General features: G+C 41.5%; 4 protein-coding genes across 7 annotated transcripts; 2 read left to right on the top strand and 2 right to left on the bottom strand.

Annotated features, from left to right (window-relative positions):
• Positions 1 to 1,834: 1,834 nt before the first annotated feature.
• Positions 1,835 to 3,825, top strand: LOC115784358 (uncharacterized). Its single transcript, XM_030735570.1, has 2 exons — positions 1,835 to 2,817; positions 3,378 to 3,825. Exons 1-2 carry the CDS (start codon positions 1,999 to 2,001, stop codon positions 3,711 to 3,713), a joined length of 1,155 nt encoding a protein of 384 aa, XP_030591430.1. The 5' UTR covers positions 1,835 to 1,998; the 3' UTR covers positions 3,714 to 3,825.
• Positions 3,826 to 4,409: 584 nt separating this feature from the next.
• LOC115784336 (uncharacterized) lies at positions 4,410 to 8,052 on the bottom strand. Of its 2 annotated transcripts, none has more exons than XM_030735530.1 (3): positions 7,926 to 8,052; positions 7,425 to 7,500; positions 4,410 to 7,318 (listed from the first exon to the last, which is right to left on the bottom strand). In XM_030735530.1, exon 3 carries the CDS (start codon positions 7,270 to 7,272, stop codon positions 5,479 to 5,481), a length of 1,794 nt encoding a protein of 597 aa, XP_030591390.1. In that variant the 5' UTR covers positions 7,273 to 7,318; positions 7,425 to 7,500; positions 7,926 to 8,052; the 3' UTR covers positions 4,410 to 5,478. The 2 variants fall into 2 exon arrangements, with proteins under 2 accessions (XP_030591390.1, XP_030591389.1); XM_030735529.1 differs by having other exon boundaries at positions 4,410 to 7,296.
• Positions 8,053 to 13,570: 5,518 nt separating this feature from the next.
• LOC115784342 (tetratricopeptide repeat protein 39A) lies at positions 13,571 to 25,325 on the top strand. Of its 3 annotated transcripts, none has more exons than XM_030735543.1 (18): positions 13,571 to 13,799; positions 14,402 to 14,506; positions 14,972 to 15,103; positions 15,367 to 15,425; positions 16,621 to 16,688; positions 16,896 to 16,960; positions 17,165 to 17,264; positions 17,364 to 17,429; positions 17,521 to 17,629; positions 17,719 to 17,786; positions 19,708 to 19,767; positions 19,973 to 20,134; positions 20,238 to 20,329; positions 21,311 to 21,431; positions 21,514 to 21,625; positions 21,703 to 21,817; positions 22,382 to 22,498; positions 24,263 to 25,325. In XM_030735543.1, exons 1-18 carry the CDS (start codon positions 13,765 to 13,767, stop codon positions 24,369 to 24,371), a joined length of 1,695 nt encoding a protein of 564 aa, XP_030591403.1. In that variant the 5' UTR covers positions 13,571 to 13,764; the 3' UTR covers positions 24,372 to 25,325. The 3 variants fall into 3 exon arrangements, with proteins under 3 accessions (XP_030591403.1, XP_030591402.1, XP_030591404.1); XM_030735542.1 differs by having other exon boundaries at positions 14,399 to 14,506; XM_030735544.1 differs by lacking the exons at positions 13,571 to 13,799; positions 14,402 to 14,506; positions 14,972 to 15,103; ... (1 more) ...; positions 16,621 to 16,688; positions 16,896 to 16,960 and having other exon boundaries at positions 17,248 to 17,264; positions 17,398 to 17,429; positions 24,263 to 25,323.
• Positions 25,326 to 25,377: 52 nt separating this feature from the next.
• On the bottom strand, positions 25,378 to 30,753 carry gadd45gip1 (growth arrest and DNA-damage-inducible, gamma interacting protein 1). Its single transcript, XM_030735599.1, has 2 exons — positions 30,339 to 30,753; positions 25,378 to 25,904 (listed from the first exon to the last, which is right to left on the bottom strand). Exons 1-2 carry the CDS (start codon positions 30,737 to 30,739, stop codon positions 25,613 to 25,615), a joined length of 693 nt encoding a protein of 230 aa, XP_030591459.1. The 5' UTR covers positions 30,740 to 30,753; the 3' UTR covers positions 25,378 to 25,612.
• Positions 30,754 to 61,842: the final 31,089 nt, after the last annotated feature.

Genomic DNA, 61,842 nt, shown 5'->3' with positions numbered 1-61,842 from the left:
CTGTGATCACACCCTGCTACTGGGCTCCGTTCACGAAGAGCGCCACAAATATTCTAGTGAGGTAGATCACAGCAAGCCTCTCACTGATTCATCCCAAGACACACGAGGAGCCGCGACCGACCAGAGGAGAACTAAAATTGAGAGGCGCGTCTTAACCATCCACCGCGAGCCAGAGTTTAAACGCCTCTACACCAGAGGCGATCTCTCGTTGTGTTAGTTTTCCGTGTAAAGATCCAGGCTGTGAGCACAACACGGAAGAGAAGAAGGTGAAATGACTCTGGCTGTTGCGGTGAAAGCAGACAGTGGAGAAAGAGCCTGAAGCGGCGCTACACAGTGCGGACCTGACTTTATGTGCTTCGGCCTCCAGAGAGGAATCAACGTTAAAACAAGGAGAGATTTTTATTTTAACCTTTTGTCAGCGCGAATGGCTGCTGTGGATCATACACATTTCTGTCCTCTTCCAATCACAGCGTGTAACTACACAAGTCATGCATAGAATTAACGACACACCATGGGTTTGTCAGATCACATTTATTTGAATCTTAAAGCTTTATACCACATACTTTTTAAAATTAAATTTTAAATGATTTTCCAGGCGTCTGAGTGACCACAGAGGTATTTGGCGCCAGCGCCAACAAGTTGTTCGCGCCAATGTGTTGATCGCTCTTCCGTGATTTTCATGAGGCTCTTTCTCGTCGTGTTAACAAGCAAATATCAAACTCCACACAGACCCACTGCACCACACACTGGTGCTTGTTTCCCTCTCAAGTTGTGTCATAAAGGGCGGATGACGATGTAATCACTCCCAACTATTCTGCTCCGTTCACGAAGAGCGCCACAAATATTCTAGTGAGGTAGATCACAGCAAGCCTCTCGGTGGAGACGTGCAGGCTCGCGACCAGCCCGTGAGTCTCGTTATAATAGAAATGGAACCGCAGCCGAGAGCCCAAACACACAACCCACAGCGGTGTCCGCTGCTGTGCGCCACTGACACTTCTACTGTCTCCATCCATAGTTTGCTGTAGTTTGAGTGCCACGAATGATTTAGTGAAACTGCGAGGAAAGCGGGATCTTTAATATTTCAATTTTCGGTTTTTCAGCCCCGAGTTTGCCGGTCCGTCCAAACAATGATCTCTCCAGTCGCTCCGCTTAATAATGCTGTTTACACTGTGGTTTCTTTTAATCGTTTATGTCAATTAAATGTGAAAATATTAAGTTTAACGACTCTGACACATCTGCACCACCGTCCTGTCTGAATCCTTTTCCTTGAACGTGATACTCTTCATATATTTAGTGATCTTATTTCAGGAGCGTCGTCGACAGCAATGTTTTACTGTGGGGCAGATCCACGAAGCAGGAATGTAAAAGTACATTCATAGAAAAATTGAATTCTTTTTTTTTTTTTCTAACTTTAAAAATGTGGTTATTCCGATGATGGCTGTCACGCCAGTCTGCTTTTCAAATGAAAAATCAGTCCACTTTCTGCTTTTTATAGTGACACCATACTGCTAAAACTCCCGACCGACCAACCGGGTCCCCGCCCATTCCCGCCCTCTACAGCTCTCCTCCTGTATTTTACAGATGGGTGACGCAATGGAGGTGGAGCACCCATTCTCCACTCAGATACTTTGCTTTCATTTTGGCTGCTCTCTATGGAAGCTCGTTTCCGCCACTAAAAAAAAAAAAATCGCCATCCATAACTCAAAATTTTGAGTTATTAACTCAAAATTTTGAGTTAATAACTCGAAATTTCAAGAAAATAACTCAAAATTTTGAGTTATTAACTCGAAATTTTGAGTTAATAACTCGAAATTTCAAGAAAATAACTCAAAATTTCGAGTTAATAACTCGAAATTTTGAGTTAATAACTCGAAATTTCGAGTTAGCAAAGCCAATCAAGATGCGTGGTGATGGTACGTCATTTCCTTGTTACGGAAATAAAACCCGGAAGACACCAGTTATCAATGCTACAGCTAAGCTACCAGTACAGATCCGATCATGAATGAGCAAATTGCTAAGTACTTTCAGCGAGGATTTACAAACGATGAAATCCTTGCGTTATTAGCTGAATCACATGGCATCATTATCAGCAAACGCACCCTCGAAAGGATCTTACACAAGAACAGACTTTGGCGCAGAAAGAACAAAACTGAGGTGGAAGAGGTGGCGGCTTTTATACAAGCGCAACTGGAAAACTCAGGTCAGTCACATGGATATCGCTGGATGCACCAGAAGTGTTGGATGAATGGAATTGTGACTGACAGAGAAACAGTTCGTCTTCTGCTCCGTTTACTCGACGGTGAAGGTGTGGATTTAAGGTCCCGTAGACGACTGCGGAGGCGAGTGTATCATAGCAGAGGCCCCAACTATGTGTGGCACATCGACGGATACGATAAGCTTAAGCCATTTGGAATTGCAATAAGTGGATGTATTGACGGCTTCTCAAGGAGCGTTATATGGCTTGAAGCTTACAAGACAAATAATGACCCCAGAGTGATTGCTGGTTACTACATGGATGCCGTGATTCAACATGGTGGATGCCCTGATCGAGTGAGATTAGATTTAGGAACAGAAAACGTCCATGTGGCCCAGATGCAAAGGTTTTTACATTTTTCAGACAGTGATTCAGAAACTGATCATGTCACTTTTGGAGCAAGTACAGGAAATCAGCGTGTTGAAAGATGGTGGCTAATCTTACGAAGTCAGTGTGTCCAGTACTGGATCGACCTGTTTGACAAACTAAGAGAGGATGGACACTTCTCAGACTCGTTCTTGGACAAATCATTGGTCCAGTTCTGCTTTCTTCACATTATACAGGTGAGTTTACCTACTGATATCTGTTGTAACTGACTGTTTTAGCAGCATACATGGCCTTTGGCATATTGCTGAAATACTGTATACATTAAAGTACACATGAAAATTATAGTTTTAAATCTGATCTCTTTTTTTCAGATAAATATATTAAAATGAATATCAAGGTACACATATTACAAATTCATTATGTGGGTTTATATGTGTCTCTGAAATTGATCATTTATAGTGGGCCAAAACTAATAAATAAATAAGAATTCAAATCCCCATATTATACATATACAGTTTTAGCTAAAAATAAATTAAAATGCATACATCATGATCTAAGCCACAACTGTGCCTATGTATATACATTAACATGTTGTGCATTGTACTGTGTATAACTGCATGTGACAAATAAACACTATCTTAATCTTAATCTTAAAAATAGTGAAATTAGAACAAAGTTTGCATTACAAAGGTACAATAATGGTGTCACGTAATCTAACATAATTTATGCAGAAGTTAGTTGTTTTTTGTACATGTTTAAATTAAAAATGTTACTTGTGTGTATTTTTGTCATCAAGGAGGAATTAAACGAAGTTGCTTTGGCTTGGAACGACCACAGAATACGCCCAGTCCACAACTCCCGCAGTCCTCATGGTCGACCGTCTTTTATGTATGCCCTCCCAGACATCTATGGAGCGAGAGACTGTCTCCAGCATGTCAATATGGAGAAAGTTGAAGCCTGCCTTGAAGAATGTGTGTTCAAAGACTTTCCATGTGATGAGGATGTCTTTCATCTCTGTGTAGAACTGATGGCTGAACATGCTCTGGGCTTCACAAATGATGTGTTTGATACAGTGGATCTGTATGTACAACTAAGGCAGCTCATGCTTGCTCAGTTGGAGACATTGCCTTAAAGGTTATACCTATTTATGCATTTGACAGAGCTGTTGAAAGCACATGTCCTTTAACCTTTGTGCTTCCTTAGGAACAGTTAGTCCTCTGGCTTAGAAGAATAAAAATTAAAAAAAAAAAGTAATTCACACTGTATAGTATATAGAGTATAGTGTATAGTGTGAATTACTTTTTTTTTTTTTTTTTTTATTCTTCTTATTTATATGTGTGTGTATATATGGTTGCAGGTACAAAATACATTTCACTGTGCATTGTACTGTGTATAACTGTGCATGTGACAAATAAACACTATCTTAATCTTAATCTAGTCTTTTTTTTTGTTGTTATTTCTACAGTAATTGTTGTCTGCACAAAGAGAACATCCCAGTTTTTTCATGTACAAAGGCTTAAATCTTACACATGCTGCCTGTCAAACCTGGTATTTGGAGATCATTAAGGTAAAGTGATATGTCTCATGGTGGATTTATGATTTTAGCTTTCTGAAGATATTTTTTTTAATCCTTGTTCACTTGTATCTCATTTTTGATGTCTCTTAATTTTATTTTTTTCTGATAATGTTAAATTACTAATTTGGTTGTCTAGATTTTTTTATATAGAAAATCTAGCTTATAGATGAGCTTAACTAAGCAAGGTGATGATTGTCTGTCCAAAAATATATATAAAAATGAACTGAGCTCTGTCATTGTAGTCTCCTTGAATACTTTATTATAATACACAAATCTCAAAAACAGGGACACTTAGCAATTAACATTTAATCCAGAGCAGTAAGTTAAAACAAAAGTGACTACACAAATCAAAAATGTGCAAAACTTGTAAAATATCAAAGAATTTAAGATAAGAACAGGTAAAATGGCAAGATTTTACAAAGATGTCCTAAACTTTCTGAAATAAGAACATAGTGGCCTAAAATTCTATGAACCAAAAACATTAAGGTTTAAAGCTGAAAAAATATTGGGGAAAAAAGTTAATAAGAAAAATCAGTCATGCAGTGCAATGAAAGAAGGGAGAAACAAGACTTTTATCCCTCCTGATACATCAAGAAACAACCCCCAGCTGAGCACTTGTTGATTTCACTTAAGTCCAAAATAAAAATATATCAATTATGCTTTATGGCCACTCATTTTAGCAACATAGTCACCATAACCCAGATGGCTGAATAGAGGTGCACAAAAAATAACTATTGAATTACTGGCATATAATATAAAACTGAACTTGTAAACATTAAAACTTGTGCATTATAATAGAACATGTTAGATATATTAACTATATTACTGCAGGGGTCTCAAACTGTAACTTCTGAGGAGCCACTATAATCTCACTTTATAACATTAGATAACTAAACTGTCAGATTTAAATTAAGTTTTTCCTTCTTTTTTTGGATTGAGTATGGCTAATGAAATTATAGAAAAAATTTATAAATGTGTAAAGATACTTTGATTTTTAACTTGGTATGCGCAGATGCTGAATGAGGCAATAGGAATTTTTATAAAAAGGCCTCCAGGCTGCCACTTTGACACCTCTGCAGAAGTGCATTAATCAAGTGTTTTCAAAACATATTGCCGTGTAATAAGAACACACACAAATAAATTCAAGTCTCTAATTTTGTACCTCAAGTTGAATTCAATTAGTGTTTCACCAATAACTTTCTCAGGAATCAGTTTTGAAACATGTGATTCACATTGTAACAGTTCTGTTTTAGTGCACAACTCAAATACAATCTCTTGTACAAATCTGTGGGTCCAGATCCAGTGTTTGTGAATTAAAGTATTAGATAATGTCCATGACCCACACATTGGATTCCAACACTCTGTTCATCTCAGAACTAAAATCAGGATAGCTGTCATAATTTATTGACAGCTCCAGTACACATCCACATGTGTGTGCCACAGGTCGCCTCTGGAAACCTTCAAGTTCGTTAAATGCAACAATGATGTTCTTTCCAAGATATAAGTCTGAACCTGTGCAAAACCTAAGGAACAAGCACAAATGTTGCTTCTCAACATTCTTCACATATGTAGTTAGGTATTTCTGAATAACCTTCTGATGGGTCGTCATTGTTTCAGGAAAAGTGAAACACCCGAGAACCTTTCTCACATTTGGTTGGAGGGCTTCATATACTGAAGACAGATCACAAAGGCTTTCACCTGCAGTGCTGAGTGTTTTCGCCCACTGTTCGATGACATAGGCAGGCTCTTGGACAAGTGTTTTGTGTGCAAGCTCCATTAGGACTTCGGTAGCATTGCAGGCTGTTGGCATCCTTCTGCAGCTCTGGTTATCAAGTATGTCTACAAGTTCTTCTTGGTCCACACTGCTAAAATCTGACTGCCACGCCTCTAACACTGTACGCTCAGATTCAGGCATGAACTTGAGAAAATTCTCCACAATATCACTCTTCACATATCCAAAGGCAGCTTGTTCCAGAATGGCAGGGGCAATTTTCACAGGGAGATATTTCTCTGTGGCCCATCCAAATGCAATGATTCTGCCCACACTCTCCCACTCCTGCTGCCCAAAATCATGCCTTAAGAAGGGCACTTTGTAAGCAGTTCCAGTGGTGCACTGGTCATAGAATTCCTTCCAGAATTCTGAAAGACAGTCTCTTACAACTCCTCCATGATCATAAGCTTTTTCAGGTGTTCCATCAGGCAGTACAAGCTGGATTTTAATGTCAACATCTTCGAGATCATTAGCACTAAAATGTGAAATGAGCTCTGGCATTACCTGCCCTCTGTGAACGACTAGTACTCTTTTCATTCTCTCACTGGTTGGGCCAGGTTGTGGAGTTAAAACCAGGGTGTCGTCCAAATTTATTGACTCACTGTCAGAGACGGGTCCAACAAAAACAATGTCACTGCTGTAAGAAGAGTTATCACTTACAGCCTGCATGGAAGAGAGTGAAAGGTTATTGTCTGTAGTGTCTACAGTTTGTGTCACATCAGGGCTGACTTGTTCAAAAGGAGCAAATGAAGAAACTGTAGCAACAGTAAAAGAAGAGGAGTTTTGGTCTTGAGAAGATGATTGCAAACCTGGGCTGCTTTGGGTTTTTTTTGTGGTCAGGTAAAACCTAAGGATATTTAGTTTTGTAACATTGTACATTTCTCCAACTGTTAATCCACCATCAACTGTCATCTCTTGATAATCCTTTAGATCACATTCAAAATCTGTTAAGGGCCCCCGAACATTTCCTCCATTTGGAAAGAACAGATCTTTTGCAACCTGTAATATGTCACTTTTCTTAGCGTCCTTGCAAATTACCATTTTTCTTGTCCCTCCTCCTCGTCTAGCTCTAACCTGCTTGAAAACATCAGCATCTTCATCATAATGCATCCATCCTATTTCTATTTTTCTCTTTGTCTTCAGAGCATTTCTTTTATGGGTTGGTTCTGAATGTTCTTGCGCTGTGCTGCTGCCATCTTCAGATGTTTTTCTTTTGGACAATTTGGTTTTCAGACGTTCAAAAAGCGTCGACTTTCGGCTGTTGCCCTGCCGTCTGCAAAATCCAAATACTGCAAGGCGATCACCATATGATGGTAGATAAGTCTTCAGCTCCTCATCTGACATCAGATTTATAACACTGGCATCGATCTACAGAGGGAAAAATAATTCACTTTCACACACACACACACACACACACATATATATATTTGAAAATACAATTATATATTGAATGAAAAAAGTAGTATTTAAAAGAAAAAAAAATTAGAATTATGTACCTTCTCATTCTCCAGGGTTTGTATTATTTCCTCAGAGACTTCTCTTCGTCTCAAGAAGTCAGTCAGGTCTTCCATGCTGTAAACAAGTATGTACAAATGATCACTTATGAATCCACCATATGATCATCAAGTCTCGGTGTCTAGTGTACTTAATGTAGTTGAGAAGCTTGTAATATAACTTCCTGGGTAATATACCTTCCCTGCAATTAAACACTAATCAGTGGTTCTCAAATTGTGGGGCGAAATGTCATGACAGGTGGGATGCGAATGACCTGGGAGAAAAGTCATGCGGAACATACGTTGAACATCTGATTTATTTTCACAGCGGAACGAGGAAACGTTAGCAGCTACGTTAGCACGGCGACTAGCCAAGCCAAGCTGTGCACATAGTGCCGTCATGCCGCCACTTCAACATCGACCCCCAGACCGATCTTAGCGTGTGGTGTTAAAATATTTCATATAAGTGAGGCATAACGGAAAAAATCTGCACTGATTACATACCTTTTAGATAGTTACCACTCGTTAGACTACATCTCTACCTGAAAACCCTGGCGACAATGCAGCACAGTCTCTACCCGAGTGCGGCTGTGCCCTGTGCTTCCGGTAACAAGGAAATGACGTTCCTGCATCCGTTCCTGCATCCTGATTGGCTGTGCTAACTCGAAATTTCAAGTTAATATCGCCATCTGTAACTCGAAATTTCGAGTTAATAACTTGAAATTTCGAGTTATTTTCTCGAAATTTTGAGTTAATAACTCGAAATTTTGAGTTATTAACTCGAAATTTCGAGTTATTTTCTCGAAATTTCGAGTTATTTTCTCGAAATTTCGAGTTAATAACTCAAAATTTTGCGTTACGGATGGCGATTTTTTTTTTTTAGTGGCGGAAACGAGCTTCCATAGCTCTCTGAGCCGCGCAACAATACGAAAAGTTGGGCCTCAAGGGAACTCATCCACGCTGAAAAGCGCTTCAATAACACGAAAAGCAAACGCTGGGGACAAGTTTTGAAACGCTTGTCGACTGACATCCAGTGTCGTACGGTGTGAGCGCAGCACTGAGGAGAAGCAGGCGCAGTGACACGGACTGTTGTGGGGAAAGTAGACACACACGGACGCTCCTCACCAGTCAGTAGCCAGAGTCATGTTTGATCGGTGTGTATTAAAGTCGTGTGTGAGTTTAGAAATTGTTTCTATTCGGGGAGTCAATTGCGTTTTTTTTGCAAAGCAACTGAAGAAAACCTCGTTCTTCATAAGGAAAATCCGATAATATGCCATTTCTTTTTTGTGTGTGTGTATTTAATTTGATCTTTGATCTCTTGTACTTGAACAATGTAACCAATAAACTCTGTTGGGGCTTTCTGCTCCCTCGCTCTCCTTAATTTTTTTTAACCACGCACTGCACACTCTGCCGAGATATGCCAAGTTTTCAACAAATAGCTTGAATTTGCTGTTATATTTCTTACAAGAATAAGAAGACTGCTGTGTTTATATTCAGATTCAGATAGTACACTTACCTGCATGTCACTCATTATTTCCCATTATTTTTTTTCCAACTGCCAGAGTAGGACAACATACAGACATGTAAATATTAGTAGTATACATCACCCAGGTACTGTATTAGTTATACCTAGTTAGGACTGGGTTGTACCATGAAAACTCACTGTTATGTTCAGGAAACCAGTTGAAATGATTTGAGCTTTGTGGCACAGCACCTTATCCTGCTGGAAGCAGCCATGAGAAGATCAGAAAACTGTGATCAGAATGGGATGGAGACAGCAATACTCCAGTAGGCTGTGGCAGTTAAACCCTGCTCAGTTTGTACCAATGGGCTCAGAGTGTGCCTCACACATTTCACCCTGAACTGCTGATATTAACCAGAAAATTCATATTATTTACAGCAACTTCTGTGCTGTTTGAACTATGCTCCACCCGTACTAAGAGACCCAAAAGGTTCCAAGAAAATATTCCCCACACCATTACACCACCACTAGCAGCTTGAACCATTGGCACAAAGCAGGATGGAGTCATGTTGTTTATGCAAATGTCTGGCCATACCACCTGAACGTCGAAGCAGAGACTGAGACTGATTTTCCTGCTTGTTATGAACTTAAATTAGTTGTCTTGACAATACATGTCAAAATGTATTGAGTTTCTGCCATGTGAATGAGTTGATTTTTGCATCACTGAGCAGCTGAACAGGTGTACTCAAAGTGGCCCGTGAGTGCAGTGATTTGAGGTAAATCCCACCACAGCACCACTGTCTTCAGTTACCATCAAACAGTGAGTGAAATCATCTGGGGCCTTAGCATGCTGCTCATTTATGCCAGAGTGAATCTCAAGTACATCTCTATGATTTAAAGTAACTCTGTCCAGTTAAAGCTGTGTGAGAGATAATGCAGTAGAGACACTGTGCTAACCTCTACACACAGCATTATAACTTTTGACCACAACCTGGAAAATCCTAAACATGAAAATTCTTAATTAAGGACTAAGAAGAACAAACTCAAAACTCTGGGTCAAAAAAGTCCCCAGGACTATGACAGCAATCATCCTACACCCTCCCGACCGGCTGTCCTCCTCCCGAACGACCAACCATCCTCCACCCAACCGAGCATCCTGCGACCAACAGACCATTCTCCTCTCGACCGACCGACCCTCCTCCCAACCCATCCTTCTCCCGACGACCCTCCTCCCGACCAACCGACCATCCTCCCGACCGACCAACCGACCATCCTCCCGACCGACCAACCGACCCTCCTCCCGACCGGCCTTTCGACCGACGGACCGACCCTTCTCCCGACAGACCGACCGACCCTCCTCCCGATTTCTTAACTAACTATAGTAATTAACTAACTAACACACTACTGGAATTTGAACAGTTTAATTTATTTTGTGACTAAAGAAAAAAATTTCCTGTGTCTCTATAGCCACATTCAGCTAGTTTGTGTCTGATTCAGCAGGTTGACTCATGTGTTGATGTTTAGAAGCAGTTATTGAACACATGAGCCGTTGTCCTTTTTAGTCTTTGGTCAATGTTTTAGCTCCACCTGCTGTACAAACTGTGAAATTACAGATAATGCATCAAACCCCCCAACCATGTTGCCTGATGTTTTTACCTTGAAACATCAAGGAGATGTTTCAACCAACTTTTCAAACACATTCACTGAAACTGGTCATGAAGTACAATGTAAAACAGACTGTTAGTGTCCTAGACATAGCAGTCAGCTTCTCTATTACTAAAAACATGGAAATTAAACAGCAACTTGGTGGAGCAGTGGTTAGCACTGCTGCCTCACAGTTAGAATACCATCTGGAAGGCCTGGGTTTGATTCTGCCTGGGCCTCTCTCTGTTGGTAGGAAAGAGGCTTGTGTGGAGTTTGCATGTTCTCCCTGTGTTTGCATGGGTCTCCTTCAGGTTCTCTGGTTTCCTCCCACAGTCCAAAGATATACACTTATTGGGGTTAGCTTAATTGGCTACTCTAAATTGCCCATAGGTGTGGATGGTTGTGTGTCTTTTCTGTGTTCTGTGTTGGCCCTCCGACAGGCTGGTGACCTGTACAGGCTGTACCCTTCCTCTCGCCCTATGACAGCTGGGATAGGCTCCAGCCCCCCCGCGACCCTGAACAGGATAAGCGGAAGCGAATGGATGGATGGATGGAGGTTAGAATAAATGCCTTTACTGGAAATGGATGAATGCATTTGCATTAACGGAGCTTCTTTAATTTTGTTTCTTCAGTTTGACTTTTAATGTCCAGTTATAAATACACATTCAAGGAATTTGATACAACATTGAACAATTTTCAACAACAAAGACTCTCTATGTAGGTCCGTGGAGCATATCCATAATGTTTTTGTTGGGGTTCCTCTGAAAATAACCAGGAACAAGGACTTGACTGAAAGTGAGTGAAAATGCAGGCAATATCTAAAATAACAAAAGACAAGTCCTTCAGAAAGCCTGGAGAGGTCACGGCCACTTATGGGACTAGAAAGAGAGAGCATATTTCTCCCATACTGACTTCTCTTCGTTGGCTCCCTGTTAGATATAGAATAGAATTCAAAATTCTTCTCACATACAAGGTCTTGAATAATCAGGCCCCATCTTATCTCAAAGACTTTTTTGACTAACTAACTAACCCTCCTCCTCTCAGTCGACCATCCACCTGACCGAAAAGTCATCATCCCAACATATCACACCAATAGAGCACTTCACTCTCAGACTGCTGGCTTACTTGTGGTTCCTCGGATACTTAAGAGTAGAATGGGAGGCAGAGCCTTCAGCTTTCAGGCCCCTCTTCTGTGAAACCAGCTCCCAGCTTGGATTCAGGAGACAGACACCCTCTCTATTTTTAAGATTAGGCTTAAAACTTTCCTTTTTGATAAAGCTTATAGTCAGAGCTGGATCAGGTGACCCTTAAATCAAACAATCAAGATGTGAATCAAGCTTTGATTCAAATGTTGTTACCAAATATTTTTGCATGAACATGTTAGGAATAACAGCCATTTTTATACACAGTTCCCCATTTACAGAGGCTCAAAATTAATTTGACAGTTGCCTGAGTTTCATGGCCTGTTCTCTGCTTATTTCATGATAAATGATGAAGTTGATTCAGAGTTTTGAATTTGTATTTTACAGTGTTTCACTGTAATTTTAAACATGATCCCCAAACAGATGTCAATAAAAGTGACTGGTAGCAAAAACTTTAAGAATGGCCAAATCAACAATTCAGTACATTTATAACAAGAAGAACACTGACCAGCTCAGCACACTAAAGGAGACCAGGAGACAGCTAAGGTGCGTGATTATACAATTATTTGCATGTATAAAAAATAAGTAAAAAAAAAAAAAAAACCCCGATCAGACGGCACTCAAAAGGACTCAAACTCTCTCTACAAGAAATAAAAACAACACTAAAACTAAACGTTTTCAAACAATAAAAACAAAACTGAAACAAGTAAACTGTGAACACTAAATGAAACTAAACGTCAAAACAAAATCACAATTATAAACTGACTGCTCCTTCTACACGGAACAAAATTCAAAAATTTAAGGACCTGGTCTCAATACGTGAGTTTAAAGCACTTTTAAATAACCTGCCAATGACCGCAATGAGCTGTAGATGTTTTGTTTAATTTTCTAATGACGTGCTTTTTTTTACTTATTTATCCTTATGACTTGTATGGCTGTTTTCTGTTTCTGTGTATACTTCTCATACCCAGGACACACTTGAAAAAGAGATTTTAATCTCAATGTTTTTTTCCTGGTTAAAGGTAAAATAAAAATAAAAATAAAAATCTAAAAGTATAATAACTCTGCTCATTGTCCATTGTCTTCTAACCCACTGCCCACCATCTCATCCTGCCTTTACCACTGTTTGTCAAACAAGCCCACCGCTATCGTACAAACAGGTCATAGAGGTGGGTAGTAGAGGTAAGTGTTTGGCTCCACCCCGGACAGGTCGCCAGTCTGTCGCAGGGCTAACACGTAGACAACCATCAACGATCACATTACAATCACCAGTTAACCTAACTCCACTAACTGCATGTCTCTGGACTGTGAGAGAGTGCCCGGAGAGAACCCAGACACGGGGAAAGCATGCAAACTCCACACAGAAAGTTCCCATATAAATAAATAAATTAAAAATTAGAATCCTAGATGATGAAGCGCCTCTGCCGATTGTCTCCGTGTGGAATAAATAAGACAACACTACCCCCTGCTGACGGTGCCGTAGAATTACACGTGAGCTGACATGTAGGTTACAGTAAACTCACATCTTCCTGATGTTTTGTATCAGAGGTTTAAGTAGTAAACAAATAATTTGCCTTTATTTTCTGATTAACAACGAATTAAATACCCGCTTTTTGTCACCTCACCTATCATAGCTGAATGGTCATATTCCATATGGCATCAAATGCTGTGATAGCGCAAAAAAAAAAATCTCAACAGTTTCACTTTTGAGGGTAAAAGTCTGTCACTCAGTAATAAAAGCTACTGAACTTCTTAGTCAATGTGAAGACGGATGTTTAGCAGCTGCAGCACTGACCGCGATCTGCGGATATTGTGTCTGCGTGGCAGTGGTGCCACGGACGAGGAGGCGGTGCTGCGCTTCTATTGCGCAATGCGCAGTATCAGACTGTTGGATCAGCGCAGAGGAGTGTATGTTGTTACTTCTGATCACTTTAACTGACAGCAAACACTCCGCAGCGTTCCTGTCAGCTTGTACGCCACGGGTCCCGTGTCAGAGTCTGGTGTCGCGGTCTGAGACCTGAATGCATCTTGATTTTCCGCGAGTGCCGCTGAGCTCCTAACAGGTGTTGGGAGGCGCGCCGCCCGGAGAGTGAGGATGTCCAATGGGAAAGAGGCGAAAGCTGCGGAAAAGTGAGTACTGGAGGCAACTGCAAGTTAAGGGACACGTCAAAAGTTGGACTTGTTTCCACCAAAGTGTTTTTATAGAAATGCTTATCTCAAGGCAGACGATGATAAAACACCTGAGCAGAAATATAAATGTGATTATTCGCACTGTCTCCACCAGGAAACGCGAATAAGTCGATTTTTGGATGTTTTATCGCACTTTGTTTTAAAACAGTGCCAGATAAGAGTACCGGGCTGCTGCACCAGGAAGGAGACTCGTGTAGTTTTGCATTCTTTCACCTAGTTAAGCAGAGGGTGTTACTACAAGCAGCAAGTGAGCCAAAAGAAAAAAGGGGGGAAAAAAAGATCGTTTAGATGTGGGCTACCTTATTTTTTATTCTAATATTTTGTCTTATTTATTCAATAATGACTTGTTTTAGTAGAGAACCTTTTAAGCGAAGGCTCACAAAAGCAAACATGCATGCATGGAAACGCGGATGTAGTAACCCGCAGGTATTTTGATCGCTGAACGCCAATAGATCTTGTGTCATTTACTGCATTACCCTGAGTCACCATTGTGTGCATTTGTTGTGTCTGTTTTTGCCTACACGCATGTGTATGTGCAGCAGCTCCTCTGAGATGACCCTGAAAGAGTGCTTGGATGAGTGTATGGAGGCGTTGGATCTCTTCCTTAACAACCACTTCAATGAGAGCCTGGAGAAGCTGCGACCAAGGTGACAGAACAACTGCTGCTCTCTGCTCTCCAGAGGTTTTAAATGGCTCTCACTACATATGCTTGTAGTGTGCTGCGGCCTTCGTTTCACAGCATTCATAGTGGTACATTTTGAGCATGATGTCAGCAGTATTTTAGCCTTTGGTGACATTCAAAGACTTATATGGTGTGAACTGTGAAGCAGTGGCTTGGCTGTCAGGCTTCAGTTCTCCAGGATATGAAGTGTTTGCTGAAGCTGACGCCCAAGGTCTGACTGATTCAACAGCTAACAGAATGTTAGCAAAATAAACACGGTGCACAAGACAAGACTGGGTTGGTGGAGGAGATATAGAGAATAAAAAGAGGCAGATATTTACTCTTATCTTTGCGCAGCAGGGAAATGCATAGGTCATACAGTAACTGCATGTGTTTGCTTACAGTATGAGGTGTATGATGTTGATCCTGCGACTCCATGTTTTCCATGTAGAGTGAATGAGAGTATGTACCATGCTCTTATCTACGCCACAGTGTTGGAAATGCAGGCCATGATGACTTTCCAGCACGATGACATCAGCAATGCAGGAAATACCATGAAGAGTGCCCAGGAGGTCTGCCAGAGGTCAGGAAGTCTAGATCGTCTCCCCCAGATTGAGTCCTAAAAAGATCCCCATCCACGTTTTGGATAACTCGCCTTCCACAGTCCATGAGCCATAGAGGCAAATTTTAAGAGCTGCATTTACATTTATGGCTCTTCTGTGAACATACTACCAATTTGACTGGGCACATTTGATTAGCGGATGATTGATGTGTCAGAGTAGATATGGTTGCAGTTTTGAGACAGCGTCTGAATGTCCTGAAGTATTGTTTGGTATTTGTTTTCAGGTTTCGACGGAAATCTTCCAGTCTTTCTAACAAATCAGCAGGGAGCTCACTTTCTGAAGGTAAAAGGCTTGAATGCCTCACTTTTGTAGTTTTAAATGAGATCCTTCTGAGACAATAAATGCAGTGGGGTAATGTGTATTTTAGGCATTTTTACTTTAAAAGGCGCCAACTTCTCTCTATGCCATCACATACATAAATGCCTTTTTAAAGACCTACAGTTTCCCACTAACATCTTCTGAAAAGGTTACATTATAAACTGATATACCAACATGCTCACAGTCATAATGCTAAAATATTGATCTAAAACATGCATCATTTCTACTGTGTGCCAACTTAGTTTAATGTGGTACCATACTAATGCACTGTAATGTAATTTTGGTATGTAGTGTTTTCCATAAAGTACAGCTGAGGCTGATGGGAATCCAGATATATTGTCATAAACTGATGTATTAGCCAAAAAAAAAAACATTAAAATGATAGTTGAGCTAAAAAAAGGTCAGAATTACAGTTGAAGCTGAAGGGATGGGTGGACGTGTTATTAATGTTACCACAAAATTACACAACAACTCATGTTGAGATGGACTGGAGCCAAGCGATTGGCTTGCAGACCCATGCTTGCACCCCTAGAGCTACTTTGATAGTGTGACTAGAAATGACTTAAACAAATGAGAGAAGCTTGAAAAAGGAAAATGAACAACAGAGGCTCCAACACTAATCCCTGAGGGACCCCAGCTGTTAGTGAACATGTTCAGACAACTTTTTATTATTACTTGCTGTGAGCATCTAGTGATGTAGCAGCCAAACTATTGCCACAGTTGAACCAGTCACTCGCCCAACCATTCCCAGCAGATGGTTGCCGCACCCTCAGCCTGATTCTGTTCGAGGTCTCTACCTGTTAAAAGTTACTTCTTCCTCTCCACGGCCACCAAGTGCTTGCATATAAAGGATTGCTTGATCATTGGGGCTGTCTGTTTAAAATTGCAGGGTCTTTACCTTATCAATATAAAAAGCCTTGACATAACTATTAGTGTCAAATGGCACTATATAAATAACATATTTGAATTGATACGCAGATGGTCAGATTAAAGGTGATCAGTCAGGTGTAAGACAGAAAAGAATGGAGTATTATGCTACTGTCTGGTAGCTGAACTTCATAGCACGCTGTATACCTGGATTTTACACTGTTCTAGTTGACTATGGTCATTTTCTATCATTTGTTATTTAATGTGTGCATGTATGGATGTGTTTTTGCAGTGCAGCTCCATGCAGAAGTCTGTTATGCAGAATGTCAACTCCAAAGAGCTGCTCTCACCTTCCTGCAGGTGCAGTAGATTAATATCCTTCAAACAAAGTAACAGTTATATAGGCACATACTGTAACAGCACAAACTCCAGTTTTCCAAAGGCTGCACAAGTTGGAGAATCTATCTAATAGAACACACAATTAAAATGTAACAGAGCGTCTCTAATCCAAATGAACGCATTTAATCCTGTGATTTTAAATGATGACTTTGTTGCACTTTCGTGCAGGATGAGAACATGGTGAGTTTTATCAAAGGAGGGATCAAAGTACGAAACAGTTACCTTATTTACAAGTAAGTGATCCATGAAACAAAAGGCTTTTCTTAAGTAAATGTGTATCACTTTTACAGTGCAGTGCCGTGCACTGGATCTCACAAGTGTTTCCTGAACCCTTTAATATATTTTTTTCAGTCACATTTCATTAACCTCTGCAGTAAAATGTTGTCATGATACGAGATGTGATTAGAAAACTGAAACAGTTGTCTTTCATAATCCAGAGAACTGCATTCCTTCATAAAATCTCACACCTGTCTCAAAGGACCCAGCCACATTCACTTAGAGGGAGGAATAGCATTTGGAATAGGGGCGTTTAATCTGGTATGTCCCACAGTGTATTTCTACACTACTGGGTGGCTACACTTTGTGTATAATTATGTGTTTTTATGTTACAGTTTATCAGATCTTCTTTGCTTACAGACTCTCTCTCTCTTCCCTCCACGGATACTCAAAGTTTTGGAGTTTGCAGGCTTCTCCGGAGACAAGGTGCATATGAACACACACTTCCACCTTTGTGTATTTACTCATTAACGCACACCTTTATAATTTTTTTTCTATGTTTTTATCCTTTTTTTAGGAATATGGTCTGTCTCTTTTGCATGACGGTGCGACAGGGATGAACCTGCGCTCCATGCTGTGTGCTCTGCTACTTCTCTGCTACTACACCTTCCTCACATTCATACTAGGTAATTCAAAAATGCTGCTAAAATTCACACTTAAATCATTCCTATGAAGATGTCTGTATCATATATATATTTCCATTTTGTCCTGTTAGGGACAGGTGAGGGAGAGGTGGCTGAAGCTGAGAGATTGCTGAAACCTTTCCGTCTCCGCTACCCACGGGTGAGTAGCACTAATGATCTGATGACAGAATAAATCACTTCATACAAAAGCGAGGACCTTCTGTCTGGTATTGATGTTGTTAGCCCACTGTGTGCGAGTCTCCTGCAAATGTCTCACCGAAATGGATAAAATGAAAAATGAGTCCAAGACGTTTGAAGCTGTTTTATTGAACTGCTCGGGGCTCCATCGGGACCAGTTGGCCTGTTTCAGCAGTTAGCTCAGCAGCTATGGTACTACCTCTCGAGGTAGTCACTGCATCACAGAGCTTCTACCATATATTTAACTATGATTCAAGCATTAAAAAAAAAAGCCTTAAAGACAGGGTGACAGATAAATCTATTAAAGTTAGTATCACCCAACCACTGACACCCAGTGTGTATTAAGGATGAAGTGGATACCAGACTAGTGCTCTAGTATTATGGAACGCAGCACAGGATAGCTTCCAGGTTTGCGTCCATGTTGTGAGGTACACGGAAATAAAATCTCTTTTAGGCTCAGGGACAGTTTGATCAATAGAAAGGGGGGGGGGGGGGGGGGAAACACAAGCTTGTTTGCAGTCCTGTCAGTGCCAGCGTGTCTTTAGTAACTGGAAGCAGCACTGGCTGCTCTTTAAATACATCTGTGTTTGCATAAAGAGAGTGTTGGAATTGGAAAGATGTTGACTTTGCCAGCAAAGTACTTGGAGAAGAATCTGTTGGTTTTCTGCTTCAGATTTGACTGCTTCCTTATTTATTATCAACACACCAACTTTATGGAAGGGCAATACTATTCAACCAGAGTTCTTTATTAAAGGGTCATTTCTATTTATTACAGTTTTGGTTTATTACAAAATTGACTGCATTGTACTCAGCACAGTGACAACTGGCTGATTAATAAATGGATTTGAACCATCAACTGTTCTGATGATCACATCATTTTTTAAGGAAAATGCAAACATGCTGGCATTTTTTTTTAAATATCCTAAATGTGAAGATTTCATGATTTGATGTTAGCTGATGGGACAGAGGGCAGTGGGAATTTTTAACTTAGTTTTTTTTTTTTCAGTATTTTAAATTAGTTGAGGGTCACACAGTAATGTGGTGGTTAGCAGCAATGGCTCACAGCAAGAAGGCCCTGGATTCAAATCCACTGGCCAGCTCAGATCTTTCTGTGTGTGGTGACCTATCCAGGATCTACCCCACCTCCTTCCTCATGACAGCTGGGATTGGCTCCAGCCCCACTGCAACCCTGAATCGGATAAGTGGAAGAACGCAGCTGTATTCACATAGTAGAGCAGCTGTTAAGCTCTTGGAACATGGCAAAAAATAAATTGCATTAAGTAATGTTGTTAAACTCTGACCAACTCTACTTGCTGTAGTTGTGGTTCCAAATGCAGTGAAAGATCCGTATGATGGTTTAAATCCTCTGGATAAGATGTGGTGAGAACAAATTTATCATAACTAATGGAAATTTTGGCCATAAAGACAAAACAGAATCATTCATTATTGCCAGAGATTTTTGTTGTTTGTAAACGTGTAGTATCACCACGCCATAGTTTCACACAGTGATTTTTCTCAGGAGTCCCTCCGTGTATTTGCATTGTTTCTTTGTTTTTGTCATCCATCCGCACCCTGATTGATTTGACCTGAAACTGTCTCCACCTTCCACTCACGCGATCTTTCTCTCTCTCCTCCGCTTGCTTCCACCTGACTCACCTTCTTGTAAATTCAGTCCCTCTTTCCGCTCCACCTTTTACTCACAGCCCATCCCAGAGAACAAACTCAGAGCTCAGATAGTGCATACAAAGGAAAATGTGCATGTCTTGGTCAAACACTGCCAAGAATGATTGCTGTAGGATGTGCCTGCTTGCAGACAGATGAGAAAGTAACAGTGAGCTGAAATCAAGTGTTTAGAATTGTACATTTTCCCCCTCTCTTTCCAGGGAGCCATATTCCTCTTCTTCGCTGGCCGAACTGAGGAAATCAAAGGGAACATTGATGAGGTGTGTTTCAGAAAATGTGACCATAACATGACTTAATTTCACTTCTTGAGGAAAAAAGTTGGTTACTGTGGTAGCATTGCTATGTTTTTAAGCAAATGAGCTCCAAGAAACCAGTGCCTAGCGTTAATATTTAATGCACAACTTCAAACGCCTTGTCACTGTGCTTATTCTTCTTCCCCTCAGTTTCATCTCTCCCTGCTTACAGGCGGTGACGCTCTTTGAAGACGGCTGTAAGGCCCAGCAGACGTGGAAGCAGTTTCACCACATGTGCTACTGGGAGCTGATGTGGTGTTTCACCTACAAGCGTGCGTGGAAGATGGCGTACTTCTACGCTGACCTGCTGAGCAAGGAGAGTCGGTGGTCCAAGGTACAGAAATGATGTTGGGAGAGGATCGGGATGATCTTCCTGCTCGTCAAATATTTTGAAGATTTTAGTGCCTGAATCCCTTCTTTATGGTTCTCCCTGTTAGGCCATGTATGTGTACATGAAAGCTGCTTACCTCAGCATGCTGCCTAAGGATGAGGCCAGGCCTTTTGGTGAGGATGAGGTAGAGTTGTTTAGGTAAGTAGGCATCACAGTCCTTTGGCTCACCTACTCCTTATCAGTATAGATGCTGTCAGACATGTGGTATTTTCCCATAAATGTCTCTGTGCTTTGCGTTTAAAATATAGACGGTATAAAAGATGAACATAACAACTGTGATGCCGTTCATCGGTTTCTGAAGTCCAGTTTCAAAACCTCACAATGAGCATTTCTACCCACAGATGTGACCAGGAGGGTCTTTGACCAATGAGCTTGCAGTTTCATACAACATATAACCCTCCATTTTGAAACATGGCATGACCAAGAAAATGTTTAGGAGTCAAGACAGGAAGCTGCTCTCCCAAAGACGTCTATACCACTGGAAGTCTTTTTGCAACCACAGCTACCGCCACCTGGTGGCCTTCAGATAGAATGCAGCTTCTACATTGGCTTCATTTTTCTGACCCAGAAGCTACTTCCATGTTTTATACCAGGGCTATTCAACTCCAGGCCTCGAGGGCCGGTGTCCTGCAGGTTTTAGATGTGTCTCTGCTTCAACACACCTGAGTCAAATATAGAAGTCATTAGCAGGACTCTGGAAAACTTGACTGTATACTGAGGAGGTAATTCAGCCATTTGATTCAGGTGTGTTGGATCAGGGACACATTTAAAACCTGCAGGACACCGGCTCTCGAGGCCTGGAGTTGAACACCCCTGTTTTATACTGTGTGTGGATGAGCACAGTGGTACATTTGGCAGCTAAAGGGCCAGCTATTTCCCTCTAGAATATGAAGAAAACCAAACTGAACTGAAACTGTGACTTAAATTCATTAGATCAAATTATTGCTAATATATGTATATATATTCAAACAGATTTCTTAATTCACTTCACGGTGTTATAATAATAAGTCACTTTTTTTTTCAGCTTGTTGCACTCCTCTCACAATGCCAAAAAAAAAGAGTCAGATCTTACTAAGTGAATCATGCGTTTATCTCTTTGTTTATCTTCTGTATATTTAGACAAGTGCCCACCTTAAAGCAGAAGATAGCAGGGAAGTCTCCTCCAACGGAGAAGTTTGCAATCCGTAAAGCGAGACGCTACAAGGCGGCCTGCCCGGTCAGGTTACCTGTACCAGTGCTGGTGAGACTTGAGAAAGAAAGTAAACACAAACTCATATAATGCCTATTATTTTTGAGTAAAAGTATGAACTGCTTCATTACAGGAAATGATGTACATGTGGAATGGTTTCAGTATGATCAGCAAGAGGCCAGAGCTAACTGAAGGCATGATGCAGACATTGGTGGAGGCAGAGCGCACTCTACTGGAAACTCCTGGTATGGCTGCCATTTTCCAAACCATGAAACAGGGAATTTTTCATGTTCGCTCACAGTGTTTGCTCCACCCTCTGCAGAAAATGAGTACACAGTGGATGACCGCTGTGTGATCCACATGTTGAAGGGTCTGTGTTTGAAGAATCAAGGTCTCCTCCAGGCTGCTGAAGAGTGTTTTAACAAAGTGTGTTCCAGGTAAGCTGATTTCAGACACGTGCAAGTTATTTCTTGCTTACGGTGAAAGCAATTTATTTAAAATCCATTAATCTCATGTGTAGAAAGGAATATCAGTCTTTGCACTGCAAGGGAAAATCAGAGTGCATTTTTAGGCAACACTGGTGTTTTGTTGACTTGGAGCCAGAAGAGGATCTAATACTCCAGAGTTTTACTACATCATATGTCACGAGAGGGTTCAAAAACCTGTGATACAAGCTTCACACATTAGTGTGCGCTTGGTTCTGCAAGTCTGTCTTTTAAAGTGTCTCGGGGTAACTCTTCACTCGATGCTTTTTCAGTGCCGTGTTTACTTTGCAGCCATAAAACTCTCATCTCACTGTGTCACAATGTGAACATTTGCGTGGCAATCGAGAACAATTTCATGCTTAAATTACACCGACTGTCCTCATGACAGACATTTGTTTATTCACCAGATTAGTTGCCAACCTGCAGCACGACACCCAGCTGCTTAAATAGCATTCCTAGGGATGGCACATTGGTATTTTCATGCTATATTAATATTTAACTCTCCTGTTTTTGCAGTGAAAAGAAGATCAGGTTTGACCACTACTTGGTGCCCAACTGTCTTGTGGAGCTCAGTCTGCTTTACATAGACCAAGGCAGAAGGGATGACGCAATCAGGATACTGCACAAGGCCAAGTAAGTTACTCCTGTATGCAAGCCTTCATTGTCCACAGGCTGCAGCTTTATCTTTTATACTTTTTTTGTTACTAGTTTTCTACCATTTTAGTGGCACTGTCAGAAAGCTGGAACCTTATTCCGCTGCCTTTCAACTGAGCTAGCCCACATACTGTGTCTCACATAGCCACACATTTTTCAGTTTAGTTTGAGCACATGATGTCAGTCAGTCAAAGTCAGTCAAGCCACCTTCCTTTCCCATTCTGACGCTCAGTTTGAACTCAGCAGGGGATCTTGACCGGTTGTCTTTGCATAGTGTAAAAATTTAAATACGACAAAACAACTTGCGTGTGTCCAAAAGTAAATAAAATCATTATTCTTGTGAAGCTCACAGAAACCTAAAATGTAAAATCAGGAAGATGAGGTTTTCTAAAGGTTATTTGCTAAAATGTACCAAGTTAACTGGACAGAGCGAAGCCAGACATTTATCCCATTTATCCACTTGTTATGCTGTGTTAAGATGCACTATATTACCAAAAGAATTCACTCGTCCATCCAAGTCATTGAATTCAGGTCACTTCCATGGCCACAGGTGTATAAACCAAGCAGCTAGGCATGCAGACTGCTTCTACAAACATCAGCGAAAGAATGGGTCGCTCTCAGGAGCTCAGTGAATTCCAGTGTTGTACCATGATAGGATGCCACCTGTGCAACAAGTCCAGTCATGAAATTTCCTCACTACTAAATATTCCACAGTCAGTTGTTAGTGGGATTATAACAAAGTGAAAGTGAGTGGGAATGACAGCAACTCAGCCATGAAGGGGTAGACCACCTAAAATCAGAGTGGGGTCAGTGGATGCTGAGGTGCATAGTGAGCAGAAGTCGCCAACTTTCTGCCGTCAGCTGAGCAGTTTGGGGATGGCCCCTTCCTGTTCCAACATGACTGCACACCAGTGCAGAAAGCAGGTCCATAAAGACATGGATGAGCCAGTGTGGTGTAGAAGAACTTGACTGGCCTGAACAGAGTCCTGACCTCAACCTGATAGAATACCTTTACAGAGACTGTAAGCCAGGCCTTCTCCTCCAATTCTCCACCTCACAAATGTGCTTCTGGAAGAATGGTCAAAAAATTCCCATGAACACTCCTAAACCTTGTGGAAATCCTTCCCAGAAGAGCTACAGCTGTTACAGCTGCAAAGGGTGGGCCAACATCATATTAAACCCTATGGATTAAGAATGGGATGTGACTCAAGTTCATATGTGTGTGAAGGCAGACGAGTGAATACTTTTGGCAGCATAGTGTAAATGGCTGAACCTTCATGTGACACCGCTTTAAAATGTTCCCTTTTCTGTAAGCTTCTACTTACATTGTCCATCAACACTGTATTGGTAAATATTTTGATATAATATTTGCTTCATCCATGCATTTCTTTAATTTTCTTATCCAATATCACCTCTACATTTATAATTAAAACTTGTCTTAATTTCAGGTCTGTTGAATAGGATTGTACTGCAAAATAAAAAGTTGTTTTTCTGGTTGCGTGGTGTACAGCCACTGCAGGGAACACTAGAGGTCGCTCTACCCCTTTATAAGCGCACGTATTATCCATTAAGCAGTAATGATTCCAGTTCTTCAAGACTAATCACCTTTGAAAGTGCCAATGACAAACACTTCACCCAATTATTATCCATCTGCTTCCATGTATTTTATATGCTACTGTTGGATGCATGTTTATAATGTGTTATAGGACACAGCCTTACCGTGTCTCCTGTTCTGATTTGCAGACACAGATACAAAGACTACTCCATGGAGTCTCGTACACAGTTCAGGGTGCACGCTGCTCTCGCCAAACTCAAGGCTGACCCCGGCGAGGATGACGACACCCATCTCTAAGACTGCACAGGCTCCTCCCACTGGAGTCTCCATTTCCCCTCACAAGTGCACACTGGGTATTCTATTGCTGTGATCCGGTTTACCTTTTTATGTGGTTATATGCACTCCACAGTTAGACAAAGGTATAATCTGTAGAATATTTTTCATCCTTGTCAGAGAAGCACAGCTGAGGGACCTTAAAATGCACCACCTTCCACAGTTTAACACACACTTGATTGTATATATGGGAGCCGTTTATTTTATAGACAATGTTTTATTGTTTACACTGATATACACTAAATCTTAAGTGATTCAAAGCCACTAGAAATATTTAATGCAATAAATTAAGACTTAATGAAATGTAATGAATTTATTTTACTGAACTAAAACAGCTCTGTGTAATATGCAGTAATCATCCCTGTGAGGTCCAGGTACCCCAAACCCATCAGAATATGTGATTTTTGGCTTTTGAGAATGGTTCTGAGTGTTAGCAATTAGGGGAAAAAAAAAAAAATATATATATATATATATATATATATACACATTTTAACTGAAAAACATCAAAAACTATTTAAACCTGGCCCCATATTTCTTATTTTTCCTCCAACAGCAGGGTTAAGTTTAGGGTTGGTGTTACTTATCAATGACAACTTGGACCTCGCAGGGTTGAAAGCTGCTGTTGCCACGTTTGAAGTTAAGATGGTTCCAGCGTTTCACGTCCAGCTGCACAAACACATCGTTCTAAAATGTCTTAGCATCCCATTCTGTATGGGTGCAGCAGAAAACCGTATGAGCACGGCAGCGCTGGAGAGGCCAGACTACTGCTGTTCACATTCACCGGTCCTGAAGTGCTCGACTGGATCTTATGTCGGTGTTGAGACATACTTTGATCGGGGTGTGCACTTTTCAAAAACTTGACAGTATGTATAAAATTATTTTTGTATAAATAAATTGTTCTTATGAATGTCTGCATTCATGAAAATTACTTATCTTAGCACTCTGTCATGTTTTAAACACACTCACGCCATCTGTGCAGAGACTGTATTTATTTCTGGGATGGTTTTCTGTAATGGAGCGATCCTGAAAAATGAACAAAAAGTTTAAACTTCAGATCCTTACAGGTGTCAGTCAACACAATAAAAGGACTGAAGTGGGTTTTAACTGTTCCATTGAGTTGTGTTACACAGTACATCTTCAAACTTATCTAATGCAGTCTGACCCAGACCCACAGTTATTTATGTCTTAAACGGCTCGGTCCAAGACTACGAGGAGGCAGCAGGAGGTGCAGCAGAGGCTGTTGCCTGTTCCTCCCTCAGCCTGCGCTTCATTAGTTTCTTCTTCTTCTTCTCTTCCTTTTCGATTTCAGCAACCATTTCCAAGAACTTGGGGCTGCGGGGGTCCACTGCATAGCCAAAACGCTCTCTGGCCTCAGCCAGCAACTTTGTACGGCGAGCCTTCTCCTCCTTTAGCTTCTGTTTGGTTTCACGCTTTTCTTTGCGCCAGTCGGCTATCATCTTGGGCATTTTGGCCATGTTTGCGGCTATGAGTTTCTCTCTGTGGTGAAAATAGAAAAGATATCAGATGTTAATACTGTCCATCATACTAGCTGTTAATTAACACTGAATCAGAGGGAAATGTCCTGGCAAGAATTTCATAGTTTTACAATAAATTTGGTACAAATATTCATGTTAGACCACATTAAGATAACTTTAAATTCAATTCAGGTTCATTTATATAGCACCAAATCACAACAGTTACCTCAAGGCACTTCAGGTAAAGACCACACAGTACTCAGGACAAAATTCGAACAATCAAGCAAGCCCTTATGAGAAAGCAATTAGCAAAGGTGGGAAAGAAACACTCATCTTTATTTCCCACCCCTATCAGTGCTCTCACTGCAGCATTTTGGATTAAATGAAGGCTTTTAAAGGAACTTTTAGAATAATCTGATAATAAAACAGCCCAGCCAAGAAGTAATAAGTGCACAAATGAGCTTTTTAGCGCCACTCTGAGCCAGGATGTTTGTAATTTCAGTGATAAGTAAAAATGTATTTATGTAGCACTTTTCACAGATCAAAAAAAAAAAAAAAAGTGCTTCACAATAAAAGCATAATATAAAGCAATAGAATACAACATAAAACAAGTTAATTAAAAGCTTGTTTGTGTAAAAGTGTTTTCAGCTGCTTTTTAAAAGAGTCAGTGGAGTCTGTACAGTGTAAAGACAGTGGAAGAGAATTCCACAGCCTTGGTGCCACTGTCTGAAAAGCCCGATCCCCACGAGTTTTGAACCAAGTGCGCGGTGCAAACAGCGACCTTTGACCTGATGATCTCAAAGCTCGAGAAGAAGAATGAGGTTTCAGCAGGTCAGAGATATCCTGGCGAGCTTGACCATGTAAGGCCCTAAAAGTTACAAATAAAATTTTAAAATGAAATCCAAAATTTACTGGCAACCAATGAAGAAAAGCCAAAACTGGAGTGATATGAGATCTTCTATTGGTGCCAGTTAAACGATTTGCCACAGCATTCTGCACAATCTGAAGGCGAGTCAAAGCTGATTTATTGCCGTCAATAATCATCTCAAGTTCAGCCTTTGACACCAGTAATTGACTTTTAAATTATTCCTTAAATGATAAACAATTCCGAGCCAGCTGTTTGGGACACTGAACTGTCAAAATGACACCCAAATTTCTGAGGCTTGATTGAACAGAAGAGGTTGAGAAGCTGAAGATGTCTCCCAATGTCTGAAATCATATAGTCAGGAGCAACAATCAAAGTTTCAGTTTTATCAGTATTTAACTGGAGGAAATTGTCATTTAACCATACTTTACTTAAACTAGACAATTTATAAAAATCAGAGGCTCTGAAAGAACAGTATAACTGAATGTCATCAGCATTGAGATGATAAGAAATATTATTGTAATGTCTAATAATTTGGCCAAGAAGGAATAAAGCAAAAAGAGAATTGGACCCAAAACATATCCCTGAGGTACCCCACAAGGCAAGATTATTATTCCAAACACCACTTGATTGATATAAAGAGTAAAAGATCTCTCATAAATATGACACAAACAATTTTAAAAACAACACCAGTAATCCCAAAGAAGTCCCTAAGCCTGTTTATCATCATACTGTGATCAACAGTATCAAAAGCAGAGGTGACATCATCTCAAGATGGTGCTGAGCAGATGAAAGAAAGCAGTCCTACATATGTGTTTAATGTGTGTGTTGAAAGACATATCCTGACGCCAAGAGTCCTCACAGTGTTACTGGAAGTCACAGTAATGCCATCTGGAGTAAGTGCCTGTTTAGATACCATGTTTCTGAGATTTTGGGGCCAAATGTAACAACCTTAGTTTTGTCTGAATTTAGGAGAAGCGATTCAGTCACTGAATTTTTAATGACAGCACATCAAAGTAAAACCAATTCAAAAACCCTGAAAAACTTAACATGAGCGTCAGCCTCAGATCAACTTTCTTAAGGACTAATTTCAAGCGAAGCAACCATGGTAAACAATACACTTTAGGCACGCACTGCAAAGCTTTCTGGAAGCGACACCCATCTTTTATACTGCCTATGGTTTATCCTCGTGATGGCGTCAACATGCCTGTGTATTCACTTTAAGGCATTGCTATGTATAGTTAAGGTCAGTTCAGAGCTGGTACCACAACACCAAATCAAAGCAGAGAGGCTTTCGGACATTCCTCACACTAACTAAAGATGGACGGCAATGTCACACATTGGTTAGTAAGGTACTGTTTTGATGTTACCATTTTGAGCTTTTGAAACCACGTCTGCTAAGCGAGGCGTGGATCTGATGGTGAAACCGAAGGACGCTGCACATACACACAGTAGTAACAGAATCACAAGGTAGGCCCCCTTAAGATATACTCTGTTTTATCTTTTTTGACTCTAATGGGAACCAAAATTTGCTAAATGAACATTGTCTCCCATAAGCTTCTATACTACCAGACATTTTTTTTTTGTAACTCCTCAGGTCTCAAGACATCTTTATCTTGAAAGCATTTCTTGAATAAGTAAAATAGGCCATCATCCATACAGAGAACGATAAAGTTAAAAGAATTTCCCAATCTGTGATTAAGCTAAAAGATTAGTGCAAGACAGGGATGTGACAAAAGGAACAGAATATGTTGCAAAATGACAACATAGTCATTAAGCACATTTTCATATTAAAATAACTGGTTCACAAATAGGGGCTCCGCTATGTGATACAACAACTAAAAAAAAAAAAAAAAAAAAAAGAATAGGATATGATCCAAGTATTGTGGCTAAGGTTTTTAAAGAAGTTGCACTCTATTAAGACCAGTGGGCCAGATGGTATTTCGTTTTTTTCTTCTTCAAACATTTGCTGACGAGCTGACCCCGGCACAGAGCCCTTTATTCCTGTTCTCTGTTTATATGTGTTCCATTTATACAATATGGAGGAAAAAGCTGCCGTTTTTTAATGTTCCAAAAAAAACAAAAATACAAAAACCTTGCCCACAGAAAAATAATTATTTCAGACTAGCAGCAGCAACATGATGGTTGAGAACACAAGAATCAAAAAACAATATCCATCTGATTCCTCCCAATTAAAATGCATCCATCCATCTTCTTCCACTTATCCAGGGCCAGGTGCAGGGGCAGCAGGCCAAGAAGAGAAGCCCAGACCTTCCTCTCCCCAGCCACCTCCTCTAGCTCACCCAGGGGAACACCGAGGCATTCCCAGGTCAGCAGAGAGATAATCTCTCCAGCATGTCCTGGGTTTACCTTGGGGTCTCCTCCCAGTAGGACATGCCTGGAACACCTCACCCATGAGCCATCCTAGTCATGCCTAAATTTGTGAGCTTTTGACCATAGGTGAGGCTGGGGACTTAGATCGACCAGTAAATTGACAGCTTTGCATTTACGCACAGCACTCTTTACCGGTCCAGCATCTGCATCACTGCAACCGCATCCCCAAACTGCCTGTCAATTCACCTCTCCCCTCACTCATGAACAAGACCCCAAGAGTGGGCACTCTACCCTTTTCCAACTGAGGACCATGACTTAGAGGTGCTAATTGTCATTCCTGCTCCTTCACACTTGATGCCCAATTAAAATATTAAAACATGCGCGTACACACACACACACACACACACACACACACACACACACACACACACACACACACACACACACACAAACAGTCTCACTGGCAGATCTGTTGGTGACCATAGTCCAGTTTGAATCCACGGAGAGGGGGTGAAGCAGGGAGTTGCCACCTCAGACAGGCGACAAATCAAGGAAAACTTGAACTCTTGACTCTTGCATTGCCAAAATGCATGCTGTGGTTAGCTTCCTGGCACCGTTTAGGTCCCATGAGAAGGAAGGGCAACTGCAAATCAATACAAAGTTGGTCTAATTTATTGCCTTTATCCTGTGATGAAACTGATGTAAATCACACACTATGGATTAACTGGAACGTTTTGGACTGCCGTTCACAGCCACAATTAAAAGACACCCAAATGAGGGAAGAATGTCGTTTATCCATTGTATTAATCCACTATAGCTTCAAAGACCTGGAAGAAGGAGCACTGAAGCTGTTATCGCTAAATGTACAGACCAAACACCTCACTATCATACCAGTTTTTCCCTTAATATGTCGCTTTAAGACGGAGGAAGACTTTGTCCACGCATATTCTCCTATATATTTAAAACTGCTGTTTTTTCTATGGCTAACAATTCATCTGATCCTCTCCCTGTTTGCACAGAATAAGAAGGGAAGTAAAGACAGTCACACTTCGAAGATGTAAGTAGGGAAGTATGGATGTTTATTCGATTTCTAATTTGGTTCGATTTTACGTTAGCTGGTGTAAAAATAAATGTAAATTAGATTATATTGTATCCAAAAAGTTTATAAGAGAGCACTGTGACAGCGCGTTGCCGCGGACGGGACGACCAGCTGTCCGATAATTGGCGCACTGACGTTAGCCAGGTAGCATAACTTACTTTGCCAGCCGTTTGTCGCTCTCCTCCTTCTCCCTGGCTTCTATGTTCTTTAGCATCACCTCTAGCGGGGGATGCCACTCGTTTTCCTCCGCGATAATCTTCTCCAGCTGCTCATGAGTGGGCCACAGAGATGCAGGGTCGACGCCCGACGCCGAGCCGTACCGACCGAACAGCTTCCTGTCGTAGCGGGCTGTCTTCTGCCACTCTGGCGTCTTCTCGCTGTCCTTGTCGGGGATGTAAGGGTTCCGGAGGTTCAGCTTTAAAGGTTTGGGGTTATAAGACGCTATTTGCAACAGAAATCCACACTGAGAGTTCACAGAAAGTACCGCTTTAGAAGATGATAACTGCTTAAAAGTCGTACATAAGGCAACCGTCCTCCTGCAGAGCATGGACGCCGCCATCTTTCTTCTTGAACAAGAAGGACCCGGAGTAAACTCATAGGTGCCTACCGCAGTGCCTGTCCACCCTTCTCTGTGTTTAGTTTTTAATGTGACAGGACTTGTTGACTTTATCACCATTTAAAAAACTAAAGAAATTTATTTTTATAGCACACATTACAAAAAGGCATTTCAAAGATATTTTTATGAGGCATACCTAAAAGAGTGATACAATTTTATATAAGAAAGATCAAGCTGTTGAAATATATATTTGAGGTAATAAGTAGCCTACGGGATATGGAAACTGTTATTAACATGTATTCTCAGCATTTTAAAAGTGATGATTTTCTAATTTTCTCTCTTTTATATAGTTGCTAATTAAAAATGCAGCCCGGTGTGATGAGAGTTGCAATGGACAGACTTATCTATTTCACAGACTCACAGCTAATAAAAAGATTAACTAGGTTGAGTTCTGCATGTTTTTGTATATTACTTTAATCATTATTTGTTCAAAATACTCATTAACACATGAGAAAGCTATGTTAAAAACTATTTGGCTCATAAATGTGCATTACATTATTCACTTTCTTTGTGTCTCTGTCAGCTGTGTTACCCACTGACAAACCCCCTATAACTCAACAATATGATGGATGGATGGATGGATGGATGATTATACAGAAATTACATGGTAAAATATGACAAACTGCATTTACATAATAATCACATTAAAGCTTGTGAGTCACGATAGTTTTAGAAATGATCTAAACACTATTACAGTATATATTACCCTGAAGAAGACTTACCTGATCTGATTAAAGAAGCACCGACTTTTCAACATCATCTGTATTTTCTTCAGCAACACTTGTTCCAGCAAAGTGTTTCTCATTTTGATGTGATTGAGCGCTTTGAAAGGATGGGTTCCTGCTGACGCTGGTGTAATTTGATGTGTAAGTTTGGAAAACTGCAATGTGCTCCTTTAAACATTCACAGTGTTACAGCTGCAGTGTCACAGTGCTGCTATTGAACAGATGCTTTACATTTTAGGGAGAGGAGCATCTGTTGCTGCTGATTCTGAGAGAAGGGCTTCACATTTATAGAAGCACGGAGAGAAAACAAAATGCCTTTATCTTAAATAAAGGGCTCTCTTTCTCTCCTGATGTGTCCTCAGCTGGCTTACTGTGTCTGTGGACTGTGATACATGTGATCTATGTGTCATAAATCTTTGAATTGTTGGCTGAAGTGCAATAAAAATGTTGGGGTGCATTTTCATACTTAATATTTTCAATTAAAATCACTCAGATGCAGCATGTTACAAGTGCAACATGAGAATATGTTTGATTCAGTATGATCAAATGAGTGACAAATCACTGGTAAAATTAGGAGCCTTTAACCCTCAGAGTGAACTGGTGTCAGTGAGCTCTCGTGCTGTGGGTGCATTTCGGCTCTTCTTCCAAACACCACATTGTTCTGAGTGATCACCTTTCTATCATATGATGACACATTTCTTTCCTGATGGGCGCAGTCTCTTTCAGGAGGACAATGACCCCATCCATAGAGCACAAGGAGTCACTGATGAAAATCATGTGAACTGTATCCCATGACCTCGGCCGTCAAAAGAGGAAATATCTATTCAAAGAATAGTGTTTATCCCTCCAGTTAGAGTTCCAGAGATTTTCAGTCATTACCAAAGTCAGCTCCAGCTGTGCTGGCCCAAACCTTACTAAGATGCTTTATGTTGTTTCTATAGAGAGCATAAACGCTTTTTACAAACTGGTGGTCAGATATGAGACGGTCTGGTTCAAATTTGCTGGGACAGTAAAATTAAATAAAGGCTCTTTCTGTTTGCCTCGATATGCTTCTTATAATATTTCATAAGAAGTTATTTCACTGCGACTCAGTGGTAGTGGATGAGCAAAGGCTCAAAGCCTTTTAAAGTTACATTGACTTGTATAGAGTTACATTTAGAGGTGTGTGGTCCCCGTTGACTTGGAAACAGTTGTAAGCAGGTGGGCTGCAGCCAGAGCTCCAGTGAGAGCAGGGAAGCCGAAACACTTTTAACACCTTCTTCGAACATGTTGGGACCACTGGGCAGGGGACTAAACCTCAGGAAGAAAGGATCTTTGTTTTAACCTCCTTAACTCCACCTCCTCTTTCCTCTTTTAGCAGCCTCCGCCCTCCTGCAACTTTTATATTTGATTTCTTTTCAAGAAGCGGGGATAGAACAAATGGGGTTGCTCTGGAGTGCAGCACTTACAGAGACAGATGTCATCGCTTTTGTATCGTGGGAGCGCGCAGAGCTCTCCATCGTCATTAAAGATTTAGGGTTCCCATGGCAGGGGTAGCACTAGACTGAAGGTGGGGGTGGGCATGACAGAGGCTTAATTTGGCTTAGAAGCAATCTGGTGCCAAGCCCGGGGCTTTAGGGATCACATCAACGTCAGTCACAGGCAAATAGGCTTGTTAGCAGTTAGACGATAAGGGGATGGTGGCGAGATGACAGTTCTATTTCTGAGTGAGTATGTGAGTAGGAGGGATGGATGTGTGCTAATACATGTTCAGGGAAGTTATATAAAACACGCTTACCTGCATTATGAGCTCAGTTATAGATGCATTTCATGTCTGCTGAGCAGTAGGCTTGTTTTCAATCTACAGCGATACTTACAGTGGTTCAAAGTATCTGCTGCAAGGTTTTGGTGCATCCCTTAAGTTAAACTGTAACTGAAGGTCGCCTTCTGTTGGTCAGCACGCAAAAGCAATTCTGCTACAGATCTTTTATAAGAAGTTGGAGTGATGCTGGATTTGAAACAGTGATTCCAACAGTTCGAGTGGTTCTCCTCAAAGCGCTCTCAACGTGATGGCTTAAACCAGTTTTGCCAGTTTAATACCAACGTGGGTGCACATTCATTCATGTTATTTAGACCCTGGAATAAAGAATTGCACATTAAAATATATTTGAGTTTCAGATGATGAAAGTGGATAGTCTTTTTGTACTATATTTTGAGACAGTGATGCCCTAGTGTCACCGATCTAAGAGTAGGAAAAATGTAATAAGCAGTATTTAAAGCAGTGTGCTTTGGGCTCTCAGGGATTATTTGTATGCATAGCTGTGCTGACCTCAATATTTAAATCTTTGGCCATGTTAATTATGAGCATTCACGAGTGTAACATCCTGACAGAAAAAAGGGTAAAGCGTAATATAAATGAAAGCACCGTCACTATCCATCTATGTGGAACACCGAGCTAAGCGTTTAAATACGTCTACATTGTGAACACATGAAAAATCTGTGGTTAAGTTGCAGGAACTCTGATTTTAGTGACCTCACCTCACTTCACTCATTTAATCCACTTATTGGAGTTCATGATTTTATAAGCGCTGCCTCTGTGCAGCTGTGGTTTGGTCTCTTAGCGGGATACTAGGAAGAAGTTGTGCTTTCCCGAACTTCCTAATAAGCTGCAGAAAACAGTTGATCATATTGCTCGGTTTCCATACGCGACTTACTTAACCAGCAATTATTGCTGGATTTCCTTTGTGTTAACAGATTTTCTTTTTTCATTCCTCTCAGCTAAATATGAACCATCACAATGAAACGACACAACACCAAAAAAAACAACTAAAAAATGTTCACCGTGAAACAATAGTTTGAAGGTCCAATGTTGAGGACCAAAATATCTTCATGTTCATCAGAAAAGGTGGAAACTGTTGGCTTTTGTGACACATTAGAATATTTGCAGATAAACTTTAGGCACAAGGAAAATTGGCATATCCAAAGATTAATTTAAGAAAAATATCAGTGATTTTGTGGGATTTAAATCCAGAATCTGACATCATTTCAGGCCCCATCCATTTCATCTGTCTGGATCATTCCTTTGTGGATTTGCTGTGCACTCATCATTATAGTGTTTAAAGGTCCACTTTTGGTTTTAACTTTCGGACAGATGGTCTCACATTATCTCCAAGCACTGTTTGATATGATGTGCAGAATTCTCAGTTGAATCAGCTCCCTCTTCCGTGTCTTCCTCCCACCTGAAATGCAAGCTGAGCGGGCGATGGAAGGCAGGATGAGCGACACATCCTCGCTTCAGCACTGTCATTTTACGTGGCACGGGATATTATTAGGCCATTGTTTCATTACAGCCTGCCATCAAAATTTGCTGCGCCTGCAAGTTAAGAATAGCAGCACTCGTGATAATGCGTATATTTTCTTCTCATTCAGTTCATAACATGACATCATGTGACCAGAATGTAGTTTTTATTTAAACACACCTGCAGAAGTGAAGCTTTTCAATTGTTGTACATTATTCCAACCGGCCTTTGCTTGCATTTTCACTGGTAACCTGCAGTTTTGCTCTAATAAAGGCTTTACCTCCCATGAAGGGCACATTCCTGCAGCTTTTTCTCATAGTAGACATATGCATATTCACATCCACAGGTTCAGAATTACCTGCAGATCCTCTGGTAAACGTTGAGGTTTCTTGGGGACTTCTTTTTGCCTCAAACTGAAATCTCCATTACATAAATTTCCTTAAAGTGGAATTGTTCATTACTATTTAAACCCCTTCCTCTTTACGGAAGGCACCGGAGAGCTCATCAGACATTGGATGATCACATCATATTATGTAATAGCAAAAAGAATGGCAGACGCTGTGTCAGAGATTTAAATAAGACATGAAGTTCTTATTGTTGGCAGCGAATCCGGACCTGATTTTAAATGAACAGATTTGTGTAATAAATGTAGGGGTGCACTTACTTTTTTCACATGCCTAATGTTTAGTTAAATTATGAAGTCCACTACAGAATGTCAATTTTATATGTCATTTGAGTGAATAACTTTATTAATAAGTTCTATTTTTAAAGCCTGTGCACAGTTTTCTTTAATATGTTTAAACTTTTAAATTTGCGCAAATACTTTTTCCCTTTTTTTTTTTTTTCCAACCTATTGTAATGTTTTGGGGCTTTGATGTGCATATTGATCTTTTTCTCCTGTTTCAAAGGTGATCAACACTTGACTGCCCAAATATGTAAAAAAAATAAATAAATAAATAAATCTACATGATGCATACTACTGATGATACTTTTTCTCCACACAGAAAGAGCCAACACTGGGTTTTGTCTTTCCCGTGAAGCAATTTGCCAAGCCTGTGTGACTACGTGTCGACACAAAGAAGAAATCGTAATAAATTGAGACTAAACGAACCACTCTTTTGTTGGCATTAAACAATGACAGGATTTTACTCAGAATTTTGGCACCAAGAATTTGACTTGTCAGCATTTCTGCAGAACAAGAGATGAGGACAAAATCCAAATAAAAGAGAGCTGAGCCTTAAAATATCTCCATTTCCTGGTAATGACGGCACACTGTGGCTAAATGCGCAAAGTAAGAGAAAAAGAAGTGGGGGGTGGGGGTCCTCCTTGGGGAGATGAGTCCCCACAGCGCTGGTGATAAATTGCAGCTCTCCACAGGAACATCATACAGAAATTAATAATCCTAAGGTAACTAATGTTGTCCTTGGCAGCAGGGGCATAAATTGCCCATAGACAACTTAAGCTTTCTTCTCAAACATGTGAATGAACATCTGTATGGTATTACTGATTTCTAAATTTGGTCTTGAACAAAACCATCGCGTTCACTACAAAGCATGCAGATGCTTTTTTTTTTCTCCTTTTAACGGAGCTTAACTCGTGGCTGTGATCCCTCTTGCAGCTCTCTGCATGCTGCTTCTTAAACCTCCTAACCACCCCCAACCCCACTAATGTTAAACTTGGACTCGGCCCAATTCAAAACTGCAGGCGTAAGCAGTCTTACGACAGGGGCTGTGGCTGTGGAGCTTTAGGGGGAGGTGTAAAGGCTGATGTGTGTGCAAAGGGAATGCGGAGGGCAGAGGAGGATAGCGAGCCTTCAGTGGGGAGCAGCAGAGTATTTTATGGTAATGGATGTACCACATGGAGTTCCAGTTAGTGGTGGGTTTGGGGCAAGGCAGGGGGTTTTGACGAGGGCGAGGGGCCGTCTCGGTGCCCTGCTGCATCCTCCACTGAGTCTGTGGAAAAATGCAGGCAGGGGGTGTTGCTGTGGCTTTCTGAAAGATTCATCCACCTGGGGAAAAAGAGGGGTGACAGAGGGACGGGGTTGGGGGGGGCAGTGTAAACACCAGGGACCTTTTATTTCTGCTCACTTTGCAGCAAAGAGTGCAGTACAAATGGCACGCTGGGACTCCCCCGCGACTGCCACTAGATTTCCTGCCTCGTAATGGCCGTAACACTTTAACCAAATTATCTTGCATCACAAATCTTTATATCACATGCTCATGTAAATACCTGAAGAGAAGCACATTCCTATAAACATATACACAGGCTGGGTTTACATAAGGATTTGGCATTTATTCTCGGGCTGTAATGGCACCAGATTCCCGTGGTAGTAAACAACTGTGCCACTCTCTGCTCATGATACATTAAGATTTTTTTCCCCCCTACAAATCATGAAATGGCCTTGGGAGTTGAACAGATTGCAGTTTATAAAAAAATTAAAAAATTTAAAAAAAGCCAGATTTGACAGATTTGTAAACAGCAATGATAATATCCCCAAAATGTTTAGTTATGATGGAGCTCATAGTTTCTCCTTTCTCTTTGGGAGTCCTCGGGCCTTTACAGCCCAGCCCAGGGTCCTAATGAGATGATGAATGGGAGCATACGGAGTGATGGAGGCTCTCGATCCACCGGTGGCTGCTAATTTAAGGGGAGATTCATCAAATGTGGGCCTGCACTCAGATGCACCTTCATAAAACAGTGCCTGGGTCCAGTGAAGATGAATGGAGCTAATTATGAGCTCTACCTGTTCTCAGCCTTCTGTGTGGCTTCCCACCGTTCCAGGCCTCGTAATCTGTCTGCAAGAAAAACCCACGTTTAAATCAAATTCCTCTGTTTAATGATGGACCAGACCACGGCTGGATCTGAAATGAGAGATTATTCCACATTATACTAATGCAGCAGTATTGTTGCTCTCATCTGACACAAAAGTGCCCCGCTGAATGTCTCGTTCTGCACATTGGCACTAAATGATCTAATCATGAAGCATTCTCCGCTCATACAGTCGATTCTAAGCGATACTGCTATCACTTGGTCAACACAGTTATCACTGTTTGCACTTCCAGTTGGCACTGTGCTAAAATGTCAGTGATTTCTATGAAATCTCCTCCCAGACACCGAAGATGCTGCCAAATGACCAGAATAGCGACTGCTGGGAGAGCAGCTAGGAATAGTGTGACGAAAACTTTTACCATGCTAGACTTTTATTTTCCAAAGCTGCCTTTAGACAATTCCACTTCACTTAGCAAAAGAGAGAACAAAACTGACCATTCCCTCAGTATGCAAAACTAAACAGAAGTGGCCTGTCATGCTTTTGATTTGTCAGCATGATGAAGTTTCCATGGCCATGTTTCAGGGTCTTGTGTTCAATGTTCTATAAAATATTTTAAAGGGAAAAAAAGTGCTTAATATTGTGTATATCATGCTGCAAAAAACAGATCCAATCTGCCAGGATGTTGTCTGGTACCGGGTCACCCGGAGCAATTCCTTTGAGTCTTCCAGGCTGCAGAATGAGACTTCCATGGTTCAGGCTTATTTTGGCACCCTCTGAGGATGGCTGATCGGATTGGGATTTGTGAGGCTTGGAGACCAGGTCAACACCTCTTTGGCTCTCGTGCTCTTCTTTTTTGTTGGGACGTACTGGGAGGTGTATATGCTTAATTTGCAAGTGCGGGATGTGTTAAAGTAACGTCCAGATGAATGCCAGGACCCAAAGTTTCCCAGCAGAACGATGTATTGTAACAAAATGATGAGCGTTACTCCAATTTACCTTTTAATGTTGTTTTTTTGTTTGTTTGTTTGTTTTGTTGAATAAAAGAAAGAAAACAAACGATTATCGTTGTTTTATTTGATTTAGGGTTAGTCACCTATCCTGCTGACTTCATAAAAAGTAGCAACCAAGCCAGTTTCTGATCCTGCTGTTTCTTATTTATTACGAGGTGCTTACACTGCTGTACAAGAAGATGTTTGACTCTATTTTTTTCTGTATGGATCATCAGCTGGTGAGATTATTGACTTTTTGGAACTTTGGCATACATGTGGCTGCAGCATGTACACATTTTATAAGCTACCTGGTTAGTTTGCTTGAAATGTTCTGCAGTCGCACATGTTTAAGTTAGCATCATTAGCTAGTTTGCTAGATGTGATTAAAATCTGTTTATTACAGCATGCTTTGGTCTGTGCTTGAAATTTTTAACACACATATCACATACCATCTTTACACACACTCATTCCCGGGTGTACTAACATTTAATGTCTGGCACCACCTGCAGAAGCAGTGTGTGAAAAACTAAGTGCACCTCATGATTAAAAAGCTTGTAGAACCAGCTTTAGCATCAATAAGTTGAAATAATTTTCTGTATGATTTCATCAGTCTCTCACATCACTGTGGAGGAATTTTGGCCCAATCATCTTTACGGTGTTGCTTCAGTTCGTTGAGGTTTGCGGCCATTCATTTATGCACGGCTCTCTTAAGGTCCCATCACAGCATTTTAATCAGGTTGAGGTCTGGAATTTGACTGGGTCATTGCAACACATTGATTCTTTTCTTTTTCAGACACTCTGCTGTACATTTGCTGCTGTGCTCGGGGTCTCAGGTCCTGTTGGATGACCCAGTTTCAGTCAAGCTTTAGCTGTCAGACAGATGGCCTCACATTTGACTCTGGAATACTTGGATATACAGAGGAGTTCATGGTCTACTCAGTGGCATCAAGGTGCCCAGGTGCTGTGGGTGCAAAACAAGCCCAAATCATCACCCCTCCACTGTGCTGAGACTTGGTATGAGGCGTTTGTGCTGATGTGCTCTATTTGGTATTTGTCAAACATGGCGCTCATTATGGTCAAACATCTCCACTTTGGTCTCATGTTGCTTTTTTTGGAAATGACCTTAAGACCCTTCCCAGACTGATGAGCAACAACAGTTGCTTCTTTAAGATCACTGCTGATGTCTTTCCTCCTTGGCACTGTGTGAACACACACCTGAATGCTCCAGACCAGAAAACTGACCGAACGTCTGCTTTTATAGAGGCGCTCACATTCGCTGAGGTTCATTTAATCACCTGCATTTGATTATTAGCACTTGGCTGATATGGTTGCAGTAAGGGTGGGCTTAGTTGGTCACACACTGCTTCTGCAATTTAGCTTTATTTTTGTTAAATAATTAATGACACAGTGAAATATGTCATAGTTCATATGAGGTTGTATTTACCTCATTTTAAGACCTGATGAAGAAATTATTTTTTATATATACATACCCGTCTGTGACTTCCTTGTGTGACAAGGACCTAAAGTCCAAGCTGCCACTTGATTTAACCAGGAACACTCAGATGCACAGGACACGCACTGTGGCCGCAAAGACCCATGAACCCTGACCGCGTGCAGGGAGCTGAGTCACTGCATTCGAATATTCACTTTAAGATAGACGCATGCACACTCTACACTCCCGTCACTTTTGGGGAGATTTTGGGATGGGGACTCTGTAGTGCAGAGGGGGGAGTTTAAGAGGGAGGAGGGGTGCATGTGGCACCAGCCTGGCGCAGACATCATTCCCGTTGCTCCCTTAGCTGCGCCGGCGCCATCTGTCATCTGCGTGAACATCTGCAAACCCAAGGTGCCCTTGTCACCCAATGTTAGAGCAGTATGTTTGGCTTTTCCATTAAGGAAACCTGGAGTGATTCACCAGAACAAAACCTATTAGATGGGATGGTGTAGTGGTGAATCAGCTGGGTTGCTGAGGCACATTAAATAGTAGGATTCCTCCTCAGGCAACGCCGCCCGCCTGTCTAGCATGTCTGGCTAGCATGACATCTCATCTACTAACTGCCTGACAATTTGGCCTGAGTCTGCTGTTTCTTTATGAGCCTCGGCTCCTCCAGATTCCTTCTTCTGTCTCTCTGATTCTACCGCAAAACAGATGGCTTCACCCCATCCTCAATTTCAATCTATCTCCTCACTGTGCACTTGAGGTTATGACCAAAATTGAAATCATATTCATATTAGATTGCAAGACATTCAAATGGATGTGCCACGCTGCAGTCCTTTTGAAATGTCTCGTTCATCCTGAACCCCCCCCCCCCCAAAAAAAAAACACCAAACAGAGAGAGACATATTTGCTCTTTATCTTCTAGATAATACAGTGGATGCTGCTCTGTAACTTGAATGTAGTTTGGAGTTATTTTCAGACTCAGAGATCCAGTGGCAGATGGATGGCTGTGCTAAGACTGGACAGTCTATTATTCACCGCTGCAGCTCTCTAGAGAGCGTTGCTGTTTATTGCATATGGTGCTGAGCTGGATTACAGCAACAAGATCACGACAATATGCTCATTGTCCACTATGCCGGGATATAATCTCAAGGATTATTCTCAGATGAAACCGGCCGCAGCCTCTGTGGATGATGCAGCGTGATAAGGGAGATTTTACGCAAGCCTTGACTGGGCGCATCCTCTTTCTGTCTCTGTAATTCTTTCATACTCCAGAGTTTGATTTTGGTTGTCCTCATCTTTGTTGCCTGCGCATGAAGCTGGACACAGCAGTGGGCAAAGCTTTGCCTCCCCACAGCTGCCTCTCCAAAAGAAATGGGCAAACACGCGCACACGCAAACAGCAAAGCTCGCCGCCATCTGCTGCAGTGAATGAGCGAGGATGCTGCTGTCAAGTTAGTTGTGAATTCGAAACAGCAGCTGAGAGGACACACTGTGCCCTGACCACACAGAGTGGCACCGCTGCTGCCCGGCTGCCTGGCACAACAGGCTCCATCTGACACACTGATGAATTCACACACACACACACACACGCACACATGCACACACACACGTACACGCACACACACACATACACGTACACGCACACACACACACACACACACACACACGGTAGAAGGTTGTAGGCCAAAATCGCAGGCAGGATCTCGATGCAGTGTGAAACTGAACACCTAGTTTTAATTGAGATCTTAACTCAGGAGGTTGTAGAGGATAACACATTAGGCAACAATCTGTTATCAGGAGATTTATGATAATGAACAGTGTGCAGGATACTTTTTTTTTTTCTGGACCAGTACATGACTATACAAGGCTTGCGAACCTTCTTTCCCTTTCATGAAAGGGGGGGGGGGGGGGGGGGACACTCTTTGTGAGCAGGCTATAAGTTTTGGAAAGCCTTACAAGGGTTCCCTAAAAAAAGAAAAAAAATGCCCTTAAATAAGAGAAGAAAAGAGAAATAGGTATCAAGCAGGCGTAGACACTAGGCATACAAAACAGAACCCAAACAAACACCCTGGGAGCCCAACATTCAACACGGGCCAAGAAGTGGCTGGCGGAGAGGGCTGCCTTTGAAAAGAGCACCTGCATGCTATAAGAGTCCCAAAAACAAAAAAGCTGAGCCTCAACAACTCTTTACAACATTAACAGTCACCGGTTTTCTTGTGAGCTAGTTTGTATTTGAGGACAGACTCCCCGTCCAGGCTTCTTCCAATTTGTCACCTGGCTTGTTTACTTTTCTTTCAGTTCATTTAGAACTCACCTTTGTCCTAATGGGCTCATTAGCAGCGGCCTCATTCCAGCAAGAAACCACCAGGTTGAAGCCCCACATTTCTGAACCGAGCGACACGGCTCAGGCGCCGCACTTTAAATGAGGCTTGGCCTCTTTTCTCATGGGGAAGCTGCAGTGAGAGGAGCCAACAATGTGTTTTCACTTTTATGTATTTTCATAAGTCATCCTAGTTGGCCATTAAAGTTGATATTTTTCATAAGAAATTGCATCTTTTCCAAAAAGCAGTGTGCTCATGCTAAAATTATTATTATTATTTTATTATTTCACAGAGGTCACTCAGTGAAGAGACTGTTCGCTCGCATGAGTTTGACAAACACGCTTACAGCACACATGGAGGCGCAGGTTACTTTTAAAGCCCCAGATGTTTCCACAGCTGGCAGTTACTGTCTCTCCCTGGTCTTTGTTTTCCTAAAGGCAGCCACACACACACACACACACACACACACACACACACACACACACAGTGCTAACAATGCTAGTTTTTTTGGAGGGAGTCAAATAAAAGTTCTTTCCTGCACGTTAGCTAAATTTTCAGGCTGTACGTTTTTTTTTTTGTTTTTTTTAAACGCTCTCGTGCTTTTATGTAAAAATTCTGTTTGCAACAGTCAACAAAGTTTGTGGTTTGTTTTATTACCTGGTTTGGCACCCCAGAAAAATCACCGGAATACTTTGAACCAACAGACAAAATGAACGTGGCACAACGAGAACATGACAAAAGCATGAGAATAATTAAATAAATGCGCAAGTGACCCTTCAGCCAATTTGCATCTGTCGTATAATGGTGATACTAATGGATCCACTTTAAGCAATTTAGTTTTAGAATAGTGAAGCTAATAAATAACACTAAACTGTGTTTTGCTGCTTGACTGATTTTTTTTTTTCTTTTTCAAGTCAAATAAAAATGAGCTCCTTTCTAAGGCTTGAAAAACAGCTGAGGTTCACACAAAAGGAGCACCAAATAGGAACCGGTTTCTCTTGATGGTGATAAAGGTTTATGTTATTAAATTGAAGCAGGGCTATTGTTGTTTACATGGATTTAATTTAATTCTCCATTTTATCTTCAGATTGAGAGGGGCATTTCCTTGAGCAACAGCAGTGTGGTTTCACTACACCCACAAATGGTTTGCTATCCAATCACGGGAAAACAATACATTTTCTCTCAAATCAAACATATAGGCAGCGTACAGGGACTAGATAGAACATCTCGGTTCAAATAGAACCTGGCCTATAGGAACATAAGTCTGAGCTCATTCAGCCCATGCAATAGGAGATTGTACCAAAATTATCAAGGTATGGAGAAAGGGCTGAATCATATATTTTATTATACAAACAGTCAAAGCATTTCCTTGGAAAGTTGGCCACACCTGTAATTATAATAATTATAAGAAGAAAAACAAACCATAATATTACAGTCAAACAAGTGTGTAAATGAATTCCTAATAAAGTCAAATGCACCTTTATGACCAAAGAAATAAAACAGAAAAATATGGCAAAGAAGCAGCACCCACGCTTCCTCCATCATCACCCACAATTTTCACAAAATGCCCATCTGTGTGAGTGCTGCTGTGGAAAACAGCCTGTAACTCCTAGAAAGCGCACAAAAACCCATGAGTTGTTGACATAAATGTCACAGAGCATGAAGACAGTCAGCGAGTATTTATTCCAGTTGCCCCCAAATATAAACCAGTGACTATAAATACACGATAAATCTTGAGTGTACCTTAACAGTACATATACAGTCCTTCCACTTTTGATATTTTTCAAAGAAGTCGCACGTGAAGTTGATAAACGTCCATTCAGTTTGATTTCTCCTCGAGTTTAATATCTTCCAGGTAGCTATAGGTGCGTGCCAGCACATGATTGGGAGGGTGTCAAACTCATCTGATTGGTGGAAAAAAGAAATAGAGAGAAAAGGGGAGATAGATGAATTGGGATTGCAGCAAGAGAGAGAGAGAGGAGGTGATCGGCTGCGAGCAGACAGAGAGGGAGGTAAAAGTGAAAGCAGATGGCAGAGCTGGCACCTGTCTTACACTAAAATCTGTTTGGAGCCGTTTTCCACATGTCTTTAAAAAAAAAGAAAAAAAAGCCAATTCTGCATTTTATGCCAAAAAAAAAAAAAAAAAAAAAAAGACTCTCTCTGGTTTTAACCCTTTGTGACCATGCCCTCCCTTTGGCTTTTCACTCATAATAGGATGCCCCCCTCTGAACAGGAGGAGATACAAAAACCCTCTCAAAAATCCTTCCACTCTGTCTCACTCAGGCCTTGTAAACAAACAGAGGGGGCATTCAGAACAGGAGAGAGTCTCATTTAAAGCGTTAATCTGTGGGCCACATGCTGCACAACAGCACAGGAGCAAACGAGCACCACAGTAACAGACCCGACAAACACACACACATATATGCACATAGGCACTCAGAGCAGCCGGGCTTGCCCCGGCCAAATATGGCATGTATTTGGCAAGTGAGGAACTCTGTTCCAGGTGGCTGCATATATAAATTGCGATTAGTTTGAACCCTCTTAGGTCACTCTCCTTCTCAAGAGCGCTCTGGTGTTTTTAGCCCGTTCGCAGCCAATCAAGTGCATTACTGCCAAAGCAGGAAGTATAGCTTTGAATTCGATGTGTTTATTTTCGCCCCCTTCCATTTGTACTTGTGCCGTATGAAAATGAACTTGCACGGCATAAAAGCATGTTCCTTCAAACTCACTTCTCCCTTCACATGGACTCTGATGCAGAGTCGTTTTTCCTGTGTAGCATTTGTATAATATTTAATTTGTGTAGCACATTCACAAAAAAAAAGGCACTTCAGTCATTTTAAATGTCGCATTAATTTAAGAGAAGAAGAAATATGGAAAATGGATTATAATTAAACAAATGTTACTTTTCTGTCTCTGCTGTCAGGAAGCCTGAAAAAAGGTCGAGCCTGATGGAGCCTTTTGGAGTACAATGCTTGTTTGACTCTGTTTGCTTTGGTTCTGTGATGGGCCTCAAGCCCAGTCTAGCTGCTTGTTAATAGTGCGGCTATAATGTGTTTCTTTATGTGGGTATATGACGACCAAGCCTGCTGTGACACGTGTGTTCACCCCTCCAGAGCAAGTTGAGTCCGTATTAAATGTTTCTTTATTTTTTGTTTTTTACTATTTGTGTGTCTCCTCTAATCATAATTTCCATACTTAAGCCTGCACTAGTGCTAAAGCACAGGTTTGAGTTTTTTATGCTAAAATTACACCACAACTGTGAGGTGAATTCTGCACTTTTATACTTCCTACACTTTTACTTATTTTCACAGTTTGAGATTATAGTTACTTTTCAGATTAAGACAATAATACAACATATAATAAACAAATAAATAACTGTGTATTGCTATTTAAAAAAAAAACAACTGCACAGATTTTGGTTTATCAGAAAGATTGCTAAATATTTTCTATTTCTATCATTTCCCTGGTATTTCTATACTGCAGTATTCCTATCTTAACATGGAAGTTGAAGATTTTGATCCCCTGCTGACAATGAAAGTGTCAAAAACATACAGCTGAGTTATCATTTAGCAGTTAATGAATAACCGGCTTGCTCATGTGTAGAAAATATAGCCAGTTTACCTGAATGCACAATAAAACAGAAACTCTGGGGCTCTTGTTTCTTTGTCAAACTGGTGATCCCTGTGTTGCTGTACAGCACAATAGTCTTTATTAAATGCCACACCTGCAAGCTATGTGCAGGCACACAGAAAATAATGCACTGAAACCAAAAGGCTGCTCACGGGAGCCAAGAAACAAATTAGGGGACAAATAGTGTGCACATTTAAGAACATGTCAACGTCTTACAATGTGTATCATATCATACATTTCTCCCATACTTACATTATACAGAATATAAACATAAATACAGAATAATTGTGACTCGTCAGCATTGCGTGAGCCTGTGTCTGTTCATGTTTCAGTCACGCGAGAACATGCAGATGTTTCCATCTGGTGAAATTTAGTGGTAAATGAATAAACGCAGGAAGTATCTGTGACTAAATATTAATTTTTGATGCCCCATTAAGCCTTGAGTATAGTCACATGAGGTCATAGTGACTTCATAATTTCTTAATATGAACACACACAGACTACAGTTGTTTCTGCACTGAATCATTATGAGCCATGCATGTATTTATTTTGGAAACTTAAAAAAAAAAAAGTCTCAAGCGCTTGAAAGACGACCGTGACCTGGATGACTGAGAATCCACAGACAAAAGTGGCATCAGTGTTAATGTAGTTCCTCAAAGTCACCGGTAGACGGTGCCAGAGGACCCACGCCCCACTTCAGCCTCTCTCGCCTTTATTCTATCCTTAATCTGCAGCTCACAAGTCTCCACACATTCAGCCATTAACTACAAGACAAAGGTTGCAGTGAGCTAAGTGAGTGCACACCTGTCAAAGGTTGTTGTCACCCGTGCCTTTCAACCCCCACCAAAACTTTTATAAGCTGAAAATAGCTCCTTTCCTTTCTCCTCTCGCTTTTTTTTTTTCCAGGGGAACCACAAATTGTATCCAGATTTTCACACATAGTAACTCAGTGTTTTAGGCTATTTGGAACTGAAACAATTACAAACAAACCTCTATTATACCGTGTCTCAGCTAATGGATCTGAACAAAATAACCCCCCGAAGTTATTTTAGATTGTGATGGCCATTTTTTAAGCATGCCCTGCATGTTTCTGAGCAATTTCCTAGCTTTAATGAAAATCCACTCACACCACTGCGCATGAAAAAAAAAAAAAAAACAGGCTGCAGATCACTGGTGATTTGCTAACCTCTGACAACATGTTTCTTTTGTGTTTAGGGATGATAAATCATGATCTAAGTAACAATTATGGGATCTTTCACTTACTTTGCAGCGCGCTGACAGACTTACAGGCTTTGTGGGAGACTGTGTGTGTGTTCCTCGTGTGGAAACGTGAGATAGATAAATAGCAGGTAGAGAAGAAATCCGAGTGAAACCGATGGAAAAGACAGAGGAAGGCTCGTGTTTATGTAGCAGGCTGGCACTGCCCCGTGCAAGATTTGAGCTTCTTGCTGGGGCTGGTGGTGCCCAGAGGTTGTTGCCATGCAACTCAATGTGGCACACACACTCACACACATGCACACAGACACAAGCACCAACAATGGTCTGCTTTATGAGGGTGCCCACTGATGCCATGGTAACCTCCTCGTTCTGGGCAAGACGGGCAGCGCGGTGTGCCAAAAAAATGCCATGGTTCTCTTTTTTTGCCCCCCTTTCTCAAACCACGTTGCCCAGAAACCTTTTGAAACTTAATAAGTGAAACCAGTGGGCAGACAAATTACGTGTGTGTGTGTGTGTGTGTGTTGGGAAGTGGGGGCTTTTTTTTTAGTGTATCCTGTCTCTCAAGCTTACATTTAGCCTGGAGTGGAAAAATGATCAGAAATTCAAAGCGCGCTGTGACTCTCGAAGCCCGCGTAACTTCATTAGAACATTAATGACATGCACCAGATCTGTTCAGCTGGAGCGCTAGTGTGCACAGAGGTGAGTGTTTTTTAAGCAGAACTTTTTATGAGTGCCGCACTTCGCGTGAAATGATCAGTGGCTATTCAGAGTGAGCTCTTGACCTGCGGGGCTGAGCGCAGAGAGGGAGGGGGATCTGGTGCAGTTGCATAACGCCGGCCTTTCCGGGGAGGCTGAGGGAGCAGTGGACCAAAAGGCTTCGGAGAGGGTGAAGGGCTGCTCTGCTGGCACAAATATATCAGGTGAAGCGCCTCTGATGGAAAAATTAAGAACCACTCACACACTGGCTTGGACTGTGAGTGGGGTTCTCTCCATCCATTTCAATATTACCGGGGGTCATCTAGGCAGTGCGCCCAGTCGCTGTGCTTTTAGGCCCCGCTGAGGCCTGGCGAGATTAAAAACAGGACTGAATCATGACTGAAAGCTAGCAATGGATGGATGGAGGAGGAGGAGGTCACATTAGAGCCCCTTCTAGTGCTTTTAAATTCCCTTAAAATGGGGATTCGTGCCAAGCGCGGCCCGTCAAGCAGGCTATCACACCATAACTGGCCCTGTAATTGCCACTCGTTTCGTCCCACCCACCCACCCCAACCACACACACACACACACACACACACACACGCACCCTTCCTTCACTCCAGTCACCCACTACGCAGGTGAATCATAAAGAAGCGGCGCGACTCTCGCAGCAGGACCATCACTTGGGAAACCACGCGATCGTAATGGCGCTCTCCCTCACGCTGCCAGTGCCATGTTAACGAACCTATACATAAACACACAGGTCTGCGCTGTCTAGAGCAGAAAGGTAGAGAGAGCGACGGCAGACAGACAGATAAATACAGGCAGCATCATGAGCTGGCGAGCAGACAGACAGAGACAGGCGCATTGATCAAATAGATCCAATGCGTCAGATAAAATCCGCCGTTCCACTGGATTGAGCGCACAACTCAAACAAAAGGGCTAAAGCCCACTCCACTCTCAGACGTTTCTTTTTATTTTCTATAACAGGCATGACTAAATCAAATCCACAATAATGCCGTCCTCATGTGAAATGACTAACTGTTTATGCCACAGACGAAAATGACTTTCGTTTGTTTTTATTCTGTTCATCAGCAACAGATTTCCCTCTGGTTTTGCGTGCGCGCTGCGAGCAGAGGGGAAGCGCCGGGGTTTGGTGATGCGAACGGACCCGGAGTTTTTTCTTTTGTGTATCAGCCCGGGAGTAAACATCGACATTTTCAGTACAGGTGGCCGCGCTAAAAGATGACTTGCAGTCTCTTCCAGTTGGTCAAAATTGAATTGATGCAGCACAAGTTTAGCAGAAAAGTACTGAACACCCACCCCAGCCCCCAGATTCACACGTGCAACAAAAAGTCTCAGCTTTTCTTTCTTTTCTTTTTCTTTTCTTTTGACCAAAGCAAAAATCTTGTTCCCACTTATCTTCTGCTTTGTTTCCGAGCTTTTTCTCGTCACATCAACTGAGTCTGAAACCACTTTTATGCACTTCTCATTCACCCTCCTCTGTTTCTGCCAGTTATGCACAATATGTCGGCTCTCAATAGCGTCTCACCTGCACCGCTACTCAACGCGTTATTTGCACAGCAAGAAAAATGCACTTATCTCATTTGGGGTTTATAAGTACCGCAAACAAATAAATGACTTAAACTGAAACACAGTGTGAAGATCCAGGCCTGGAGAGACCGCCTCCTTGGTGTCGGTCGGTCTGTTGAACAAAAGATGATTAAATATTTTATTTCCAAAGAGATAAAAATCGAGTTTCAGTCATGTGAAATTTTCAGTATTTGGTCTGGGATGCAGCTGTTTTGCTTTTTAATAATTTTTTTGTGTGCAATTCAGCTAAATATTTTATTTTATTTTATTTTATTTTTTGCCAAAAAGAAAAGAAAAACATGAAACATTTTGTTTCTCGCAGACTTGTTTATGATAATGCCCCGTTTGCTCTCCTTTCTAAGAAACCCTTAAACCAACTTCAGATGATCCAAAAGGCAGCAGCAAGGGAGGGGGCTGAGGTCATTATTCCTGGTCACACACTCTTGCTTATGCAGGCATCACTGCTGTATGGAGACATACAGCATGAGCTCAGAGTTATGAAGAGGTTTTTTTAAGGTGACCCTGAGTTGATGAAAAATCTGGAATGTTGATGTGTGTGTGTGTGTGTGTGTGTGTGTGTGTGTGTGTGTGTGTGTGTGTGTGTGTGTGTGTGTGTGTGTGTGTGTGTGTGTGTGTGTGTAGTAGCAGTGGATGCATGATTAGAAATGTTTCTACAATCTGTAGTTGCACTTCCATGATGTGCGTGTTACAGAAGAGGATTGAAGCCACAGGAGGGAATCCTGAGGGAAAAGCTGGAATTCTGACTTTTTTCCTTATAATTATCTCTTTAATGTCAAATTTCTGACATTATAGTCAAAATTTTGAGAATTGTGAGATTAAAGTCAAAATTAAAACTTTTTAATTTCAGAATTCTGAAAAAGCCTTAACACCCCCCCCCAATTTAGTGTTTTTTCCTGTGTCCTCTTCTGTACCAATCACATGGAAGTGTAACTGCAGCTTTTCAAATCATTAATCTCAGAGTTCTGAATCCTGAAAAAAAAAAAAAGTTATGACAACAACATTTTGCCAGCGGCTCTGATAATATTCTCTAGTGTGGCTCCTAAACAGGCTTCAACATTGGTTTTGTAGGGGGGCCAGAGTGTAGTACGGTGGTTCTCAGAGTTTTTTTTTTTTTTAAAGCATACATGCTTCAGAAGCCAGAAAAGTTCATGCCCCCATGTCTCACATTTTAAAAATATCATTAACAGGAAAAATAAACAATAAACAAATAAAGGTCTGCATGATAGTATCAGCAGAGCTTGCTTTATTTTCCCTTCACAAATCCCATTCATCCAACTTACTTTCATTTCATTTTTTCCCCGGGTCCTCCGCTCTGCATCTGCCGTGGCTCGATGCCCCAGCACCGGGGCCCACCCCCACACTGCCATGGTCCTTCATGGCCCTGAGCATGTCTTCACATCAAAACTAAATGTAGACAATACATTATGAAAGTTTTTAAATTCTCTTTGTTGCCTCAAAATGAAAAAAAAAAATCTTCTTTTTTTAAACTTTTTAAAAAGTCTCTTAATGGACTGACTCCAGACTGATTGGTGGATCAGACGTGTTCCTTCTACATCTCGATTTTGTTTTCATGAATTTGCTCCAGACAGACAGAGATGCTGCGCTCTCCATCACTGGCCTCTGAAAGAGCCTCCCAGAGGAGATTAGAGCCTCAGACTCAGAAGATAGCTTCAAACAAAACCTCAAAAATCATCTTTCAGGCTCGTCTTTGTGCAGCTGTTTACCACCTTTAAAGAAATTTCACATCTTTTTGTTTTTATCATTATTTTTGCAGTTTTGTCTCATTTCATTTTTGCTTTTTCTAATTTTAAAACTTGATTTTTTTTTTTCTTTTTTTACTTTATTGATGCCCCCCCTTTTTTGTGCATGAACTTTGCTACACCCCCCCAACCCACCCCCCACCCCAATAAAAAACATTGTGCTGTTACAATACAGGAGACATGAAAGTCAATTCACTGGTCAATAAGACATTTGAGCTCAGCGTTTCGCTCATATACATGAGCATTAGAAATGAGAACAATTAATAAAGTAATAAAAGGCTCCACATAAAAAGCATTGCTTTCAGTTTTGACCTGCCATGTTGAGTGTCCAATGGAAGCCCTTCACTAACCTGGCTCAGACATCTGAGCTTGGCCCAGAGCCTCTTGGAACATGTATATCAGCACAGAGCACAGCAGATAGAAATGATTGTTTTTTTACCCACAATGTGTGTCATAAATACTTAGGAATACATATGTAAGTATACTTCTGAAATATGATCATACCACTCGCGAGTGAGACTACACATGTGTAAACATGTATGAATGTGCACCTCAGTATTTGGTGCAGAGTTGGTGGCTCAGTAAGTCTGAATATGGCAGCAGGAGCAGTTGGACTGGTGAAGCGAGAGGCACAGTTGCTCGGAGAGGGTCTCCGTGGCATTTCTGTGTCTGTGTCCCTTCTTCCCTCCAAACACACACACGCACGCACACACCAGGGCATACATACAGTATATACCCACACATACACACACCCTCTCCATCACTCACGCCGCAAGCAGCATCCTGGTAACAGATAGTTCCTGATTGGTGACTCCGTCCGTGTTTTCCCCCTCACTGACTGTGTTTTCCATATTTATATATTTATCAGCAGTTCCAGGAAGAGGAGTCTGGCGTGGGAGAGGCAGCGTGGCAGAGTGTGGAATGGCGTGGGAGAGGCAGAGTGACCCCGGGCTCAGGTGGCAGCTGTGCTGTGACTTCTCTGCCAGGTCATGGTGGATGGTAGGACGGATGCTCCCTGTCTCTCCCTCATTCTGTATCGATCAATCTGTCTGTTTCTCTTCTGGCTTTTGTTGCATTCTCCTGCTCTCGTTTGCACCATTTCCGATCAAACGTCCCACCGCTGCAGAATGTGACTTTTTCCTCTACATCGCTGTGCACGCTGCATGCTTTCACACATCTGAAAAGACTGTGCTCAGTCACTTGCTATATGTGCATACAAGGCCAAAGGAAAGCAGAGTGTAAAGTAAGACAGTGGTGTGCTTTTAGCAGTTAAGACAATTTAAGCAGCCCTGCTGACTTTATGATGCTGCCATCTGAAAATCACATATGTAAATTTGCGTGAACCTGAATGACGTGGTGGTGATATTTACATTTGGCAAAGTTCTTCAAACTATAATGGTCACAGTGCTACTTCCACTAAAACACACTTCTTCCTCTTCTTAAATTCTAATCACAAGATCATTTGGGTGATTGACTCCATCAAAGATATCTGGGACTTATCCCATAGGATGAGAGTTTTTAATTAAAACCTGTTTTTTTCCCACCAGAGGAAATGATTCTGAATTTTATTAAGGCCATGATACACTTTCGAGGCAACACAGATAGCTTTTTTTTTTTCATGTGAGCAGTGCTATTTTCTATCCAGCAGTCCCTGTGTTTGGTGTCAACATTGTCGCCCTCATTTACATTCAGATTCTCCCATTTTTATAAGCAACATATATTCCACGTCTCCATCTGAATTCATGGTTAACTGTAAAGAAATACCATCGGCTTGTGCTAGTTGTAAAAAGCACTTGCTGTCTTCTGCACTTTTGACCTTCAGCCTCTCTTTTGCGACACAAACATCCACAGTTTGGATCATATCAGAGGGCTAATTTATTCCAGATTTTCACATATTGACAACATCAATCACACCAATCTCTTGGTAGCAGTTGCTTTATTATTTCCTCTCATGTGGCGGTTGGTGTTGATCACAGAGCCGTCTCGAGGCCTGACACAGTTTGTAAACCCGAGGGTTCCTCTCAGCGCCAGCCTGCTGCGCTCACTGCTATGTAGGGCAGAGCTAGGCCCTCTGCCTGGGTGGGAATTGGATGGGGGGTAGGGTTAGTGAGGGAGATAGGGAGGGATGGCAGCCAGCACTGGGGCCCCATGCAGGGATGCAGGAGATGGAGAGCAGGGAGGAGGGGTGGAGGGGTTGCAGGGGCTACAGGGGGCAGAGTGGGGGGCACAGGCTGGGCATGGCTGGCAAAGGAGCATTTCCTCCGTCTGTGGACACACAGCAGCTCAGATCTGTGATACACACAGTGTGAGCATGCTGCGCAGGTTTCTTTGGGATTATTCATTTCAGAATTGTATTTCCTATGTTAAGAAATATATTTCTGTAAATTTGCTCCTGATTGAATTGCTGGGCTTATTTATGAGACGCAGTGGGAAGCAAACCAACTTCATCAAGCTGTACACTTAAAGTGATCCATTTTGTAGCACTGCTGATTGTAGTTACTTTCATGAGATGCATATAAAACACAGACCAGGAGCTAAAAAGTGAAGAAAGTGCCAAAGTGCCTCAAATCTGCATTATTTCTAAAGGCCAGCAGGGGGTGACTGTAGTTACAAAGCAATGTCTGAGAAGTCTGTGGGATAGTGACCATATGGCTCAGTAGATCTATGACCTCAGCAAAACAAGTTCCTGATGACTTTATGGTCTCAGTTACCAGAATGGTGTCTCTTTTATTACAGCATGATGTTTGTTTTGTAAATTATGAGCTCATTTAGACTCAATAACAATAAAGCAGGCTATGCCCTCAGATGGGCCTGCCTTGTGATTCACAGGTAGCTGTTTTATGAGCATTGCAGTGTTCTCACTTGAGAGGGAGACAGGTGGGAAGGTTAAGTCTCAGAGAGTAATGGCAGTGAAGATGAATGAGTTTAAATACCTGGAGCCAGCCATTCAAAGCAAAAGACAGTGCACAAGAGAGGTGAAGAGGAGCGTGCAGGGAGGGTGGAGACGAGGGTCAGGGGGGATCTGTGACAAGAGGAGATGGCGATATTGACAAAAACACAGGAAGCAGAGTTGAAGATGTTGAGGTTTTCACTGAGAGTGACCAGAATGGACAAGATTAGAAATGAGTACATCAGAGGGACAGCGCAGGTTGAGCACTTTGGAGACAAAGTAGGAGAGGCTGAGAATCTTGGGACATGTGCAGAGGAAGGATAGCGGATATACAGGATGTGGAAAGTGGAAGAACACGGAGGAGATTCATGCATGAAGCGAAGGAGGACCTGCAGAGGGTTGGAGTGAAGAAAGAGGATGCTAGAGATAGGGTAAGATGGAGGCAGACAATCCACTGTGGTGTCTCTTTATGGGAGCAGTTGGAAGAAGAAGAAGAAGAAGAAGAAGAAGAAGAAGAAGAAGAAGAAGAAGAAGAAAATGAAAGACAAGCAGAAGACAAGAGTCTGAACTTTTTTTCACCTCATTTTACTTTTGCTTTTGACTCTATTCTTTCTGTAGAGTCAAGAAACAAACAAAAAAAAAGGACGTGGTTAGGTTTGCTTAGGTTCAGGCATTAAATTATGTGGTTAGGTTTAGGGGAAAAAGTGATGGTTTGGGTTAAAAGACACACTTCCACGATGTAAAACACACGTTAAGGGGAAACTTCTTCTGCAGCAAGCTTTGCTGACATTTCCCTTGGTTACCACACTTATTCACCCTGCGGCGATGACACAAGGGGGGCGTTTTGTCCGTGGTCTCACTGTGTCGGTTTCAGAGGGACTCTTATTGAACTCTATCTGAGGCTAAAGTGGTACCCAATTCATTACAATGTCATTTAAAAAGTAATAATATCATCTAATACTCCCTGACGCATAACATTTGGCATCTTCTAAAGCAGTAACTGTGCTTGTTAGCGGGAATGCCTGTTTGGGAATCCAGATGACCTCAGTCTTTCTACAAATATTATTAATACAAAAACAGGTCAAATTTGAGTCTCTTCATGTTTGTGTCTTCAGTGTCGTCTCGGTCCATGTTTTTGCCCCTTATAGCGAGATTTCCCCTTCTGCCTTACTTTCTTCCCCACTCTCTCCATCTTCTTTCAATCTGTCTGTCTCTCTTGCTCTGTCCCCAGACAGACCCTCCCATCGGTGCCCATTTCTGTCCGTCTGGCTTGTCCCCTTCCTTTTCACCCAGATGACCCTGTCACCGCCCTGCTCCTTCTGTCTGTCTGGCTCTACCCAGATGCCTCCAACCACTGCCCATTCCATACCATACTCTATATACAAGTCCCCTCATACTCCCTCTCTTAATCTCTGTCTTCGTTATCTGTTTCTAACCATGTCTTCTGCATGCGTGCTCCCTCAGTCTCTCGCTTCCTCGTACTCTCCCACTGCACAGATGCCTGGCTCGGTTCGCAACAGCTGTCTCGCCATGTGCCACTACCAAGTGTTGCCTTCAACTGCAGGGCCGAGTGGGGGTGGGTGGGTGGGGGTGGGGGGTTCGGGGAGTGGAGGGTGCAGAGTGGATTAGCCATGAATATTCATGTTCTTTTGGATGTACTACCAAACAGGAAAGTGGCACCACAGAGAAGGCTCCACCCTTTAAAAAAACATGTTTAGGGTGGGTGGGTGAGGACTGAGGGAGAAACAGGAAGGAAGAGCCCATGATAAGTGATGGGAAATGATGGGAGACTCAGACAGAGAAATGGGAGGGTACCTGAGTGAATGCCAAGGAACCATAAAATGACACCCCACCCCCCCACAGCTCACCCCCACTGTTAGAGGTGTGAAAGAGAGCACAGCAAGAAGAAAGTATGGGAGGAAGTTGGAAGTCCCTGTGTATTGTAAATCTAGGAGAAGAGATTGTAATTTAGGAACATTTTGTGGTCTTTTCATGATTCTCATAAAATCGATCAAAGCATCTGAAAGAGACTGGTGAACAACGATTTTATTGTTGAACAAGAGTAAGAGCCTACAGCCATGCTAGCAGCTCTGTAAAGCTCTGCTTGTACAGTGGGCCTATAAGCACACTGACCATGTTGAATACTGTCCTCCACAGAAAATTACCAAGTCCTTTATGCAAACTGTTATTATGATATAAAGTTACCTTATAAAGTTAAGTGACCTCTAGGGGCTGTAGAATTAGTGTGAAATGTGAGCTGGTGTTATCACCATTAGATGGGACAGTAACTGTATTTTTATATGCATTTTATACATAAAGCCTCCATATAAAAGATAGATATATCCACCGCTAAATTGTGAAGCCTCGAGGTGCAAATTTTGGCTATAAGTCATGACAAGCGAGGGAGGATCTGACTGTGAAAATGAGGCTCATAGGGTAGCAGGTTTTCAGTCACAAGGGAGGCCCTCTCTCAGTCATGCTCTGCTTTATCGTTGTTTTTCACTCTAATCGAGTTCACTACTTGAGACCATAAACTCACTTGGAAGATGTTTACTGACGTCGAGTGATTGGATCAACTAAGTCAAAGGGTCATTTTCTCTTAAACTTCTATACAATCTGACTTCTTCGCCCAAATGTAGAAGTCTCCCCCTGCTGGCTATTAGAGAGAATGCAGATTTAAGGAACCAGCACTGGTTTCACCTTTCAGGCCTTGAGACTACATCTATCATTTACATGGATGGAACTCAGCAGCCTATTAACAGAGAAAGTTGAAGATTTCTAGAATGTGTTTAACATTGTAAACATTGCTCTTAACATTGTTAAAAAATAATTACTTTTTCTAAAACAATGTAATTTTGGTGCCTAAACCTGAATAATGAGAGAGTGAAAATTAAACTTGGGACTGGCCTAGATGCGAGTTGACCTCTGCCTCTAACCTGGGATAGGCTCAAAAAAAATGGATGGATGGATGGATGGATGGATGGATGGGTGGATCCTCAGAGGAACATGGATGTCTGTGACAAATGTTATACCAGTTCTTTCAGTGCTGTCAAAATTTTCAATAAAAAGCCCAATAATATCAACCCGCCAGTAAAGGTGAATTTCAGGATCACCGAATAATTGATCTTCTGGCCGCCATGAAGATCTGTTCTGTCATCAGGAGCAGAACACAAAGATGAGAATAGGCACACACTCTACTGTAGATCCGACAAGAAGCAGCTGAAAGGTGTGGGATATGATCACACTCCCAACAAGTAAAGCAAACTGGTTGAATGATGAAATGTGGCTACACATGGATTCTGAAAGAGCAGCAAAGAATGCAGAGCAGGAAGAAGAGGAGGGCAGATAGATGTTGAAAAAAATGAGATAGCAGATAGAAGATAGGGTTGGGGTGAGGGGCAGCGGATCTAAGCGGACCCCGGCTCCAGTGCTGCTTGCTTTCCCTTTCATTGAGAGCCAGGAAAAGAGATTATAGCAGCCGTGCTTTCTCCTATGTGAGGTTTGGGAAGGGGGCACACTCTCCCCTTTGCCACCTCCCCTACTTTTTCTGCTCCCTTCCTCAGACATCCACTCTCTCTGGTGGTACTGACTGGACCCAAATCATATCACTATTAGAATGCATGCTACAGTCATCTAGATTACAAATGTTGCTATTTGATATAGATATTACAAACAATTTTTTAGATTTCTAGCTATATAATGCAAAGAAGTGAGAGAAGCTTTCGCTGGGTGCTGCATATTGTTGTATACACACAACACTCAACCCCGACAGAGCCACTGTGTTACTTCCTGGGTGCCCCTGAGCCTCTGGAGAGCTACAACTCACTGAGGGAACAAGAGGTTTGGATGTGTGCTCACTGGGTGGCTCACCGAGTGCTTTACCGCTCTTGAGTGCACACCTTTCTCACACTGGCATCCACTTACACAGCCGCCACTGCACACACAATCACCCACACACAATTACTCCACAATACACAATTATATGCCGCAGCTCTCTCTCTTCTTTTCTCATATACACAACACATACAAACAGTGAGTTAATCAGACCTATAAACCCTCCTTGCTGGTAGAAGATAAGCGGTGAGCTGGTAGCCCTGCCCTCCTGAGAGCAGCACTCCTCTAGCGGTGCCGTGGAGCTGCCTGATAAGGCAGGGGAGGGTGGGATACCCCGAGAGATCCACACACACACACACACAAAGGCAGACACACACACGCCGCTCAGCATCAGTTAGCCAGATCCTCTGCTGAGCCAATCAATGGTTTGCAGTGCCTGAGGCTCCACCAATCATCTTTTGTCATCAGGTGTTGTTAATTTCAGCGCTCAGCCTGCAGGTGGACAAACATCTGTGCATGTGTGTTGTGTGTGTGGCTCAGCAGTCACGGTACTTTATCCCAGAGAAAACTGCATCCTGATAAAAACTGATCAGAGCGCAGTTTCAGAGCACAGGCATCTCCATGAATATGGTGCCCCTTTATAGTGCAGACTGAATGTTAAGTGACTGTTTCTCCTACCTGTGAGATCTTCTATAAACAACCCAAACAATTAAAAAAATGCTTTCTTCTCCAATCAGCAAACACTTCTATATATTTGAAGTTGGTGACTTTAGTCTAATCCTGCTTAACAGTGCTTTCCCACCTTTATGTACAAAGGGCCAAAACACACTTCCTCAAGGGTCTTCAGATAATTAAAGACCATGTCTAAACTCAGCTAATTAAACCTTAACCTGTATATCAAAGGCCCTGGAGAATTTACAGATTAATCAGTAGTACATCAGTACATATAGAACATTTTAATTAATTAATTTTAACATCAAAACATATTATTTTTTTATTAAAAAGCAGCCAATTCAAACAAAATATTGTTTCACAAATTTTTTCTATCTTTTGAATATTTGTTCATTTAAAAAAAACTATTCTTCTCTACTTAAATATGCAGTTGCATTCTCTGTATTATTGCATGGTCCTCACCTTACAATATAAAGCGCCCTGAGGCGACTGTTTGTTTTGATTTGGCACTATATAAATAAAATTAAATTGAATTGCCACACTCTGCTTTTTTTTTTATTTCTTTAATCTCACCACACCTCAGTTTACTTGGAGCATTTAATCATCTGTTATTCTCTGGGAAAAACAGGATTGTAATGTTTTGTGGTGCCCAACAGGGAGTGTACCTGATCTAACTTAGGATGTTCCTCAGTGCAGGCTGTCACTGCTCTTCCTTCAGTGTCAGAGAGCATTTCAGAGCTAATAATACACTGTACACTGTTGTATTGCTTTTATTTGACACATTTAAAGGGGCTGTTTGATACCTTTTTCTTGTCTACGTTTTGGTGTCAGTTTTGGGTTATGATTTTATCAAAAAAAAAAAAGCAAAGTGACCAGCTTATTAGAGATATTAATAATAATTGGTATAGACTACATTACTCATCAGTAATAGGTCTCTACCTTAACTAACATGCACTTTAATGCATTAGTATTAATAATGCAATAGGCCTAACAGTATGAATGGGGTCGTTATGCTTCCACAAATGCATGCAGAATTTGTCTTTGCTACTTTCACCCAAGTTAAAATTGGAACTTCTTCTCTCCCTACTCATCAGTTTGTTTCACATCTTTAACCTGATTTCATGCTATTGCTTGTCCTTCGTAGCCATCATTTTAAAATGACCTGTTCCTTTAATGCTGCTAAAGAGTTCCTTGCGATTGTTAGTTGGTCACTTTTTCTGTCCTCTCACGTTTCATGTCTGGACTGCAGCCCCCTTCTTTTTTTTTTTTATCATTTCATTCAGTGCAGGCAGCAACAGCAGTAACCTATAGCACGGCTCCCGCGGCAACTCTTGGAAGTTGGCGCAGGTCAAATGCGTCTTAATTCAAACCATAAGAATCGAAAGAACGGCCGAGCCGATTCCACTGGCCGTGCCAAGGTCAGCATTCCTCGACAGGCCGTTGCCTAGTGGAACTTTTGTCTCACAGTTTGTGTAAACCTCCAGGGAGAGACGGTATATGAGACCGGGAGCGGAGAGGGACCAAAGAAAGGGCTTTTTTTTTTTTTTTTTTTTGCAAATGAGCGCAAGCTGCCGGTTTGGACCGGCGCAGATTGGGGGGCATTCGGGTCAGATGTGCAGACCGTGTGGCAATGTATGGATACAGGCAGGGATTCCTGTTTTTTTCTTATTTTTTAAAGGAGAGGTGACCATTTATCATAAAGCGCAGATGCATGAAAAAATGTGCGTCCACAGGTTTTGGACGCTGTGGCCTAGTTTAGTGTCACTGATTTAAAGCTGAGCTTTTGCTGCACCAAACAGTGCCAGCTCAACTAAGCGTGTTTGCAGTTACAAAAACGCTATAATCAGGTGCACATTTTTGCCTTTAACCTTACTGTAAATAACCCAGAGTTTGGTTTACATTTTGAAACTATTCCGACGTTTTATTCTCATTAAAATAAATGTAGAGCAGAGCTACTCCAGCACTCAGCGCCTCTAAAAAGGTAGATAAAAATGATCTCCTAAACAGACTAGAAGTTCAAGTGTAGGTTAATAAACACATTACACTAAATCCAACATTTTAGGGTCAAGCAAGCAGTCAAGTGGACCATTAAAGGAACCAAATGAATGAGGCGTGTGTTATATCAGAGTGGCATGATTTGATGAGGTATATAAAGCTTGCACCCATTCAGTTCTGGATTTTAAGGCTCGTATTGTGGAGTTTACGCACTGGCGCCCTCAGAAAGTGTGCAGGTTGACTAAATCTTAAAGAAACACTGTGTCTGTTTTGCGTAAATTCGACGGAGAAACTTAGAAACAAAGTAACTTGGAATCAGATATTTTCAAATGATTGCTCCCACACAGGCCTAAAGTTCACGTGTTTGTCAGTCACGGTGAGACTTGGCTTCTCCTGCAGGCCGCTCACTGGAAAAGGCCACACACACACACACACACACACACACACACACACACACACACACACACACACACACACACACACACACACACACACACACACACACAAACATTTTAATATTTAGTACCTAAATAATTAATCATTCAAATGGAAACTGCTAATAAATAAAGGAAAGCCGACATAATTTAAGCTTTAAATGTGTTGCTTACAATAAATAAATAAATCATATTTTTACACATTCCTGATGCTTTTGTAGATTTTTGTTAATAAATATTTCGGATTATATTGTCCATAAAATAATCCTATTCATTTAATTTTTTTTAGAATGTAGTTCATGCACATCAGCTTTTTTTTTTTTTTAAAGCTACAAATAACTCGAGGCCTAAACAAATTGTTTGCTGTGTAAATGTTCCCTTTGTGTATTTAAGTCATTATTTTTACCTTTAGAATTTTAAATATTTGCAAATTTTTCCGGTTCTTTTGAAATAAATCACAACACCGACAGTTATTACAAGCTGTTTATCTAAAACTGACCCCCAGGTTGTGGTGATTGGAAACACTGTGACTTAAGTGGCAGGGAATTTGCGCACAATTAGGATCAAATGGGAAATGTGTGTTTGACGGAAATGAAGCAATGGAAAACTTTCAGAAATAGACGTAGGCAATTTGGATGCACCGACGAAATAAAAGCTTGAAATATTCATCTCTTTTGTCATCTGATTTTTATCATTATTACTATTATTTTAGAGCACATTTAGACAGTGGTTGTTTTGTTTTAAAATGCAGCCTTATAGTCTGTTTACATTTTTATGGGG

The sequence above is a fragment of the Archocentrus centrarchus genome, chromosome 8, assembly GCF_007364275.1.
Source record: "Archocentrus centrarchus isolate MPI-CPG fArcCen1 chromosome 8, fArcCen1, whole genome shotgun sequence".
Classification (NCBI taxonomy): Eukaryota; Metazoa; Chordata; class Actinopteri; order Cichliformes; family Cichlidae; genus Archocentrus; species Archocentrus centrarchus.
The sequence above is the reverse complement of the archived record's forward strand: the minus strand, read 5'-3'. Positions and strand labels throughout refer to the sequence as shown.

Excerpts from the sequence above, each read along its gene's own strand:
- LOC115784358 (XM_030735570.1), top strand. The coding sequence starts at position 1,999 with ATGAATGAGCAAATTGCTAAGTACTTTCAGCGAGGATTTACAAACGAT. Across the intron at positions 2,818-3,377 it reads GCTTTCTTCACATTATACAG|GAGGAATTAAACGAAGTTGC; the intron begins GTGAGTTTACCT and ends TTTGTCATCAAG.
- LOC115784336 (XM_030735529.1), bottom strand. The coding sequence starts at position 7,499 with ATGGAAGACCTGACTGACTTCTTGAGACGAAGAGAAGTCTCTGAGGAA. Across the intron at positions 7,297-7,424 it reads AAACCCTGGAGAATGAGAAG|ATCGATGCCAGTGTTATAAA; the intron begins GTACATAATTCT and ends TTCCCTCTGTAG.
- LOC115784342 (XM_030735542.1), top strand. The coding sequence starts at position 13,765 with ATGTCCAATGGGAAAGAGGCGAAAGCTGCGGAAAA. Across the intron at positions 14,507-14,971 it reads CTGGAGAAGCTGCGACCAAG|AGTGAATGAGAGTATGTACC; the intron begins GTGACAGAACAA and ends TTTTCCATGTAG. Across the intron at positions 16,689-16,895 it reads CTGCTCTCACCTTCCTGCAG|GATGAGAACATGGTGAGTTT; the intron begins GTGCAGTAGATT and ends ACTTTCGTGCAG.
- gadd45gip1 (XM_030735599.1), bottom strand. The coding sequence starts at position 30,739 with ATGGCGGCGTCCATGCTCTGCAGGAGGACGGTTGCCTTATGTACGACT. Across the intron at positions 25,905-30,338 it reads AGCGACAAACGGCTGGCAAA|AGAGAAACTCATAGCCGCAA; the intron begins GTAAGTTATGCT and ends TTTTCACCACAG.